The following is a 65,591-nucleotide window of genomic DNA, read 5'->3' on the forward strand; positions in this document are numbered from 1 at the left end:
GTCAATTTCAGGTAATGCAAGGCAAGTCGAGGCAAAAAAAAATTCCAGGCAAGGCAATTCAAAGCAAGGCAAGACAAGGCAATTCCAGGCAACGCAAGGCAAGGCAAGGCAAGGCTATTCCAGGCGAGAGAATTCCAGGCAATGCAAGGCAAGACAAGGTAAGGCAATTCCAGCAAGGCTATTTCAGGCAAGAAAATGTAAGACAATTCCAGGCAAGGCAAGGCAAGGAAAGACAAGTCAAAGCAAGGTGATTTTAGGCAAGGTAAGGATATTTCAAACAAGGCAAGGCAAGGCAAGGAAAGGCAATTCCAGGAAATGCAATTCCAAGCAAGGCAAGGTAAGGCAATTCCAGGAAAGGCAGGGCAAAAGAAGGCAGGGAAATTCCAGGCATATTAAGGCAAGGCAAGGTAAGACAATTCTAGCAAGGCAATTCCAGGCAAGGCAAAGCAAGGCAAAGCAAGGCAAGACAATTCCAGGCAAGGCAAGGCAATTCAAAAGAAGACAAGGCAAGGCAAAGCAAGGCAATTCCCAGCAAGGCAATTTGTGGCAATGCAAGGAAAGACAAGGCAAGGCAAGGCAATTTCAAAAAATGCAAGTCAAGGCTAGGCAATTTCAGGGAAGGCAAATTTAGGTAACGCTAGAAAAATCAAGGCAAGGCAATTCCAGGCAAGTAAGGGCAATTCCAGGCAATGCAATTTCAAGCAAGGCAAGACAAGGCAATTCCAGGCAAGGACAGGTAAAGGAAGGCAGGTCAATTCCAGACGAGGTAATTTGAGGCAATGCAAGGCAAGGCAAGGCAAAGCAATTCCAGGCAAGGCGATTCCAGGCATATTAAGGCAAGGCAAGGTAAGACAATTCTAGCAAGGCAATTCCAGGCAAAGCAAAAAAAGAAAAGACAATTCCAGGCAAGGGAAGGGAATGCAAGGCATGGCAAGGCAATGCAAGGCAAGGCAAGGCGAGGCAATTTGTGGCAGTTCAAGGCAAGGCAAGGCAAGGCAATTCCAGGCAAGGCAATTCCAGATAATGCTACGAAAGTCAGGGCAAGGCAATTCCAGGCAAGAAAGGGCAATTCCAGACAAGGCAAGGCAAAGCAAGGCAAGGTAATTCCAGGAAAGAAAATTCCAGGAACAGCAATTCAGGTTATGGCAAGGCAAGACAAGGCAGGGAAAGGCAATTCCAGGAAAGGCAATTCCAGGTAAGGCAAGGCAAGGCCATTCCAAGAAGACAAGGCAAGGCAAGGCAATTCTAGGCAAGCCATTTCCAGGCAAGGCAAGACAAGGCAAGAAAAGGCAATGCATGGCAATTCCAGGCAATACAATTGCAGGCAAGTCAAGGCGAGTCCTGGCAAGGCAATTCCAGGCAAGGCTAGGCAATTCTGGGAAATAAAATGAAAACCAAGGCAAGGCAAGTCAAGGCACGGCACTTCTAGGCAAGGCAATTTCAGGTAACTTATGGAAAGTCAAGGCAAGGAAATTCCAGGCAAGGCAATTCCAATCAAGGCAAGGCAATTCCAATCAAGGCAAGGCAAGTCAATCCCAGGTAAGGCAGGGCAATTGCAGGCAAGGCAAGAAAAGGCGGGCAAGGCAAGGTAATTCCAGGCAAGAAAATCTTAGGAACAGTGATATCAGTCAAGGCAAGGTAAGGCAGGTAAAGGCAATTCCAGTCAAGGCAATTCCAGGTAAGGCAAGGAAAGACAATTCCAGGCAAGGCAAGGCAAGGCAAGGAAATTCCAGGCACGGTAACTCCAGGCAAGAAAATTTCAGGCAAGGCAAGGCAAGGCAAGGCAAGGAAATTCCAGGCATGGTAACTCCAGGCAAGACAATTTCAGGCAAGGCAAGGAAAGACAAATCAAATCAAGGCAATTTTAGGCAAGGCAAGGCAAGAATTTTCCAAGCAAGGCAAGGTAAGAATTTTCCAAGCAAGTCAAGGCAAGGAAAGGAAAGGCAATTCCAGGCAAGGCAATTACAAGCAAGACTAGGCAAGGCAATTCCAGGCAATGCAATTCCAAGCAAGACCAGGCAAGGCAATTTCAGGCAAGGCAAGGCAAAGGAAGGCAGGGTAATTTCAGGCAAGGCAATTAGAGGCAATGCAACACAAGGTAAGGCAGGGCAATTTCAGGGAAGCAATTTCAGGCAAGGAAAGGCAAAAGAAGTCAAGGAAATTGCAAGGCCAGGCCAGGCAAGGCTAGCAGGTCAATTTTCTGCAAGGCCATTTCAGACAAGGCAAGGCAAGGCAAGGCAGGGCAATTTGAGGCAAAGAAATTCCAAGCAAGACAAGGCAATGCAGGGCAAGGCAAGGCAAGGCAAGGCAAGGCAAGGCAAGGCAAGGCAAGGCAAGGCAGGGAAAGGCAATTACAGGCAAGGCAATTCCAGGTAAGGCAAGGCAAGGCAATTCCAGGCAAGGCAATTTCAGGAAAGTTAAGGCAAGGCAAGGGAAGGGAAGGGAAGGGAAGGGAAGGGAAGGGAAGGGAAGGGAAGGGAAGGAGAGGCAATGGAAGTCAAGGGAATTCTAGGCAAAGTGATTCCAGAAAAGGCAATTCCAGGCACCGCGAAACAAGACAAGGCAAGGCAGTTCCAAAAAAGGCAAGGCAAGGCAATTCCAGGCAAGGAAATTTTAGAAAAGGCAAGGCAGGCAAGGCAGGCAAGGCAATACCAGGCAAGGCAATTCCATGTAAGGCAATTCCAGGCAAGCCTAGGCAAGACAAGTCAAGACAAGGCAATTCCAGGCAAGGCAATTCCATGAAAGGCAACGCAAGGCAAGAAAGTGCATTTCCAGGCAAAATAATTCCAGGCAAGGCAAGGCAAGGCAAGGCAAAGCAATGCAGGGCAATTCAAGGTAAGACAGGGAAATTCCAGGCAACGCAATTTGAGTCAATGCAAGGCAAGACAAGGCAGGACAATTCCAGGCCAGGCAATTCCAGGTAAGTCAAGGCAAGACAAGGCAAGGTAGGGCAATTCCACGTAAGGCAATTCCAGGAAAGGTTACGCAAGGCAAGGCAGGGCAATTTCAGTCAAGCCAGTTCCAGGCAAGGGAAGGCAAGGCAATTGTAGGCAAGGCCAGGCCAGGCAAGGACATTTCAGGCAAGGCCAGGCAAGGCTAGGATCTTGCAGGCAATGCTAGGCTAGGCCAGGCCCTTGCAAGCCAGGCGAGGCCATGCAAGACCATATCAGGCCAAGCAAGGCCAGTCCAAGCCATTTCATGCCATGCCAGGCCAGTCCAGGCCAAACCATTCCAGGCCAGGCCAGTCCAGGCCAATTTATTCCAGGCGAGGCCAGGCCAGACCTGGTCAGGCCTGGCCAAACCACGAAATTCCAGCCCAGGCCAGGCAAGGCCAGGAAATTCTAGGACAGACCAGGACAGACAATGCAATGCAATGCAATGCAAGGTAAGGCAAGGCAAGGAAAGAAAAGGCAAGAAACTGCAATTCCAGGCAAGGCCATTTCAGGCAAAAACAGGCAAGGTAAGGCTCTTGCAGTCAAGGCTAGGCTATGCCAGGCCCTTGTTGGCCAGGTCAGGCCAGTCAAGGCCATTGTAGGCCAGTCCAGGCCAGTCCAAGCCATTTCAGGCCATGCCAGGCCAGTCCAGGCCAAACCATTTCACACCAGGCCAGGCTAGACCAGAGCAGGCCAGAAAATTCCAGCCCAGTTCAGGCAAGGCCAGGAAATTATAGGACAGACCAGGACAGACAAGGCAAAGAAAGGAAAGGCAATTCCAGGCAAGGAAAGACAAAACAAGGCGGGGCAATTACAGGCAAGGCAGGGCAATTCCAGGCAAGGCAATTACAGGAAAGGCTATGAGCGGAAAGGCAAGGCAATTTCAGGCAAGGCAAGGCAAAGGAAGGCAAGGCAATTGCAGGTGAGGCCAGGCCAGGCAAGGCTATTTCAGGCCAGGCCAGGTAAGGCTAGGCTCTTTCAGACGAAGCTAAAATAGGCCAGTCCAGGCGAGGCAAGGTCATTGCAGGCCAGTCCAGGCCACTCCAAGCCATTTCAGGCCATACCAGGACAGGATAGACCAAACTATTCCAGACCAGGCCAGGCCAGCAAATTTCAGCCCAGGCCAATTAAGGCCACGCAATTCTAGGACAGGACAGGATAGGCAGTGCAAGGCAAGGCAAGGCAAGGCAATTCCAGGCAGGGGAAGGCAAAGCAATTGCAGGCCAGGCCAGGTCCTTGCAGGCCATGGCAGGCCAGTCCAAGCTATTCCAGGTCAGACCAGGCCAAGCCACGCCATTCAAAATCAGGCCAGGCAAGACCAGGACAGCCCAGGGCATTCCAGGCAAGGTCAGGCGAGGCCAGGTAATTCCAGCCCAGGACAGGTAAGACCAGGCAATTCTAGGCCAGGCCAGACCAGGCATTGCACGGCAAGGCAAGGAAAGGGAAGGCAAGGAAATCCCTGGAAAGGCAAGGCAAAGCAAGGCAAGGCAAGGCAATTCCAAGAAAGAAAAGGCAAGAAAAGTCAAGGCAAGGCAATTCCAGGCAAGGCAATTCTAGGCAAGACAAGGAAATTCAAGGCAAGGAAATTCCTGGCAAGGCAAGGCAGCATAATTCCAGACAAGGCAATTCCTGGCAAGGTAAAGCAGGGTAATTACAGGCAAGGCAATTACAGGCAAAGAAAAGCAATTGTAGGTAAGCCAATTGCAGGCAAGGCCATGCTTGGCCAGACCGTTGTAGTCCAGGCCAGGCAAAGCCAGGCCAGACCATTGCAGGCCAGCCCAGGCCAGGCCATTCCAAGCAAGTGCAGTCCAGACCAGACCATTCCAGGCCATGTCAGTCCAATCCAGGCCATTCAAAGCGAGGTTAGACAAGGCCAGGCAATTCCAACCCAGGACAGGCAAGGCTAGGCAATTCCAGCCCAGGCCATACCAGGCAATGCAATTCAAGACAAGGCAAGGCAAGGCAATTTCAGGCATGGCAATAAAAGGCAAGGCAATGCAAGGCAGGGTAAATCCAGGAAAGGTAATTCCAGGCAATGCAAAGCAAGACAAGGCAGGGAAAACCAATTCTAGGCAAGGCAATTCCAAGTAAGGCAAGGCAAAACAAGGCAAGGCAATTCCAGGAAAGGCAAGGTAAGGCAATTCCATGTAAGACAATTCCAGGCAAGGCAAGACAGGGAAGGCAAGGAAATTCCAGTCAAGGCAATTCCAGGCAAGGCAAGGCAAGGCAGGGCAATTCCAGGCAAGGCAATTCTAGGCAAGGCAAGACAAGACAAGGGAAGGAGAGCAATTCCAGGAAATGCAAGGCAAGGCAAGTCAAGGGAAGGGGAGGTAATTCCAGCAAAGGCAAGGCAAGGCAAGGTAAGGCAATTCCAGGAAAGGCTGTGAAAGGCAAGTAGGGCAATTCCAGTTAAGGCAATTTTAGGAAAGGTAAGGCAAAGGAAGGCAAGGCATTTGCAGGAGAGGCTAAGCCACACAAGGTTATTTCAATCAAGGCCAGGAAAGGGTAGGCTCTTGCAGGAAAAGCTAGACCAGGCCAGGTCCTTGCAGGCCAGGACAAACTATTCCATACCAGGCCAGGACAGGCAATGCCAGGCCAGGTCATACCAGGCCATAAAATTCCAGCCCAGGCCAGGCAAGGCCAGGCAATTCTAGGACAGGACAGAGCAGGCAATGCCAGGCAAGGGAAGGCAAGGCAAGGCAGGGTAAGGCAACGTAAGGCAATTCCAGGCAAGGGAAGGCAGGCAATTTCAGGCAAAGCAGTTCCCAGCAAGGCAAGGCAAGGCAAGGTAGGGCAATTCCAGGCAAGGCAATTTCAGGAAAGTTAAGGCAAGTCAAGGCAATTCCAGGCAAGTAAATTCCAGGCAAAGCAAGGCAAGGCAATTCCAGGTAAGGCAATTCCAGGCAAAGCAAGGCAAGGCAAGGCAAGGCAAGGGAAGGGAAGGGAAGGGAAGGGAAGGGAAGGGAAGGGAAGGGAAGGGAAGGGAAGGGAAGGGAAGGGAAGGGAAGGGGAGGCAATGGAAGGCAAGGGAATTCTAGGCAAAGTGATTCCAGAAAAGGCAATTCCAGGCACGGCCAAACAAGACAAGGCAAGGCAAGGCAATTCCAAAAAAGGCAAGGCAAGGCAATTCCAGGCAAGGCAATTTTAGAAAAGGCAAGGCAAGGCAATACCAGGCAAGGCAATTCCATGTAAGGCAATTCCAGGCAAGGCTAGGCAAGACAAGTCAAGACAAGGCAATTCCAGACAAGGCAATTCCACACAAGGCAAGGCAAGGCTATTCCAAACAAGGCAAGGGAAGGCAATTCGAGGCAATGCAAGGCAAGGCAAGGTAGGGCAATTCCAGCAAGGCAATTCCAGGCAAGGCAAGGCATTCAAGGCAAAACAAAATAGGACAATTCCAGGCAACACAATTTGAGGCAAGGCAAGGCAAGGCAATTCCAGGCAAGGCAAAGCAAGACAATTCCAGGCAAGGTAAATCCAAGCAAGGCAATTTCAGGCAAGACAAGACAAGGAAGGCAAGGCAATCCCAGGCAAGGCAATTCCATACAAGGCAAAATAGGGCAATTCCACTCAAGGCACTTTTAGGCAAGGTTAGGAACGGTAAGCTAAAGCAATTCCAGGCAAAGCAAGGCAATGAAAGGCAAGAAAATCCCACGCAAGGCAATTCCAGGCAGTCCAAAAGAAAAACAAGGTAAGGCAACTCTTGGCAAGGCAATTCGAGGCAATGAAAGGCAAGGCAAGACAGGGCAGTTCCAGGCAAGGCAAGGCAAGGCAAGGCAGGGCAGGGCAATTCCAAGCAAGACAATTCCAGGCAAGGCAAAACAAAGCTGGGCAAGGCAATTCCCGGCAAGGCAAGGCAATTTCAGGAAATGAAAGGAAATGGAAGGAAAGGAAAAGAAATTAAAGGAAAGGAAAGGGAAGGGAAGGGAAGGAAGGGAAGGGAAGGGAAGGGAAGGGAAGGGAAGGGAAGGGAAGGGAAGGGAAGGGAAGGGAAGGAATTCCAGGCAAGGCAATTTTACTTAACAGAAGTCAAGTCAAGTCAAGTCAAGTAAATTCCAGACAAGGCAATTCCACGCAAGGCAAGGAAAGGCAATTCCAGGCAAGGAAAGGCAATTCCAGGCAAGGCAAGGCAATTCCAGGCAATGCAAGGTAAGGCAAGGTAAGGCAATTCCAGCAAGGCAATTACAGGCAAGGCAAGGCAGGAAATTCCAGGCAATGCAAGGCAAAATAGGGCAATTCCAGTCAAGGCAATTCAATGTAAGGCAAGGCAAGGCAAGGCGGAGCAATTCCAGAAAAAGTAATTCCAGAAAAGGCAAGGAAAGGCAATTCCAGGAAAGGCAATTCCAGGCAAGGCAAGGCAATTCAACAGAAGGCAATTTTGGACAAGGCAATTTCAGGCAAGGCAAGGCAAGGCAATTCCAGGCAAGGTAAATCCAGGCAAGGCAATTTCATGCAAGGCAATTCTAGGCAAGGCAATACAAGAAAGGCAAGGCAAGGCAATTCAAGGTAAGGCATCGAAAGGCAGGACAATTTCAGGCAAGGCAAGACAGGGAAGGCAAGGCAATTTCAGCCAAGGCAATTCCAGACAGTGCAAGGCAAGGCAAGAAAAGGCAATTCCAGGAAAAGAAATTGCCTTGTCTGGGATTGCCTTGCCTTGCCTTGCCTGGAATTGCCTTGCCCAAAATGGCCTTTCGTTGAATTGCCTTGCCTTGCCTGGAATTGCGTTGACCAAAATTGCCTTCCGTTGAATTGCCTTGCCTTTCCTGGAATGCAATTCCAGTCAGGGCAATGCAAGGCAAGGCAAGACAATTCCAGGCAAAACAAGGCAAGGCAGGGCAATTCTAGGCAAGACAATTACAGGCAAGGCATGGCAAGAGAAGAAGAGGCAATTTCAGGAAAGGCAAGGCAAGGCAAGATAGGGCAATTCCAGGCAAGGCAATTACAGGAAAGGCTACGAAAGGCAAGGCAGGGCAATTTCAGTCAAGGCAGTTTTAGGCAAGGCAAGGCAAGGGAAATTCTAAGCAAGACAATTCTAGGCAAGGCAAAACAAAGCCAGGCAAGGCAACTCCAAGCAAGGAAATGCAAGGCAAGACTAGGCAATTGCAGGTGATGCCAGGCCAGGCAAGACCATTTCAGGCAAGACCAGGCAAGGCTAGGCTCTTGCAGGCAAGGCTAGGCTAGGCCAGGTCCTTGCAGTCCAGGCCAGGTTAAACTATTCCAGACTAGGCAAGGCCAGGCAATTCTAGGCCAGGTCATGCCAGGCCACGAAATTCCAACCCAGGCCAGGCAAGGCCAGGCAATTCTAGCACAGAACAGGACAGGACAGGCAAGGCAAGGCAAGGAAAGGCAAGGAAAGGCAAGGTAAGGCAAGGCAAAGCAATTCCAGGCAAGGCCAGACAAGCCAATTCTAGGCAAGGCAATTCCACACAAGGCAAGGCAGAGCAGTTCCAGTCAAGGCGATTTCAGGCAAGACAAGGGAAGGGAAGGTAAAGCAATTGCAGGCCAGGCAGGGAAAGGCAAGGCGAGGCAAGACAAGGTAATTGCAGTCAAGGCAATTCCAGGAATGGCGATTCCAGGAAAGGCAATGTAAGACAAGGCAGGTAAAGGCAATTCCAGGGAAGGCAAGGCAAGGGAATTCCAGGCAAGGCAAGGCACGGCAGGCCAATTCCGAGCAAGGCAATTTCGCAAGGCAAGGCAAGGCAAGGCAAGGCAAGGCAAGGCAAGGCAAGGCAAGGCAAGGCAAGGCAAGGCAAGGCAAGGCAAGGCAAGGCAAGGCAAGGCAAGGCAAGGCAAGGCAAGGCAAGGCAAGGCAAGGCAAAATGAGGCAATGCAAGGCAAGGCAATTCTAGGAAGACAATTACAAAAAAGGCAAGACAAGAAAGGCAAAGCAATTCCACACAAGAAAATTTCAGGCAGGACAAGGCAATGCAAAGCAAGGCAATTCCAGGCAGGGCAATTCCAGGCAAGGCAAGGCAAGGGAAGAAGAGGCAATGCAAGGCAAGACCACTCTAGGCAAGGCAATTCCAGGAAAGGCAATTCCAGGCTAGGTAAGGCAAGACAAGGCAGGGAAAGGCAATTCCAGGCAAGGCAATTCCAGGTAAGGCAAGGCAGGGCAAGGCAAAGCAAGGCAATTCCAGGAAAGGCAGGGCAAGGCAATTCCATGCAAGGCGATTTCAGGCAAGGCAAGACAAGGAAGACAAGGCAATTCCAGATAAGTCAAGGCAAGGCAAAGCAGGGCAATTCCAGGCAAGACAAGGCAATTCTGGGCAAGGCAAAACAAGACAAGGCAATTCTAGACAAGGCAAGGAAATTACATGCAAGGCAAGCCAAGGCAAGGAAGTGCAATTCCAGGCAAGGCAAGGCAAGGCAGGGCAATTTCAGGCCACTCAATTCAAGTAAATGCAAGGCAGGGCAAGGCAGGAAAATTTCAGGCACGCCAAGGCAAGGTAGGGCATTTCCAGGCAAGGCTATAATAGGAAAGGATACGCAAGGCAAGGCAGGACAATTTCAGTAAAGGGAGTTTCAGGCAAGGCAAGGGAAGGCAAGGCAATTACAAGCAAGACCAGGCCAGACAAGACCATCTTAGGTCAGGCCGGCCAGGCCATACCAAACCATTTCAGGCCATGCCAGGCCAGTCCAGGCCAAACCATTCCAGGCCAGTCCAGGCCAAACCATTCCAGGCCAGGCCAGACCAGGACATTCTAGGCCAGGCCAGGCCAGTCCAGGCCAAATCATTCTAGGCCATGACAGCCCAGGACAGGAAATAACAGTCCAGGCCAGGCAAGGCCAGGTAATTCTAGGACAAACCAGGACAGGCAATGCAAGGCAAGGAAAGTGAAGGCACAGCAATTCTAGGCAAGGCAAGGGAAGGCAATTTCAGGCAAAGCAATTCCAGAAAAGGAAAAAGACAAGACAAGTCAAGGTAAGGCAATTCCAGGCAAGGCAAGGCAAGGCAAGGCAAGACCGGGCAAGGCAATTCCAGGCAAGTCACAGCAAGGAAATTCCACACAAGGCAAGACAAGGAAAGGCAAGGAAAGGCAAATCCAGGTCAGACAATTCCAGGCAAAACAAGGCAAGGCAAGGCAATTCCAGAAATTGCAATTCCAGGCAAGGAAGGCAAAGCAAGGCAAGGCAATTCCAGGAATGGCAATTCCAGGGAAGACAAGGCAAGACAAGGCAGGGAAAGGCAATTCCAGGGAAGGCAATTCCAGGTAAAACAAGGCAAGGCAATTACAGGCAAGGCAATTTCAGGCAATTCCAGAAAAGGCAATTCTAGGCAAGGAAAGGTAAGACCAGGCAAGACAAGGCAATTTCGGGCTCGAAAATTCCAGGCAAGACAAGGCAATTCCAGGCAAGGCAAGGCAAAGGAAGGCAGGGCAATTCCATGCAAGGCAATTTGAGGCAATGCAAGGCAAAGCAACACAGGGCAATTCCAGGCAAGGCAAGGCATGGTAGGGCAATTCCAGGCGAGAGAAGGCAAGGCAATTGCAAGCAAGGATGGACCAGGCAAGGCAAGACAGGGCAATTTTAGGCAAAACAAGGCAAGGCAGGGTAATTCCAGGCACGTCAATTCTAGGCAAGGCAAGGCAATTCTAGGCAAGGCAAGGCTATTCCAGGCAAAACAATTCCAGGCAATGCAAGGCAATTCTAGGCAAGGCAATTCCAGCCAAGTCAATGCAATTCCATGCAAGGCAATTCCAGATAAGGCAAGGCAAGGCAATTTTAGGCAAGTCAATTCCAAGGAAGGCAATTCTAGGCAAGGGAATTCCAGCCAAGTCAAGGCAATGCAGGGCAAGGCAATTCCAGGAAATGCAATTCCAGGCAAGGCAAGACAATGCAAATCCGTGGAAGGCAATTCCAGGTAAGGCAACGCAAGGCAATTTCAGGCAAGGAAATTTCAGGCAAGGGAAGGCAATTTCAAGAAAGGCAAAGCAAGGCAAGAAAAGGCAATTCCAAGCAAGGCTACCAAGGCAAGGCAAGGAAGGTCAATTCCAGGCACGGCAGGGCAATTCCAGGCGAGGAAATTTTAGGCAATGCAAGGCAAGGCAGGGGAAAAGAATTCCAGGCAAGGCAATTCCAGGAAAAATAAGTGAAGTCAAGGCAAGGTCAGGCAATATCAGGCAAGGCAATTCCAGGCAAGCCAAGGCAAGGCAATGCACGGCAATTCTAGGTAAGGCAATTCCAGGCAAGGCAAAGCAAGGCAATGCAAAGCAATTCTAGGTAGGCAAGGCAATTCAAGGCCAGGTAATTCCAGAGAGCACAAGGCAAGGCTAGGCAAGGCAATTCCAGGACAGCAAGGCAAGGCAAGGCAAGACAATTCCAGGCTGGGCAAGAAAAGGCAGGGCAAGGAAATCCCAGGCAATTCCAGGTTAGGCAAGTCAAGGCAAGGGAAGGCATGGAAATTCCAGGCTGGAAAAAACAAGCCATGGCAAGGCAATCCCAGACAATCCCAGACCAGGCAAGGCAAGCCAAGGCATAACAAGTCAAGGCAAGGTAAGGCAATACCAGGCCAGAAAAAGCAAGACAAGGCAATGCAAGGTAATTCCAGGCCAGGCAATGCAAAGCAAGGCAAGGCAATTCCATGCCAGGCAAGTCAAGGCAAGGCAAGGGAATTTCAGGCAATTTCAGGCTAGGCAAGTCCAGGCTAAGCAATGCAAGTCAATTTCAGGCGAGGCAAGGCAAGGCAATTCCAACGAGGCAAGGAAAGGCAAGACAATTCATGGCAAGGCAAGGCAAGGATATTCCAGGCCTGGCAGTGCAATGCAAGGCAAGGCAAAGCAAGGCAAGGCAAGGCATGGCATGGCAAGGCATGGCAATTCATTTCCAGACCAGGCCAGGCAAGGCAAGGCAATTTTAGGCCAGGCAAGGCAAGACAATTCCAGATCAGGCTAGGCAAGGCAAGGCAAGGCAAGGCAAATCAATTGCAGACCAGGCCAGGCAAGGCAAGGAAAAGCACTTCTCCAATTTTTCTCCCTCACTGGTGTTTTACTGGATGAAAAGCCATATAATGATGGGAGGGAAGGTCACAGAGGTGGTCCGTGGTGGACCTGGATTTGCATGCATCATTGCACTTACTGTCTTCTGCAGTCTTGAGTTTTGAGGCTGCTTGGGCCTGAGTTCCCTTATTTCCCCAAGGCAGGACTGGATGAGGCTTCTCAAAGTATGCCCATGTCACTTTCCATAACATAAGTGTCTGTCCAAAGCCCATTTAGACTTATCCCTCCATGACTATCCTCAGACAGGGAGGAGGCTTCTACCCACCTGTTCTGTACCTAACTCAGTGGTGAAGTACAGGATGCAGGGGCTCGATAAATATGTGTTGATTGAACAAAAGAATGTATAAATGAAGGAAAAAATGGTCAGTTATTCTTGGAAAGTAGTGGCAGTCTCAGACCCACCTTAGCACTGGTGCCAGCTGCCTGGGATTAGCATCTCAAAACCCAGAAGGCTTATTTCCCCACAGAAATCAATACAAGAGAAACCATCAATAATTGCATTTCCCTATGTATTTCCTTGTGGCTAGCCTTGCACCCTAGCTAGGCTGTATGTAGGTTTCCCATGACTGCCAGCCTGGAGGAACACCCATAAGAAAGACAGCAGCAACATAAGAGTTGGCCAGGGTGAATGTTAACACATAAGTTTACAGACAGGATGTGTGTTTCATTAGTCTTTTTTCCTGAGTGTTCGCGGTTTTGACTTGTGGTTGTAGAAAAAGTGCTCAGTTAACCCCCTTTATCTTCTGCTTGCCAGAAGCCACTTTCATCATGCCAATCTTCCAAAGTCCACAAAGTTGTGTTCTTTGTGCCAGGCACTGTGCCAGTGGTTCACCAGTATCTCCTCATCCCATGCTCACAACAGCTCACAAGGTTGGCAGGATGAACCTGCTTTTGAGAGGCTGGGTCATTGGCCCAATGCCTCACAGATAGTGAGTGCCAAGCTGACAATGAGAGCAGGCTGTGCTTATAAGTTTAAAGACCATTTTCTCTCTCAGGCACTCAGTAGTGTTCACTGAGTGCACTGACTTGAATCTTTCATTTCTTCCTCTTAACCTTCACCTTCTGGGTAAAGAATAGTGACCTATTGGAGGTGTCTCTTATTGATTGATTGAGAAAGAGCTTCATTCTGTTGCCCAGGCTGGAGTGCCATGGCATGATCTTGGCTCACTGCAACCACCACCTTCCAAGTTCCAGCAATTCTTGTGCCTCAGCCACCAGAGTCACTGGGACTACAGGTACCCACCACCACACCCAGCTAATTTATGTTTTGTTTTGTTTTGTTTTGAGATGGAGAGTCACTGTTGCTGAGGCTGGAGAGCAGTGGTGTGATCTCAGCTCAAGGCAACCTCCCCGGTTCGAGTGATTCTCCTACCTTAGCCTCCCAAGGAGCTGGGACTACAGGTGTGCACCATGACACTGAGCTGATTTTTGTTATTTTTAGTAGAGATGGGTTTTCACAATGTTTACTGGGCTGATCTGGAACTCCTGACCTCAGGTGATATGCCTGCCTCAGCCTCCCAAAGTGCTGAAATTACAGGTGTGAGCCAAGATGCCCAGCCAATTTATTTATTTTATTCATTTTTTTTTGAGACAGGGTCTCACTCCTTTGCCCACATTGGATTGCAGTGGCATGACCTTAGCTCACTGCAACCTCCACTTCCCAGGCTCAAGGAATTCTCCTGTCTCAGCTTCCCAAGTAGCTGGGATTACAGACATGCACCACCATGCCCAGCTAATTTTTGTATTTTTAGTAGAGACAGGGTTTCATCATGTTGGCCAGGCTGATTGCGAATTACTGACCTCAAATGATCCACCTACCTCAGTTTTCCAAAGTGCTGGCATTACAAGCATGAGCCACTATTCCAGGCCAATTTTTTTATTTTTTATTTTTGGAGAAACAGGGTTTCACCATGTTGGCCAGGCTGGTCTTGAACTCCTGCTCTGCCCACCTCGGCTTCCCAAAGTGCTGGAATTACAGGCATGAACCACTGCACACTTGTCTTTTTTTATTTAAAGAGACAAGACCGCAGTGATTAAGATCTTATATTCTGGAGCAAAACTTCATCGTGCAAGTGCCAGCTCTGAGAGACCTTGGGCCACTTCCCCAACCTCCCTGAATCTTAGTTTTTTCAGCAGTACGGTTGGGATGAGGGTGCTTGGCTCATAGGATTGTTGTCAAGATCAAATGAGATATGTGTACAAAGTGCTTACCATGATGCCTGCACAAAAGAGGAGCTCAATAAACATCAACTGTTGTCACCTTCATTGTCATGACAATCCCCCTCTGCTTTCTGCAGGATGCCTCATGTAATGCCATTCAAAGGCAGGTAGCTCACAGATAATGTTCTGATCCTGCTGTTTTAAAAGAATGGGCAGTGGCACCATGCCTGTAATCCTAGCACTTTGGGAGGCTGAGGGAGGCGAATCAGTTAGGCCCAGGAGTTCAAGACTAGACTGGGCAACACAGCAAAACCCTGTCTCTACAAAAAATACAAAACAGCAAGGTGTGGTGGCGCATGCCTCTAGTCCCAGCTACTGGGGAGGATGAGGTGAGAGAATCTCTTGAGCCAAGAGATGAACACTGCACTGAGCCCTAAGCATGCCACTGCACAACAGAGTGAGACCCTGTCTCAAAAAAAAAAAATGGAGGATTTGAAATTAGGGATGACTGTTGGAAAGGAATTTGTTAGCCAAGGTATGTCTTAGTAATAGCCAAGGAAGACCCCAAACACTTTTTTTGCTTTATTTCAAATGTTATACATTTTTATATTGAAACTAAATTATAAGGGAAAAAATGTCTACTCTTTCTTCCCCTAAACAAATTAACGTTTTCATTCATTTGTCTTACTTTTCAATCCTTTCATTTGTTTGGCAAACTTCTATTTTCAAATTAATTTTTATCAAGTTATGTATTGTGATTCTCCTTTAACTCCTTTAAAAATTGTACTGAGATGTTTAAAACAAAAAGCAGCAGATGCCTGCGCCACCCCAAACCTGCTCCCCAAATATGATTCCTTTACTTTTTCTGACATTTACTTCCATATTTCTAAACATTCTGTGATATTGTTAATTCATGATTTGTTAATTTCAGATATTATGTATTGACTTCCAATAGATGAAAATTACATTATATTTCTGCCACAACTTCTCTCTTTTATTATAGTTAAATCATGATATTAGTTAAATGATAGGCAGCATTTATATTATTATAACAAGTAAGTATCTTCACTGCTGAGGCAAGTAAGTGTACTTTTTTTTGAGACAGGGTCTCTAACTGTTGCCCAGGTGGAGTGTAATGGCATGATCTCAGCTCACTGAAACCTCTACCTCCAGTCACACACAGGGATCAGTCAGGTCACGCTGTCAGTTAGGTGACACTGACCCCACACTGCAGTGTCTTTCAGCAGCACAGGGTGGATTTCTCTGCCATGTTATGCATCCCACCTGAGTCATCCAAGACTGCTCCTTGTGCACTTCACTCCATGCTCTCTCTGCTCTTGGAAGAGGGGAAAGAGAACATGGTGAACCACACCCTGGCTCTATTTTTTTTGATACAGACTCTCTCTGTCGCCCAGGCTGGATTGTAGTGACACGATCTTGACTCACTGCAACCTCTGCCTCCTGAGTTCATGTAGTTCTCCTGCCTCAGTCTCCTGAGTGGGATTACAAGTGCCCACCACCACCCCTGACTAATTTTTTGTATTTTAGGTAGAGACGGGGTTTCACTATGTTGACCAGACTGTTCTCGAACTCCTGACCTCGTGATCCACCCATCTTGGCCTCCCAAAATGCTAGAATTAAAGGCATGAGCAACCGCACCAGGTCAGCAATGTATTTTACGTATTTTTTTCTGATACAAACCCCTCCCCTCCTGCCCTAGAGATAATAATTGTTTTAATTTTTCACTTGTATATTTTTTCTTTTTTTTTAAGATGGGGTTTTACCATGTTAGTCAGGCTGGTCTTGAACTCCCAGGTGATCTGCCCACCTGACCTCCAAAGTGCTTGGATTACAGACATGAGCCACCACACCTGGCCTACTTGTATAATTTTTCATGTAGTTTGTCTTTTTTTTGAGACAGAGTTTTGCTTTTGTTACCCAGGCTGGAGTTCAATGGCATGATCTCGGCTCACTGCAACCTCCACCTCCTGGGTTCAGGCAATTCTTCTGCCTCAGCCTCCTGAGTAGCTGGGATTACAGGCACGTGCCACCATGCCCAGCTAAATTTTTTTTGTGTTTTTAGTAGAGACGGGGTTTCACCATGTTGACCAGGAAGGTCTCTATCTCTTGACCTCGTGATCCACCTGCCTCGGCCTCCCAAAGTGCTGGGATTACAGGCGTGAGCCACCGCGCCTGGCCCATAGTTAGTCTTAGTTGTTTTCTATCGCACTTGTTGTATCATTTCCCCTGCCAAAGCGTCAGATATTCCAACAATTTCATCCCCCCTTTCCCCAGAGAACTTCCTCCTAGAGCCCTCTGTTCTCCAGCCCCAACCAGGTTTGTGCTGTCTAGACCTGTGTCTAGACAAGAACAGATATCCTGTCATGGTCAAATCTCTCAGGTTCTGGATGCTGTGTCTTCTTCCTCAGGGTTTACTCCCTCATTTTGCTGCAGCACATCCTCCTGTAATTTCCTAAGAATATGTATGAAAATTGATATAGACACACACATACACACACACACATCATGTATGTTCCTGATTGACATACATATGTACATCTACATATATATCAGGAATATACATGTTAAGTCTTTTCGTGTCAAATATCTTTATTCTACCCTCATAACTTTTTTTGATAATTTGGCTGCATATGAAAAGTCCGTGTTAAAGATAATTTTCCCTCAGAATTTTGAAAGTGTTGCATTCTAGCAAATGGTACATATGCTAAGTAAATCAATGTTATTACATTTCTTATCTGTTTATATGACACTTATTTTTTTTCTCTCTGGAAACTTTTAGGAACTTCTTTTTATTCCTGGTGTTATAACAGTTTTAAAATTTTGGGCCTTGGTCTGCTCTCCTTGCTCATTTTTAATTCTGTACCTTTTAGTAGACAACTGAAGTAAAGAGGAGAGCAAGAGACTTTTAAATATTTTGCTATTAAAAAAATTGTGAAAAGTTTCTATCAGATGGGGAGACTGCAGAAAAGGCTTCTCTTGGCTTCCAAGGAGGTGTAGCAGGTGTGAGCAATACTAGTGACATGTGCCTTTCACACAGGGTTTGTATCTTCTTTTTATTGCTGATATTACAAGAGTTTCAGAATTTGGGGTCTTCGTTACTGTTTTTGTGCAGACCATTTAGTACCCTTTTTAATTCAGCAATGTGATACTGTGAAATATGTATTTGATTTTCAACCCCTTTTTCTGGCATAGAAACTCCTAAAATCCTTAGAACCTCCAAAATGGTATGTTTTATATACTAATGATTCATTGATGGCTGGCAGCCTCTAGGCAGCTTCAGGATGGGGGCTGGTCACAGAAAAGACCAAGGTAGGATTAGAGGGCTGGGATGTTCAGCCCCACTCCTCTCCCCCTCACATCTGGGAAGGGGAGAGGGGACTGAAGATTAAGTTGATCATCAACAGCCAGTGATTTAATCAGTTATGCTCATGTGCAGCCTCCATTAAAAACTCAAAAGAACCTGGTTCAGAGAGCTTCCAGGTAGTGGAACATGTGGAGGTTCCTGGAGGAGGAAGCACCTGGGAAGGAAGACACACCTGGGTGCACCTGAGAAAGGCCTGGAAGCTGTGTACTCCTTCCTCTGTACCTCACCCTCTGCATTTTTTCTTCAGTATTATTTGTGATATCCTTAAAATAAACTGGTAATTGTGTTTCCCTGAGTTCTCTGAGCAGCTCTAGCAAGTTAATTGAACTGAAAGAGAGAAGCATGAGAACCTCAAATTGAAACCATTTGGTCTTAGACGTTCTATAGGCCTGGACTTATGACTGGTGTCTAGAGGGTGGGCAGTCTTGGGGACTGAGCACTGAACCTGTGGGATCTGATGCTATCTCTAAATAGTGTCAGAATTAAATTGGAGAACACCCAGCTGTTGCCTGCTGCAGAATTGATTGCTAGCTTGGTGGTGGGAAGAAACCACCCCCACAACATGTAGTCACAGAAGTCTTCTGTGTTGATTGTTGTGGTGTTGTGAGGGCAGAAGAGTTTCTCTACAATCTCAGGGAATATGTGTCCTTCATTTCCAGAATACTTTCTTTCTTTATTTCCTTTTTTAAAAAACAATTTATTCCTTCTATTTTTTCATCAGTCTCCTATAAATCTAGTCAATCATATTTTGTTTCCCAAATTGAGTTTCTAATAGTCATACATTTTCTCCTTTTTCTCTTTGCTCTACTTTCAGAGAAATGTCCTTCCTTTCATAGACAAATCCTTCTATTGAATTTTTATTCAATAGAACTTCATCTATTGAGTTTCAAGGTTCAGTATTCATTCTCTGCCTGCTTGTTTGTCCACGGTGTCCTGCCCCATGTTATAGATGCAGTGTCGTATATCTTTGGGGCTATAATCCTTTTACTTGTTCGGGGTTTTTTGTTTGTTTGTTTTATAGTTTTAACAAAGGATTTTATTTGTTGCTAAAAAGTAGAATCCAGAAAATAGCAACCCACTGCAGGAAGGGTTCTCTAATATAACATTTTCAGTCATTCTCTCTTCTCTTCACATGGTGTACACTTTCATGTACACATAATCAGAAAGCAGACTGATGCATGCAAACCCTGTGTGAAAGGCACATGGCACTAGTATTGCTCACACCTGCTACACCTCCTTGCAAGCCAAGGGAAGCCTTTTCTGCAGTCTCTCCATTTTGATAGAAACTTTTCATAATTTTTTATAGCAAAATATGTAAAGGTCTCTTCCCCTGCTATTCATTTCAGTTATCTACTAGAAACGTACAGAATTAAAAAGCTTTTTTCCCAGCTGTGATCAAAACACATAATATTAAAGAGCATCTGGGTTAATCTAAGTTCCTGGGTTTCATACTTCAATATTTACATAGAAGTTGAACCTCGACTTCTGCAGCTCTTCAAAATGGGTAACAGAAAGGAGGATGTGATAGGACAGTTTAAAAAAATTGATAGTCATTTTCTGATGGAGTTAAGAAAACATTTTCAATCATCAACCAAAATGACCTCATTGGTCACAAGCCGTGTGGAGGTCCAACAAGAGTTGAGTTTTAAATACAGAACATATTTCAAAGAGAATGAGTAAAGAGTGCTGGTTTATGAACAGAATTGAGTGCTGGTGAAAGTGGAGAGTAAAGAATTCCAAGAAACTTTTAGTGACATTTTCATTTAATAACAAGTAGTATAGCAACCTAAAAACCTTGGCTGTGATGACACCAGAAATTTTTTTATGGAACTGCTGCAGGCAAACATGATTGGCAACTGACATCCTCTGGCTCTCACCACCAACTTTTCTGAGAGACTTAGGACTGGAGAGTGTAGTGGAGGTATTTCTTGCTAGATGGGAGCTCTTTGGTGAAGACTCCTTTTGTGAGAAGTCTTTTGGCTTTCTCTTCAGGGATGGTTGGAAGGACCATCACACTATCCCCATCCTTCCGGTAAACTGGGGTGGCAATGCTATTTTCTGCTGTCAGCTGGAGAGAGATGAATACCCTGAGAATGTCATCAAAGTTCCTGCCAGTGGTAGCTGGGTAGAGAATAGAGAATTTCAGCTTCTTATCAGGACTGAAAACAAACACCACCACACAAGTTGTCACAGGCATGCCCTTTTCATCCTTCTCTGCTGGATCCAGCATGCCCAACAGGATGGCAAGGTCCTGATTCTTATCATCAATGATGGGAAAAGGTGACTTCTCTGGGCTCTTCACCATTGGAAGAATTGGTGACCTTGCTCCAGGCAAGGCCTTCCTCAACACTGTCTATTGAAAGGGGAATCAGCTTGACATTCCCCTTGGCAAATTCTGGTGCCAGCTTTTCAGCTCTGCCAAGCTCTGTGCTGCACACTGGGATAAAGTCCCAAGGGTGGGAAAGAGAATGTCCCATGAGTGTCCGAGAAAGTTCCTAGAAACGGATCAGCCAACGGTGTTATTGGCCTCAAAGTTGGGAGCCACGTCCCCAAGAAACAGACCTCTGAGCATGGCAGTGGCGGTGATGAGGAGGCACCACTTGGACAGCAACCAACTAGGGGGTTCTCATGAAGAAGGACTACGTGTTTTAATCATGTTAACAGCATTGCTATTTCCCTTTTTTCTAGGACCATTTTTTAACTGTTTTGATTTGTTTTTTTTCATTTTTAATAATTTTTTAATAAAGACGGGGTTTCACCATGTTAGTCAGGCTGGTCTCAAACTCCTGACCTCAGATGATTCACCCACCTCAGCCTCCCAAAGTGCTGAGATTACAGGCATGAGCCACTGCACCAGATCAACACATTTTTTTTTGAGATGGAGTCTCACTCTGTCACCCAGGCTGGAGTGCAGTGGTGCAATCTCGGCTCACTGCAACCTTCACTTTCGGGGTTCAAGTGATTCTCCTTCCTCAGCCTCCCAGGCAGCTGGGACTACAGATTCATGCCACTATCCCTGGCTAATAATTTTCTGTATTTTTAGTAGAGACTGAGTTTCACTATGTAAGCCAGGATGGTTTCGATCTCCTGACCTCATGATCTGCACCCCATCAGCCTCTCAAAGTACTGAGATTACAAGCGTGAGCCACCGTGCTCAGCCACAACACCCTTCTTTACAGGAACTGTGCTGCTGGGCCCAAGTTGAAAATGGCTTTTAAAAATTTGTTCATATCTCTTCTCCACTGAGTTTGACTCTTTGATCCTTGAGAATTTACCAAAAAAAAATATTTTCAGAATTGTTATATTGTTTGGAGAGTTGGAGAAAATTTGTGTACATGGTCAATGCGCTATTAGCTCTAATAGAATCTTAATTCTGTATTTCACTTACATGCATATTTTTCAGTTTTACTTAAAGCTTCTTCTTTGTCATCTCTCATGCCATCCCCTTTGCTTCTGTTCCCTTTGCCCCGAGCAAACTGTGTTAACACCTGATACACACCTGTTCACGTTTCTCTTCTCATTCAGTCACACTCATATATATATATATATATTCAGGGAGGTCTTTTTCATACCTTCTTTCCATAGTAAATGGAATCATACTCACTGGGCGCAGTGGCTCACACCTGTAATCCCAGCACTTTGGGAGGCCAAGGTGGGCGGATGACAAGGTCAAAAAATCGAGACCATCTTGGCCAACATGGTGAAACCCCGTCTCTACTAAAATACAAAAATTAGCTTGGCATGGTGGTGCATGCCTGTGGTTTCAGCTACTTGGGAGGCTGAGGCAGGAGAATTACTTGAACCTGGGAGGCAGATGTTGCAGTGAACAGAGGTCATGCCACTGCACTCTAGCCTGGTGCCTGGTGACACAGCAAGACTCCGTCTCAAAACAAAGAAAAAAAATGGATTCATACTATAAAAAGTTGTGTGCAATTTCTTTTCCTCACTCATCAACACATTCTGGCCATCTGCAGGCCAACAGAAAGATGGGTCTATGAAACTAATTCTCATTCTTTTTAATATTTGCATAACATTCCATATTTGCAATCATCTATTCAACCATTTCTAGTTTGATAGACGTTTAGATTTAAACTAGATCTCACCTTATTTAGCCATTCTCTCTTGAACATTCAGAACCCCAGAAAAAGAGGGAAAGCTATCCATTTTTTTAAAGCTTGCACAAACTTAATTCTAAAACTTGATAAATCTTACACAGAAAGAAAAACTATGGCCCAATCTCATTTATGAATATAAATTCGTGCAATTCTAAATAAAATATCAGCAAATGTAATCTACCAGAATATCAAAAGAATGACCTCATGGTACATTAATAAACCTAGTTTGTTAATCCATGCTGGAGAGACGAGATCTATGATAAGGTTCAGGGCTGTTTTGAATAAACACTATAAACATAATAATAATCTAAGAAAAAGACTTACATGCTACCACAACTATCAGAAACAAAGACCAAAACCACTATTCCATGGGGCATGCCAATCTATTTCCCTCTATCTCAGGAATGAGAGGAGGGCAACCACCTGTGGCACTGGGAATCAGCTGACTGTGTTCTCAAACCCTTTCACTATCCTCTTGGTCTTTATGAAGCCAAGAGCTTTTCATCATGGGTGCATCGTGAAGGTTTTTGAAGTTTCTGTTTGTTTGTTTTGTTTTGTTTTGTTTTGTTTTGTTTTGTTTTGTTTTGTTTTGATACAAAGTCTCTCCCAGTTTCCAGGCTGGAGTGCAGTGGTGCAACTTTGGCTCACTGCAACATCTGCCTCCTGGGTTCAAGCGATTCTCCTGCCTCAGCCTCCCAGGTAGCTGGAACCACAGGTGCATGCCACCATGCCCAGCTAATTTTTGTATTTTTAGTAGACACGGGGCTTCACCATGTTGGCCAGGATGGTCGATCTCTTGACCTCGTGATCTGCCCACCTTGGCCTCCCATAGTGCTGGGATTACAGGAGTAAGCCACTGCACCCAGCCCCTGCAGTGTTTTTGAAGTAATTCTTAGTGGCTGGTAGAAAGTTACTCTAAATGGTGTATCTGTTTGCCTTCTCTGGAAAAGCTCCCCATCTCAAAATGAAAGAACTTCTTTCTTATCCTCCACATTCTAGGAATTGTAAGAGAGAGGAGAAACGAGAGGCTTAAGGGGAGTTAATCTCCTCGTCATTCAGGAAAGAGTGGCATTTATTAGTGCAGGCCTAGGTAGTCAGATGCATTTTGCTGGGAACATGTGAGGAGTGCCTGGTGGAACCGTAGTGCTATCCTGGGACCTCTGGGGAGAATTAATCACAGGAGCTGAACAGGGTTGGGAGCACTTATAAACTGGGGTCCCAGAGAGGGAGGATCCAGGTGCAGTAGCTCGTTAAGAGCCAATCCTGGGCATGTGTGGATGTCATCTTGCATCCACCCTGTGAATGAATCCTGGTGGTACGGGCTTTTCTCTGCTCCCTCTCAAGAGAGAGGAGGGTACCAGCTCCGGCACCCTACTCACACCAGTCAGTGTTGTCCTTGAGATTTCTGGTCTGCCTCAGCATCTGACTTTCCTCCCTGGGATGCATTTGGTCTGTTTTGCCAGTTAGAGAACTGGAGACACCTGAGCCTGAGCACCTTATGGGGCCTGTCATGGCTGCGCTGCCAGGACTGAATGAGTGGGGGCCTCTGCTGGCCCTAAGAGTAGCTTCCATTTATTAAGCTCTTACTCTATGCCAGACTCTGTAGGAGGAGGCCATTAGTCACAGAGCAGCCCTTTTGTGCCAGACACGGGGCACAGTTTGCCTTGTTTCACAGGAAGCGAGATGGTTCTAGGCATAGTGATTCTTTGGTGCTTCTAGGGAGCTGCCTGTCTGGTAGTACTCATTTCATTGTGTAGTCCATGACTGTGTTCCCATTGTTTCAAAGGTTTATCATGCAGGCCTACTCGGACAGAGAAGTGAGAGACTCCCACAGGCACACCCTGATCCCCAGCCCACCCCCACTCCCAAGGTGTGCATTTCTGTCTCTGTCACATACTGCTCAACAATGCTACAGAGTTGGTATTATGATTATTCTGATTTTATAGTTGAAGAAATTGAGGCTTGTGGAGGGGACTCAACCCCCGGTTCCAGTTGTGTGTCTGTGTATGTGTATCTGAGTGTGTGTGTGTGTGTGTGTTGCAAAGTAGGTCAGCCAGCAACACATAGGCCTAATGGTTACATTTCTCTGGTAGCATTTGTCACTGGGGCTTCTAAATTTGGCAATCAGGATCTTTTTAGGGTTAGAAAGTTAACACATATTGCCCAGGAGGGAGGCAACGTAATGTGATATGAGTGCCTCAGCTTCCTCATCTACAAAATGGGCTGAGGATAATACCTCATCACAATCACCCAGAACAAGGCCTTGCACACGTTTCCTAGAGACTTTGTGGAAACTTAGTGAATGTTCCCCAACAGATCTGTCACAGAAACTGTAAATACTGCCCCTTGTCCTTTTCATACCTCTTGCAGCAGTGTCATCCAGGAAGGTTGGAAACCACAGGATATACAGGGGCCCTATTCTCAGCATATCCCAAGAAAACTCTCTCAGTGTCTTTTAAAGTTGTCAAGGTCCCAGTTCATAGCAGTTCCTCATAAAATGCTAGTTCCCTTTGCCATCCACTGGACTCACTCCTCATTCTATTCCCCAAAAGTGAGAAGGGCGGGCTGTGTCACAGCATTTCTAGCCAGGGGAGGGCATCTGGCCCCAGCACGTGAATTTAAGCCCTTTCCAAGCTGTAATAACCACCCTCTTCTTTTCACAGGGACTAAACTGCATGGTCAAGAATAGTAAGTCATCTTTTTCTGTTCTTCTCATTGCCTTGTTAATCAAGTGACGGCCTGGTGACAACTTCTGGAAGAAGCCCTGCCATGTCACTCCAGGTTCAGGTTGTGAGCTACAGCCATCAGCAGGAGGGATCCTGGAAAATCATGGATACGTGCATCTGCACTTTCTATCAAAAGCATTCATTATGCAAAAGTCAGGAAGGGAGAAACAAAACGGTCATGGGATTGTGAAAGTATTCCCTGGGGTGCTGCCCTACTGGATCTATAATGTAATTTGATTTGCCACAGCTTGTCACTGTAAAGTGAGAGACAGCTGTGGTGTAGATTTTGTTTCACTTTAATTCAAAGAGGAGGCACATATTCAAGTGTCTGAGCCAATTAGAGACCTCTGACATATAAAAATAAAACAGCTCTTACTACAACCCCATCCCGCCTGTGCCCTCATGCCCAATCACAGTTTCATCTCAAAATCAAGTTGTGTACTTTGTCTTCTCTCCTAAAATACCCTTTAGACTTGAGAGGTTTGTAGTGACCCCAGTACACATTAGAACAGAGAGAACAGGGCAATGAAGCTGAGGATGTAGCAAAGGGTCACAGTCCCCTGAGCTGTTTGCTATTTAGCTGTCTGTACCCGCTGCTGGGGCATACATCTTCACTCTAAGTCTCTGAGTGCTGCTCTTCCCTGGCTGCCAGGTACCTGCCTGGATGACAGCTGGATCCACCCTCAAAGCCTGACCTCCTCCTCCCCAAAAGAGCTGCAGATTGAGCTCTGCTTTGCCTGCACCCAGCAAGGAGACCTGTTCCTCATGGCTCACATTGAATTGATGCTGCAGACAGACGGCGAGTGGGCCTGCCAGCAGGACCCTTGGGGAGTCTCCCTGCCTCTGAGTGAGTCCACAGACCCACCTGTTGGCTCTCCCAGTCAGGCTTAGTATTGGGCTCCCAGTCCTATGCTCAGACAGGAGGGCTCAAACTTAGTATTGTAAGAATCCATCATTTCAAGCGTTAATGCTTGTCCAGTGTTTTGGATATTAACCTGCAGTGATGCCTTCCCATCACCCCAGTCCTCATGAAAAAATGTCTTCAGCCTAACATTTTTAGCACCCTGGGGAAAAAAAGCAAGTGGTTAATTTTGTGACTGCAATAACAAAAATGAGGTCGAAAATGGCAACACGTTTGCCAGCCTGTTTGTTCTTTTACTTTAGGGGACACTTTTAAAACATCCTGGAAGCCTATTCAGGAATAGAGAGTTAATGTTACAGAATTGGGGCAACTGGGGCAAATGAGCACCAGCCCCATGTTTGTGACCAGTGCCTGGGGGAGTTCCCTCTGGAAGTCCCCAACCTCAGTGTTCCTGCTGACTGCCACAGCCTGGTGAGGATGATGGCACGGCTGTGTTTGACACCCATGCCAGGCTCTCATAGCCCTCACCACAAATTTACAAAGCCTTTTCTTCTAGGTGTGTGTAAAGTGTCATTTTTCCTTACCCAACTGGTAAATAACTGTCTGCAATTAAGTACGCAGAGAGCGAGCTGAAAGGGACAGGAAATGGGGAGCTGGGTTAGACAGGAAGATTTTTTTTCAAGAGTGAACAACCATAGCAGGCAGGTGGTGACACACCCAGCACTTGTCGTGGCTGAGCTGTATCTGTTTGCCTCCTCTTCTCCTCTGTCCTCCAGTCAGCATCCTGTATCTTGAGGGCACAGAGTTATCTGTCCTACAGCTAAACACCAATGAACGTTTGTGCATCAGGTTCAAGTTTCTGTCCAAACTGAGGCATCACCACAACCGGGTAAGAATACTCCTGAGTGGATCATGGTCCGCTGATGACACCAGTACAGACTTGTCCCCAAATTCATACCCTGATTTAGAGCGGTGAAGACCCAGAGGTGCTGAGAGAGTCTGACAAATTCCATACAGCAGCTTCAGATGGGCAGAAGTCAACAGAGAAGTGGTGTGGCTGTCGTGAGCAATAGTAAGGGACAGAGTGTATTTTAAAAGCTTTCCTGACATACCCCTGCCTTTTCTTTCCCCTTTACTGAGCTGTTTATTCTGAAAGAAAGGTGAATTGGAAGACAACTTCCACAGCCCTGCCTCCTGGCATCTTTGTGTAACTTTGTATGACATCTTTTCTGTGTAACTTGGATTAAGCTGGGGTTTACCCTCAGGAAAAAACTTCCCAGACCAAAGAGCTGCCCCAGGTGGGCAAATGAGCACTCTGCAGCTCAGTCTCATGTGGCTGCACATGGCTACGTGGTGAAATGTTGATTATTTTGTAAGTTTGTTTAAAACAGTGGGTCCCAAAGTGTGCTGCCTAGATCAGCAGCCTCAACCTCACCTGGAAACTTGTTAGAACTGTGTGTTCTGGCTGGGCATGGTGGCTCAAACCTGTAATCCCAGCACTTAGGGATGCGGAGTTGGGCAGATCATGAGGTTAAGCGATGGAGACAATTCTGGCCAACATGGTGAAACCCTGCCTCTCCTAAAAATACTAAAATTAGCTGAGTATGCTGGCGTGTGCCTGTAGTCTCAGCTACTCAGGAGGCTGAGACAGAAGAATCGCTTGAATCCAGATAGGAGAGGTTGCAGTGAGCCAAGATTGCACCACTAAACTTCAGCCTGGTGACAGAGTGAGACTCCATATCAAACCAAAGAAGAAAAAATATGTGTGTTCGGTGGCCCCACCCCAGACTTCCCAGGCCAGAAATTCTTAAGGTGCGGTCCAGCAACTGCTGCCTAACTGCCCCTCAAGTATTTATGATACAAGCCTTAGTCTGAAGACTGCTGGTTTAACTCTGCAAACAGCCACTTGAAAACAAGTTAGGTCTCTCATAGACACAAGCAGCAAAGACAGAACCCCTCTCTGATGTTAGATTAAGACCCCAAACTTGGCTGCTGTGTGATGATGAGAACCAGGTTTCTCCATCCACTCAGAAGTGAAGAATCCCTGGCCTTTACTCCAGGGTAACTAGAATGGGGGTTGGAGTTGATACCTGTAATCTCTACCACCCAGAAAATAACTCAGCACAAATTCAAATATCTCTGCAACTAAGGTGTCTGCTTGCCCAGGGCAAGTGAGTTTGTCCTCCACACTTTTTTACCCCAGAACATTCTCAAGAGATCCCTGGCTTTCCCATTTAATGAGGAAGAATCATTTGACAGTCTTTACCTGCCTGTGTGCAAGATCTCCACAGCCTCAAGTCCTCTGGCTCAGCCATCTCACACCCATGGTTCTAGAATTTGAGAAGCCTGGTGGGGGGGCAGGACTGCTTTCCCTTATTCATTGTCTGCTCACGAGGCCAGATCCAGGTTGCTACTGTGTTTCTTAACAGGAAGAGAATACCAGAGGAAACAGGACAAGGATACTGATTTCCCTGACTGGGTTTTGCTGTGGTAGTTGCTTTATTCTTATTTTTGGTTGAATGTTTAAGAGTGGATGGGAATGAGGCTCTTTGCACATAGATGGGTGAGAGAGGTACATGTAACCCGTCCACCTTCCCTTCCTGCCTTCTCTTCAGTGGCATTTTACCTGCAGCCACTTCATGATTGACCCCAACCAGGAGTATGAGGTGACCATTCACCACCTGCCCAAGCCCATCTCTGACAGGACCCAAACCACCAGTCCAAGAATTTCCTCATTCCTGGTAAGAGCATCCTCCCAAGGCATTCCCTCACCACTGAACTCTATGAGAAAGAAGAAGCAGGTGGCACAGATGCCAGCCCCCTCACTCAGAAAGGTAGTGGCTGGCATTGCCAGCACCTGGGACCCACAGAATAGAGGCCAGAACTGGGAGATCTTTGGCGTGTGCTTCAGCCTCCACTCCCTGAGGCAGAGCCATTCTCTGCTGGCACAGCAGTGGACATTGGCCCAAGAGCCCACAAGTTTCATGAGAACTGGAGTCTCTCCCTCTACCTAGAGAAGCACCCATCCTGCCCAGAAAATAGATAACAGCAAAGCCGCAGACCCCTTGTGGAGAAGTTGCAGCCTCTGCCTGAAGCCTGGTGCAGCCCCCATGGCTTGCTCTCCTCCTCCCACCTTGCATTTTCCCTGCATCATGCAACACTCGCCCAAGGCATGGTGCTCTCCTTCCCGCACCATCCACCCTGCCTACGGTTACTGCTAGGCTTTTCTTCTCAGGCATCCTGTGATATACAGGCACCTTCTACTTCCCCATCCTCCGCAGAGGCTCAGCTCTTACCTGCATTTCTCTTTTTTATTTTAATAGAGGCGGTCTCACTTTGTCACCCAGGCTTTAGTGCAGTGTTGCTATCCTAGCTCACTGCAGCCTGGAACTCCTAAGCTCAGGCGATTCTTTTGCCTCAGCCTCCCTATAATTCTCAGTGTTCATAGCCAGATGTGTCAGAAAGTCTGCTTGATAACAAAGTCTGGGTCTTCTTCCCACTTGTAGCAGCTCCAGAGCCTCACAAACTGCTTTGCATATAGCAGGTGGTCCGGAAATGCTTATTAAGGATGGTGTTGACCTTCTTCATCCTGGGGACACCCTGCACACATGCGTGTGCACACACTCTCAGCTTACCCTGCTCTGTGTCCCCGTGTGTGGCTCATCACTCCCTGGCAAGGCACTGCATGCTGTGTGTTTGCTTTCATTGGTCTTTCCTATGGGCTTGAAGTCTCCAGGGAGCAGGGCTTTGTCCTGTTTACCACTTACCTACAGTGCTGAGAACAGGGCCTGGTGCATGGCTGGGGCCCATCAGTATTTGTTGAAGGAGTCATTCTTCTCAGTTCTTTCGTCCTTCCTAAAGCGACTGGCTCAGTCCCTGTCCCTCCATGCTGATTCATGCCTGTCGTGTGTCTTCTCAGCCTGGGCAAATATGGGCAGCCAGGGACAATAAGCTGTGCTGGACAGAGAGGAAACCAAAGGGGACCAGGTTTGCTTGGTCACCCACAGCAAGCTCAGGAGGAATGCACTTGAATTGGGAGGGCTCCCTGAAAGATGATGATCAGGCAAGCAGGCTAGTGCCCATGCCATGGTGGGTCCAGCCCCAGAGCTCACACTGAAGGGGCCATCCGTGGATAGGCTCCCAGGGGAGAAAAGATAGCTGTTCTGGTGTCAGGAGTCTGGAAGAACAGATTTCTGAAAGCAGAGGCTTCATGAGTTCCCTTTTCTCTGCGTCAGCAGGCTGCAAGGACACCAGGATGAAAGGAACTGCACCGTGCATGAGGGCAGGTAACGGGCTGCCCAGGAGAGCTGCACACACGCGCACACACTCCCACTCCCATGCCCTTTCTCACTCCCAGCCTGCGTGTGTAACCTTGGCAGGCAGCCTGTGGGACCCTGACCTCATTGTGGAGACCCTGGAGGCCCACCAGCTGCACGTGAGCTTCACCCTGTGGAACGAATCTACCTGTTACCAGATTCTGCTGCTCAGCTTTTTACATACAGAGAACCATAGCTGTTTTGAGCACATGTACCAAATGCCTGCAGTAACTCTGCTATTTTTGACCCTTCTAAGCTCAGAACCACCCTCCTAGCCCCAAGTCTCTTCTCTGCTAGTCTGACAGAATTGTGTTGCCAGAGCTTGGAGCTCATGCTGTGCTTACTCCGTAGTGGTCATGGTGCCCTTTTTCTTCCCTGGTGATCTGATGGTTGATAGAAAGGCAGTTGACTCCATCCTGCCCATGATTCAATCATTTTCCTTCTTCTCTCCTCCACAGGCTCCCTTGTTCTCTTTTCGTTTTGCTGTGTTTATTTCAAAAAGGATTTGATGATTTAAAAAAAATGTGGAAATATAGATAAAGGGGAACTAAAGGAAATAAGTGCCTCACACCTGTAATCCCGATACTTTGGGAGACCACAGCAGGCTTGAAGTTGGAGTTGGAGCTGCAGTGAGCAGTGATGGAACCACTAAACCCAACTAGGGGGACAGAGTAAGGTGCTGCCTCCTAGAAACAAAAAGGCTGGGCACAGTGGTGCATGCCTGTAATCCCAGCACTTTGGGAGGCCAAGGTGTGTGGATCACAACGTCAGGAGTTCAAGACCAGCCTGGCCAAGTTGGTGAAACCCCATCTCTACTAAAAATACAAAAACTTAGCTGGGTGTGGTGATACATGCCTGTAATCCCAGCTACTCAGGAGGCTGAAGCAGGAGAGTTCCTAGAACCTGGGAGGCAGAAATTTCAGTGAGCTCGGATCATTCTTTTGTACTCCAGCCCAGGTAACAGAGTCAAAAAAAAGTAAATTAATGAAATAAAATAGGCTGGGCATGGTGGTTCATGCCTATAATCCCAGAACTTTGGGAGGCCAAGGCAGGTAGATCACTTGAGGTCAGGAGCTCAACATCAGCCTCGCTAATATGCTGAAACCCCATCTGTACTAAAAGTACAAAAGTAAGCCAGGTGTGCTGGCACACACCTGTAATCCCAGCTACCTAGGAGGCTGAGCAGGAAAAGTGTGCTGTGTGGGTCTGTACAACTGTTGTAAGTGAACACAGATTTGTAGCCCCAATTTCCAGCAGTGAAAGCAAAGAGGGCCTTACCAGTTAATAAATGTACTTACAAATTTACAACAAACCAGCTTCCATGCAAAAATTGAGTTTTTTCTGGAACAGAAACCTGAAAAGCATTTGTCCGCTGGCGTTCCTAAGAGGTGCCCTGGAAAGCTCCTCCTTGGCAGAGCCAGAGCAGGTTCTCACCCAAGTAGTCTTACTCATCCTTACCTCCCTCCTCAGCACAGACCACCGGAATTCCACCAGCGATCCAACGTCACGTTCACTCTATGCAGACTTAGAGGGTGCTGTTGCCATCGAGTGCAGGTGAGTGAGTGTGGTGTGGACAGATGCAGAGAGCAAAATGGGTGAACAGTGTGGTGTGGAGGAGTGAGGAGTGTGCACAGGTGGAGCGTGGTGTGGATGGGAGTGAGGAGTGTACACAGGTGGAGAGTGTGGTGTGGATGGGAGTGAAGAGTATGCACAGGTGGAGAGTGTTGTGGATGGGAATGAGGAGTGTGCACAGGTGAAGAGTGGTGTGGATGGGAATGAGGAGTGTGCACAGGTGTGGAGTGGTGTGAATGGGAGTGTGGAGTGTGCACAGGTGGACAGTGTGGTATGGATGGAGAGGGGAGTTTGTACAGGCAGAGACGGTGGTGTGGGGGAGTGAGGAGTGTGCACGCATGGAGAGTGTGGTGTGGATGGGAGTGAGGAGTGTGCACAGGTGGTGAGTGTGGTGTGGATGGGAGTGAGGAGTGTGCAAAGATGGAGAGTGGGAGGATGAGAGAGAGAAGTGTTCAGAGGTGGAGAGTGTGGTATGGACAGAGAGAGGAGTTTGCACAGATAGAGTGGTGTAGGGGAGTGAGGAGTGTGCACAGGTGAAGAGTATAATGTGGATGGGAGTGAGGAGTGTTCACAGGTGGAGAGTGAGGTGTGGACGAAGAGGGGAGCATGCACAGTCTGTTTTTTATGCTGGTGTACAGGGAGGGCTTGTGCTCTCTCTGGCACCTTCCAATGCTGGCAGTGAGAATTCCTTGCCTGTTGAGACACTGCCCCTGTCTTTCTCTTTTCTGATTCTCCCAGCATCATCTTGGCAGGGGTCCTCTGACTGTTCGCCCCTTGCTGGAGGGAGACAATGGCCCTTAACATGCCCTCTCTGCCTGCAGATCCAGCCCTTCTTCAGCAGCTGCCTTAATGACTGCTTCAGACACTTTGTGACTGTTTCCTGTCCAGAAACACCAGACACTCCAGGTAGGAGACATGCAGGTGTCCAGGGCCATGCTGGGAGTGCAGGTGGCTGAGGGCCACCACCCTGGGCTGAGGCCTGATCTGAGTCTGGGAGGTGGTTTGGGAGGAGAGTTTAGTTTAACTTGGAGGTCTTTAGGTCTGAATTGTGGAGTGGGGTTTAGAGTGTCACTCCCAGGAGTTGGAGTCCTGGTTGCCTTTCATTAGCAATGCATCCTCAGGCAAAATTCTTAACCTTTCTTACCCTCCACTTACTTGACTGGAAAATGGGGTGGTTTTTAGCCTATAGGCTAGTGCTTTGCCATGCACTGAGCGCACGGCTCCAACATGCTGTCCATGTTTGATCCTCCCTCATTGTGAGTGAGTCATCTACTGTGAAGTAGAGGATTTCCCCACCCTAAACCCCAGGTTCATGGATGAGGAAACTGAGGCACAGTGATATTGAATAACTTGTCTAAGATCACACCCCAGGGACACTGTTCAGAAGTCGCATGCCCTAACGCATGGGAGGTTGCTGCCAGAGGCTCCCAAGAAGGCTGAGACATGGGGCCAGGCTGGAAGGAAACCCAGACTCCCAAGGAGGAAACAAGGCATCTCTCCTTAGACCAGCAGCTCAAGTCCTTGTCTCTTGTAGGTGGCTTTATTAAGTTGAGGCTGCATCTAAAGTACCTGGTGCAGGGCCAAGGTCATGAAGGCCATTAAGGGATGTCAGTGGGGGTTTTGTGATGACTGGGAAGAGTTAAGAATACTCTTTCCCCCTTTTTATTGTAGAACCAATTGAGGGGTAAGCTCCGATCTCTGTAGGGCAGCAGCCCTCAGGGACTATTCCCCAGGGACCACGTGAGAGTGAGAAGTTCGTGCCTAACCCAGGCAGACTAGCCTGAAGGAGGCCATCTGGGGTGGTGGGGATGTGTGCATAAGTGAGACCGTGGTTTGTCAGCCAGAAGGTAGGGGTTTGAGACCATAGTTTGTCAGCCTGGGGTTGGGTTGAGAACATGGTTTGTCAGCCTGGAGTTGGGTTGAGAACATGGTTTGTCAGCATGGGGGTGGGTTGAGACCATGGTTTGTCAGCCCAGAGCAGGGGGTGAGACCACAGTTTGTCAGCCCCTGGGAGGGGGGCATGGTGAGACCATGGTTTGTCAGCCCGGGGGTGAGTGAGACCATGGTTTGTCAGCCCGGGGGGGGGGTGGCCATGAGGGTGCAGGGTGGTAGACCATGGTATGTTAGTAGCCAGAGAGGACAGAGCCTGAGGCTAAGGATAGGGGCTGGGGCCCTCAGGGCTGGCAGGGCAGGCCTGGGCAGCACTCACACTGTTCTGCTCACCACAGACTACATGCCCCTGTGTGTGTACTGATTCATCATGGGCATCTCCATCCTGCTGGTGGGCTCTGTCATCCTGCTCATCATCTGTATGACCTGGAGGCTACCCAGTAAGGGCTGGGGCTCTGGCCATCCCTAGCACTGCCACTCACTAGCAGGACAAATTGCTTTATTCTCTGAGCCTCAGGTTCTCACTTGTAAAATGGAAATCACAGTGATACCCATGTCAGTGTGCTGCTGAGTGAGATAAGGCATATGAATTCTTAGCGCAGAACCTAGAACCTGGCATGTGCTGTTCGCACAGTGTCAGTTAGCTACCATTATATTTGTTGTTATTAAATGAAATATTAAAATCAACAGGTTGGAAGGAGCCAAGTTGAAGTTTTTTTGTGTCAGGAATTACCAGCCAGGCAGGTGGAGCAGCCTGAACAACCCCGTCTTACAGCCCCCAGATGTGTACATCTGGGGTCAGAGAGAATAGCAAGGGCCAGTGTCAGGTGATAGAGAAGGTCCCAGCTGCCCTGAGCCATCAGGGTAGACCCCAGCCCCACCTCGTTAGCCTTGTAGTCACAGGTCAGTTACTTAACATACCATGGAGTCACTTTTCTGTAAAATGTGCTGATAATGCTTCCCTCTCAAAGCTGTGATGAAGGTTAAATGAGTAGCTGAGGAAGGTGCTTGCTGGGGGAGATTAGTACATACGAGTCTCTTCTCCTACCTGCAGCCCTCTGCTGGCATGAGAGGGCCTTTGGGGGGTTCTGATAATGGCTGGTGCTCTATAGGCTGTGGAGCTCTCTAATGGTGTGCAGGGTGCTTTTCATTTCATTTCTGCTGTTGCTTCTGTTTCCCAAAGTGCACCACATCCCAGGGTGAAGGCAAGGAGGAGCCTCACTGGTTATTTGGCTGTCTGATGGGTCTAGGGAAGAGCTGAAAGGGTGAGGATTGAGATTAAAATTCTAACTCACTTGTTCAGTAGTTTGTGGGTCTTGATTAACCCATCTGTCACCAAGGAGTTAACTCCCACAGAGCAGTTTTTTTCATCACATCTCTGAGGGGAACAATTGCTTAAGTATGTGGGTTCCCCTTCCTCACCCCAAAAATACCAGGAGGAAATGTCACAAGTGGCCCAGTGGGGAGGCTTCTGGAAAGAAGTGTGGTAAGATGCATGCCTTCTGCAAGGGCTTCTGGGGAAGAGCTTTCCCTCAGGTGGACTTAGTTTAGGGTGGCCAAATTTCAGGGACATGAGGCAGAACAAGACCATAGTGAGGAGCCAGGGTGGCCCCTCCAGCACTGTTCTAGGGATCCCAGCTGTGTCAGTGCTACAAAATAACAACTGTGACCCCAGCTGACCACGTGCAACATGCCAGGACGTTACATACACACACTCATTTAATAGTCATTACACAAGAGTAAACACAGACTCACTGCACAGAGGAAGAAGCTGCATTTCAGAGGCACCAGTGACTGCTCTGGCCATGTGCTTGTAGCGGCCGACCCAGGATTCATGGCTGTGCGGACACCTAGCATGGCCTCCCGGCTCAGGTCTGCCCCCTACACTTGACCCTTTGTCAGGGTGAGGCACATGCCCTGTGAGCTGGTTTCTGTTTCTCTTCCAAAGAGCCATTCCAGTATCTTTCTTTTCCTTTCCAGAGCCTGCAAGCAAAAAAAAAAAAAAAAAAAAACAGTAATGACACCAAACACACCGGTCAGTATTTCCTGGTTTGTGTGTTTGCTTATGTTTAAAGCAGTGGAGGGGTCTCCTGGGATAAGTGAATGGGTTGCCTCCTGTCTTCTAACTTTCAAGCCCCTTCAGGAGACTCTACCTTAGGCCCCCCACTTCCAGGACCCCACTCAGAAGGGCCCCTAATAACAAGGCCTGGGTGCCATTTATTGAATCAGACAAGGAAAGGCAAGTGCACCGTATTTTGTGAAAAGAGGTCCTCCCTGGAGGAAGCAGACCAACAGGGCTGGCTGCTTTTTTTCTTTTATTAATTAAAGTGCAGGCTAAAGACCAAATAGGAACGTGAGAGATTCTTTTCCCCACAAGGAAGCAGACTGATTTTCATCAGGCAGCCAAAGGTAGAATACTAAATCTGGATTTTTCCAGCAGGCCTCAGTCACTTTCTCAAGCTAGGGAGAGAGCCAGGCTGTGTCCTGGTCCTGGCCCCTCTGGGGCTGGCAGGCACAGAGCTACCCTGGGCCCTGAGGTAGGGTCAGCATGTGTGGTCTTGTTTCCTTATATGGCCTGCCTAATGCTGACCTGACGCCCCCACCACTGAAGCCCAGGAAGGTCTGGATCATCTGCTCAGCTGACCACCCCCTCTACGTGGTCATGGTCCTAAAATTTGCCCAGTTCCTGCTCACTGACTGTGACACGGAATTGGCCCTGGACCTGCTGGAAAAGCAGGCCATCTTGGAGGTGGGAGTCATGGCCTGGGTGGGCCGCCAGAAGCAGGAGATGGTGGAGAGCAACTCCAAGATCATCATCCTGTGATTCTGTGGCACGTGTGCCAAGTGGCAGGTGCTCCTGGGCCGGGGGATGCCTATGCAGCTGTGCTGTGACCATGGGAAGCCCATGGTGGAACTGTTCACGACAGCCATGAACATGATCCTCCCGGATTTCAAGAGGCCAGACTGCTTCAGCACCTATGTGGTCTGCTACTTCTGCGAGGCCAGCAGTGAGGGTGATGTCCTGACCTGTTCAGTGCAGCACCATGGTACACACTCATGGACAGGTTCGAGGAGGTGTACTTCCACATCCAGGATCTGGAGATGTTCCAGCTGGGCCGCATGCACTGTGTTGGGGAGCTGTTGGGGGACAACTACTTGTGCAGCCCAGGCAGCAGGCAACTCCGTGCTGCCCTGGACAGGTTCTGGGACTGGCAGGCCAACTGCCCCAACTGGTTCAAGCATGAGAACCTCTTCCCGGCAGATGACCAGGATGCCCCATCCCTGGATGAAGACCTGTTTGAGAAGCCACTGCTGCCTTCAGGAACCGGCATCATGAAGCAGGTGCCCCTGGTCCATGAACCTGGGTCCCAGGCCTGCCTGGCAGTAGACCTCCTGGTTGGGGGGGAAGGAGGAGCAGCAGTGGCGAAGCTGGAGCCTCACCTGCAGTTCTGTGGTGTTCCCTGCAGAGGAGGGCACCCCAGCAGCCACAGTGGAGCCCGGGCCCCTGGCTGACAGTGCTGCTGGCTGGCTGGCGCTGGCTGGGGAGGATGAGGCCTGCTGCTGGGTGGCCTGGGTGCTGGATGAAATAGTATCCTCTTCCTCCCTGTGGACCCTGAGGACTCATCCCTTGGCAGCAACCCCATGGCGTCTGCCAACCTCCTTCCAGAGGATTTGAGGGAGCAGCTGGAAGGCTTGATGCTCATGCTCTTCCAGCAGAGTCTGAGCTGCCAGGCCCAGTGTGGCTTCGGAAGACCCACTATGGCCCTCAAAGACCCACACACACCCTGCGAGTAGGAGCAGTGGCAGTCGGTACAGTCTGACCAGGGCTACATTTCCAGGAGCTCCCCACAGACCCCCGACAGATGTCTGCCTTGCCACTCTCCCCTGAGAGACAGAGAGGTGCACAGGTGCCCCCTGGCCCAGGAGGGAGGTTTTGTGCTAAGGCACAGAGCTGCCTGCCGCCTGGGCTGCACAGGGAGTCGTCCCCTGACAGCTCCCCAAAGTGGTGCATGCGGCCTAGCTGGAACATCTCCAGGTCCTGGATGTGGAAGTACACCTTTTTGATCCTGTCCATGAGCACGTACCACAGTGCCGCACTGAACAGGATGGGACGTCGCCCTCACCACTGACCTCGCGAAAGTAGCAGACCACGTAGATGCCAAAGCAGGCTGGCCTCTTGAAGTCCGGGAGAATCGTGTTCATGGCTGCAGTGAACAGTTCCCCCGTGGGCTTCCCATGATCACAGCGCAGCTGCACAGGCACCTCCCAGCCCAGGAGCACCTGCCAGTTGGTGTGCGAGCGGTGGAAGCACAGAATGATCATCTTGGAGTTGTTCTCCACCATCTTTTGCTTCTGGCGGCCCATTCTGAGATGGCCTGCTCCTCCAGCAGGTACAGGGCCACTTCCATGCCACAGTCAGTAAGCAGGAACTGGGCGAATTTTAGGACCACATCCACCTAGAGCCTGAGGAGCCTCCAATGGCAGCTGCTCTTCTGCCAGCTGCAGGAGAACTTGGGCTGGGACATGGTGGGGTCAGAGTCAGAGAGGCTCTGTGCCTGAGGGTGGCTCCCCAGGAACCGCCCAGATTGCAGCCTTAAAGGAGTGTGTGTGCTTGTGGGTACACATGTGTTCATCTGTGGGTACATGTCTGCATTTGTATTTGTGTGTGAAGTGTAGGCTTTAAAATGTAGGTGTCTGGATTTTCATCCCAGGCATCCCCCTGAACTTTTTTTATGCAGCCGTCTGGTTATTTTCCATTCCCAGGGGAATCCACACAGCCTATTCCAATGAGCTAATGGCAGAGTATCCTTGAGGCACCATCATTCATTAATTTATTCATTCATCAAGCATTTATTGTGCACCTAATATGTTCCAGGCATTTGAGATAACATGTGACATGGCCCAAGCCACCAAGAAGCTTAACCTCTAGTGCTAAGGACACATTAACAAACAGAACGGGCCAGCACAGTGACTCAAGCCAGTAATCCCAGCACTTCGGGAGGCCAAGGTAGGCTGATCACTTGAGGTCAGGAATTCAAGACCAGCCTGGCCAAAATGGTGAAACCCCATCTCTGCTAAAAATACAAAAATTAATTGGGCTTGGTTACACATGCCTGTAGTTCCAGCTACTTAGGAGTCTGAGGAAGGAGAATTGCTTGAACCTGGGAGGTGGAGGTTGCAGTGAGCCAAGATTGTGTGCCACTGCACTCTAGCCTGGGTGACAGAGGGGTACTCCATATCAAAAAAAAAAAACTGGATGGTCACATGAGATTTAAAAGCTAAATGACTAGGTGTGGTGGCTCATGCTTATAATCTCAGCACTTTGGGAGGCCAAGGCAGGTGGATTGCTTGAGCTCAGGAGTTCAAGACAGCCTGGACAACATGGTGAGACCTCATCTCTACCTAATTTTTTTTAAATTAGCCAATCATGGTGGCACGTAGTACATAGGCCTGTAGTCCTAACTACTCGGGAGGCTGATGCAGGATGATCACTTACTTGAGCCCCCGAGGTGGAGGTTGTAGTAAGCTATAATGGTACCATCGCCCTCCAGCCTGGGCAACAGAGTGAAACCGTGTATCAAAAAATAATAAAAAAAAATAGAAAGGTTGAGTGGACGCCTGCTTAGGGACATGAGCATGCACAGGAAAGACACAAGGCCGGGGGGGAGGGTCCTGGAGGAGACACCTAAGCCAAAGGATTGTGGGTGGGGAAGGAAGCAGCCTGTGGGTAAGTGCTGGGAGGGAGTGGAGTGAGCATGTCTGGATGTCACCTGTGCTCATTTATAGGCAGAGAGAAATGTGGAGGTGAAACAAAAATCATCCTGTAGGAAGGTGAGTTTGAAGCCCTGCACCTGCACGCATCCTGTCAGCGGGGAGCTGTTGGCCATCAGTGGGGAGCCATTGGCCATCAGTGGGGAGCTGTTAGTGTGCAGGATTCTTTAGAGCAGCTGGGCGGGAGCTCCCCTGAGTTCGGGAAGCCATGGGGTGCAAGGGCAAGGAAATGAGGGGTTGGGGGGAGCAGTGAAGATCTTGGCAGACATTGTGTGAGGAGAGCAAGGGGTGCTGCTGTGACTTCAAGGTCTGAGGTCCTAAAGCAGCATTTGAAGAAATGCTCTGAAGCCAGTGTTTGAAGAATCTGTCCCTGAACTACCTCCTAGGGGTAGGCTAGAAGGTTCTGGCTTTGGGGTCCTGAAGAACACATTGAGGTCCTGTCAGACACTGGAATAGGGTTCCCTTTATTCCTACACCTGAGTGCTTAACTATATTTTCAAGCTCCAGTGAGGAGGAGAGGATTTGGAAATGTGACAGAAGAGCAAATAGGACAGTTTGTATGTTTGATTGTGTGTACACACATACATGTAACTGAAAGATTACCAATAAAAGAGTGCATAAATTGTTAATCTGGTAAGAGTTTCTAGCAGTTGTTTTGAGTCACATATTGTAGGTCAGGAAGTTCCTAGCTGCAGAGTTTTTCTTGCAGTTGGAGTTGGCCTAGTGGCAGCAGGGCCACCAAGGTCTGTGTCCAAAACAGTGCATGGCTCATACTCCACCCAACAGCAGCAAAGGACAAGGCAAGAGAGAACAGCAGCTGAGGCCTCCCAGCCACTGGCCTTTTGGGATCCAACTCTCCTCCAGTAGTCCTGGAGAGGGGATTCATTGGGCTTGGAAAGCTACCAGGCTTTCTGTGACCTTTCCCTGGTTTCCAGTAAATACCTGTTCAAACTCCAGAGTACAGGCTACCATGGTGCACTCTTCCCTGGCTAGAACGCACGTTCCCATCTCCTGTTCTTCACAAACCTTGAATTCTAGCTCTTCTGGCCTTTGAGCCCATGCCAATAAATGTCCCTGATGGGCATTGCCCACTATCTCTGGGGGAACTTCCCTTGTTCTCTTAACAAATTTATTGGAATACAGTTCATGTACCATACAACCCACAATTGACTGTGCACAATTCAATGTGTTTAGTGTAGTTACAGTCCAGCAACTATCAGCACAATCTTAGAACAGTTTATTACCTCCAAAAGAAATCCAGCACCCTTAGTCCCCACCCCACCTTCCTCATCCCTAGGCATCCCTTGGCTACTTTGATTTCTGTAGACTTGCCTCTACTGGATTTGGTATGGAAAGAAGTCATAAATTCTCCAGGGCACCTCCATTTGTTTTTGTTTTTTTTTAAGACGGGGTTTCACCATGTTGGTCAGGCTGGTCTTGAACTCCTGACCTCAGGCGATCTGCCCACCTTGGCCTCCAAAGTGCTTGGATTACAGGCGTGAGCCACCACACTCAGCCACCTCCATTTCTTCTTTAGTGTCAGTTCTCCTCACAGTCCCTCCCCATTTCCTGTGCCCAGTCTCACACTGGTCCTTGCTTATCCTAAATGCTAGAAATTCCATAACTCTAAATATGGTGTCTGCTGTCAGCCAAATGGCAAGAGCTTCAAGAGTGTGTATAAAGCCACACCTTTATTTTTGTATTATTCTGAACCATGGCTAATAAATTATGCTTCACCTGGAAATGTCTAAGAACAGATGCCCTCCACTCTGTGCCCTCCCACCTCTTCAACGCCTCTCCAAAGCAGAGTGTACATAGGTGGTTGGCTGGGAAAGAAGCAGCAGTATGCGTGTGCCCAGAACCTGCAGCAGAGCGTCTAACCATGACTGTGCAGGGCGATTGTGCACACAACCACCTAGCATGCTCCCAGCTCCTGCACAGAGTTTCGTGACTTTGCCTGCCTACTATCTTGATCCTGTTTTTGTTTTTTCTTTAAATAAATAATTACCTGGATTCAAAACCAATTTCTCTTTTCTGTGTAGGAAGGTTCTTGAAGGTGTTAAGGATCTAAAGATGGGTGTATTTAGTCCCTGAAACATCTGAGCTGGGTCTCTGAATGCAAGGGTTCAATGGAGTTACTTCCTTCTTGCTTTTATTGTGTCTCGGTTTTTTCTTTTTAAGTCAAGATCTCTCTCTGTCCCAACCTCAAGCAATCCATCCTCCTCAGCCTGCCCAGTAGTTGGAACTGCAGTCACGTACCACCATGCCTGGCTAGTTTGTGTGTGTGTATTTTTTGTAGAAATGGGGTTACGCCATGTTTTCCAGACAAGTCACGAACTCCTGGGCTCAAGCCATCTGCCCTTCTCTGCCTCCCAAAGTTCTGGGATTACAGGCATGAGCCCACCAAGCCTGGTCTTTACTGTTTATCTTTGAAAATTAAATAGGGCATAAGAGAGAAGAAGTGCTTACAATACAGTGGGTAGTTTTAATTCTATAGCCTTTGGGCTCTGCAGTTGGTGCTCTCCTTTCTGAATACACAAGGGATGTGCAGGGCCCTCTTCTGCCTTAGTGCCCTGCCACAGCCTGGACTCCAGAAAGGCCAGGGGCACTTGAGGGCGGAGTGAGATGGAGGCTGCCGCTCAGCATCCAGGCCCTCATCCCACCAGTCAGGTGTGTCAGATACAAAACCCTCACAGAGAAGAGGCAGCAGGGTTGGAAATTGGCCAACTGCTCATCTGCCCTAAGTGTGCAGGACAGGAGTTCTTGCTTCATGGAGTCTTGGGAGGCCTGCAGCGTCCTTGAGTAGCACCAGCCTGCTTCTGGGGCAGAGCAGTCTGTGCCCCTAATGCACCATTGAGCCTCTTTCCCTGCTGTTAGGTATTGCTCTCTCCCTCCTGTGTTTGCTTTTTCAGACTCTAAAAGTAATAAGCATTCCCATACTGGGCATCTCCAAGGAGCTCAGGAAGTGTCTGGCTGAGTAAGCAATGTACATTGTGGAAAAACGGCCACAATATGGATTCCATGGGTTATATTTTGCAGAAGACTATGAAGAAAAGCAACTATCCTTCAACCCGTGGTGCGAGCTGTTAAGATTAATTCTGTGCCCCGATGTGTTCCCTGCCGAGCGTCCTTCACTGTGAAATGGCCTCCCAGTCCATCTTGCCCTCTGCCTCTGCATGGCTTTCCATGCCCCATTGCCTCTCCCAGATCCTAGCACTGGGTGCACACTCTCGTCCGGTGCATTTAGGTTGATGAAGGCGGGTACACGCCCAGGTGAGCCAGCCTTGCCTGTGAGAGGAACACCCATTCCCTGTCTCCTGATTTCAAGGGTGCCAGGGAGCCTGGCCCAGCCCACCTCACCCTGGAGTCCTTCCCAGGAGGAATAGCCTCTTAGGTCATTGGCTGTAGGATAAGTTTGCTCACCAGATCCTTCCTCTCTGATGAGACAGGAAAAAGGAACATGGTGACAGGTAGCAGGAGGAGAGGAAGTGGAAAGGAGAGTGCATGTGACTGGCCCTTGTGCTTGCCTGCTCCCTGGCATGGGTGTCCCAGTGGCCTCCTCTGCCCACAAGTTCCATAAGATCTTCACAGAAGGTGACATCAGCCCCTGCTTTTTTACTAGAATGGCTGAGCTTTCATGGAAAAAAAGCTGGACCCAAGCAGCTGCCGATCACTGCATGCTGCCTGGAGCACAGATGTGGGAGTGTGCACTGGCTCCTCCTGACTGCAGTGCCACATTGTGCAAGCTACCTCCCCTCTTGGGGCCTCAGGAAAATAGAAAGCAGCCCTGAAGGTGGCTGTGAGGAGGGACGGGGCTGATGTGCAGAGGGCCCCACAGTCAACCACAGGCTGCGTTATTTTGTTCTTTCTTAGGGCCACTGCTCAGGCATACGCCTCAAGGCCCAGGTGTGGGGTGGGGTGGGCCTTCCCTAAGCATGAACAAGTCACTCTGTGCCCTTCTCCACTTGTCACAAACTGACTTCTGATATGCCTGGCAAACCAAAATCAGTCAGGGCCAGCTTGCTTCCCTAGAAGACATTTCTAAATATTCATAACATACTTGGTCAAAGCAATCATATTATTTTACATTTACTTCTGGGAGAAATGAAGATATGTTTCTACGTTGTTCTGTAATGATTTTTTATGTACATTCTGTTCCTTGTTGCAATTATACGTGTCACAGGGGAAAAGACCATTTCCCATGTGTCTTCTGTGGTTGCTCTTGCTTTATAAATAATGAAGTTCCAGGAGGCCAGATGACAGGCAAAGCCACAACTCACGAGAGGCAGAGAGAGCTCAGGCTCCCAGGAGCATCTACTCTTACCTCCCAGGATCTCCTGAGTCAAAGTCCTGCATCGCCTTTGGCACAGCCAGAAGCAGCAAGCTAGGATCTGTATAATGCAGGCTGCCTGTGTACTAAGAAAACCTCAGTGTGTTTATTTAGATGCAGACCCAACCTTTAGACTTAATACTATCCTTTGTGTTAAAATAAAGCCAAACAAAAACACATGGCCTTGTTTCTCTTATTCATATGTAAGAATATGTGCTTCTGGATGGGACAAGAGTGATAGAGGAAGGCACAGTATTTAAAAATTAGTTTCTCAAGATGTTCCTCTTTGGAAAGCTAATCTTAGAAAGAAATGAGAAGCTGAGCATGGTGGCACACACCGGTAGTCCCATCTACTTGGGAAGTTGAGACAGGAGGATTGCTTGAGCACAAGAATTCGAGGCTGCAGTGAACTATGATGGCACCACTGCACTCCAGCCTGGGTGACAGAGTAAGACCCTAGCTCAGAAAGAAAGAAAAAGAAAGAAGGAAGGAAAGAAAGAAAAGTGGGAGAGAGAGCCCAGGGTGATAAGAAAAATCACTCTCAGACTGACTCCATTAAAGCTGAGCTGGCTGTGCCAACAAACCCTGTCAGATACTCACCTGCCCCAGGCCACAGCCTCACTGGTCCCCTGAGCCATATGCCAATGCCTAGAAGGAAAGGACCAAGATGTTCCCATAATGTTAACACAAACCTATAAAATAATGGAGAATGTCACCATGACATTTAAAAACTTCATAAGGAAATCAAGACAGAAAAGATGTTAAACCACACAGGAAGCTTGTCACAAGTCTCAAGTTTTTTTATTTTCAGAAGAGAGTCTGGCTTTACTTTAAAAAGAAAAGGGAAAAAGTGATAAATGCTAGTGAGGTGCCACTTCCCTCCTTCCTCCAGGCTCTCACCGCCAGCTATCTCTCTCACAAACCCACAGATGCAGAATCAGGGCATGTTAAAATGGAACAGTCTTTAGAGAAGGTCTAGTCTTTTTTAAATAAGTAAGGATTTGGGAACTTAGAGAGGAATACTCTGACTGGCAGAAACATTAGGAGCAGGCAATTCTCATGATTCTGAGCCCAGGGTCCTGCTATGAATGATGTATGTGCTGGCATTGGCCTCGGGAGACAGGGAACCTCCTTGGCTGTCAAGCCCATGGGGAAATCTCAGGTTTGCCCCTGCACCAGTGATGTGCTGGAAAGCAAGGGAAAGGAAGCTTCAAGGGTCAGAATGAATGGGGCAAGGGAGGTGAGTGCAAGGGCCTGACCCTCTGAGTGCATAGTGCTTGACCCACATGTGTAAAACAGGGTGACTGGGGCTGAGTTGCATGCCTGGTCTCTGCCAGAATTGGGCTAGTTGCCATCAACCTCTTGGCATATCCAGGGAAGTGGCAACTCGTTGGAACTTATCACAGCCTCCCACCAAAATCTAACAGTACAGAGATTTTACAACCAGGGAGACCAGGCAGGAGATGGCCATCTAAACAACAGAAAGGTGGAGGTCAGGGGGCTGGCCAGTGGCCAGCCATGTCTCAGACACAATGTCCTTTCACAGTTACTGAGATTAGGTATAAGAGAAACAGAAAAGCTGGAGAGAGGACATGGGAACAGGGAGCAGCTGTTGGTAGCAACCCAGGGCCCAGGCCCCAGAAGCTCAAGTCCAATGAAAGGAAGGGAAGAGACATCAGTGGGGGTGGAGGAAGAAGGCAGAAACAAACTAAATGTGAAATCCGGGCAGCTTTTGGGCCACATAGGGTGAGGAACTGGAAGCACAGATCGTGGATCAAGTGTAAACATTTTCTCCCACCCTTCCCTGCTCTGGGAGCATGAGGAGGCTCAAGAGAACTCTGGTCAAGCCCTCAACCCCTCTTACATCTGTCTACAGGGTGTCTCTGTTTCAAGCCCCCAAGTAGTTGGGAGGTGCGCTTCAAGCAGGAGGTGGGGGCTTGATGAGTGCTGAGTTCATGTCCAGTGATTTGGCACTTCTGGCCCTCTCTGTGGGTGGTGCTGTGGACACTTCAGCTGTGCCAGTCTTGCCTCACACCCAGCCCAGAAGCCCAAGCTCTCCCTCTGGCCTCTGCTGGAGCTTTGCCCACCCGATGCAGAGCAGGGAATGTTCTGCTGCTGCAGCCTGGCTGGCTTCTCTCCTGGCCACCTGTACAGGGAGCATCAGGACTAGGGTTTTCAAGAGCCACAAACTCAAAAACTGAGAGTTGGAATTACCTTCAAACTTAGAGATCACTCATCTAACTTCTACTTTTATAATAGAAAACAGGCCTAGAAAATAAAAACAATATGTCACTCAAAGCCAGTGAGTGACACAATCAGAATTAGAATAACATCTTCCATTAATTCACCTAGGGTTTATTACACCACATAAAACTTCCCAAACATAAGAAGGGAGAAGGGGAAATAAAAATTCTGCAAGCGGTCAAGCATGGTGGCTCATGCCTATAAACCAAGGACTTTGGAGGCCAAGGTGGGTGGATCACCTGAGGTTGGGAGTTCAAGACCAGCCTGACCAACATAGTGAAACCCCCATCTTATAAAAAAATATTCTGCAAGCTTCACCCCCATTGTGTCCTGTTGAGGATGGAAGTATTTTCTGGCCTTGTTCCCTGCTGTGCTCCTGCACCCTTAAAATATGTAAAAATACTTATCCTGCCTCAAAGATTGCAAGAGTGAAATTCCACACCAAGACTCTGAGCCCCCAGATGTCTCTTGTCATCACCCTCAATGAGAGGAATCTAGGAGGGAAAGCGCTGCAGGCTGCCTTGGCCCTAGTGAGACTCGGTCAGACCAGAGGCAGGAGGTCACCACCTCACTTTCTGATCTACACTTCCTAGAGGAAGGACAAGTGTGGAATGGGGCTTCCTGCTCTCCTGGGCCTATGGGAGGGTCAACTTCATGTCCATCTAGGAACCCCACCAAAGCTATTGCTCTAAACCCAGATCTGACCTAGTCGGCACAAAACCACAGGAAGGATAAGAGTTCTAGGTGCAGAGGGAAGAAGAGTGGGAGGCCAAGCCAATGGCTGATACTCACAGACCCTGTAATAACACAGGCACCCAACCCCAGCTGGAGCCAGTGGCCATGGCGAATGCAACTTCTGAGTATTTTGTCTCATTTTTTGCAAGCAGCATCAGTGCATGATGCAACAAAAGTTGAAAGCATGGAGGTAGAAATGCTCACTCTCCCAAGAAAGGGCACAGTTTGGTCCTTAGAGAATGGATCCCCTCCTCCCTCTGAGCTAAGAAGAGAGGAGCAGGATTGAGGAAGATCCTGGGAGAGCTTCTTCCTTCAAAGGGAGTACCTGGGCAGCTCCCAGGGGCCCAGCTCTTCCTGGGAATTTATGGTCACAAATCCAGGCAGAAAAGAGGAGGGTGGTGGTAAGTAAGGTATAAGGGGCAGGGCCTCCCCAGATGTCCTACCCATTGCAAAGAGTCACAGGGTGGGTGCAAGAAAACAACACTACACACACAGAGATACATACACTTTGTATCTATCACCCAGAAGAAATCAAATAGACACATCAGTGGAAAGTGGGTTCTGGGTCAAGGCATGGGACAATGGCCACCAACCACAGCCTGAAAGAGGCCGGCACTTCTAAGTCAGGAAGAAGACCCAAGGCTGAGCACTTCTCTCCTCCTGATGGATGGCAATTAGAGTGAAGGTGGGCAAAGAAAGAAGCAGAGCTACCAGCTCCTAGGTCAGGATAGGAGTAGGATAGAAGAAAGACAGTAAGTGCGCCTAGCTCCCTCACCATTAATTGCTGGTCTCCCTCCAAGTGGTCCTCACCCCAGGGGTGCAGAAGGACACCCTAGACTTCAGCCTTAAAAAGGGTTACCTCTTCCAAACAGAGCCTGATCAAATCTGGGTGACAGAAGGTAAAAGATAAGGGACTTGGGGACTCTCAACCCAAAACCAGGGACCCATGCCTTCACCCTCAATTCTAGGAGGTCACAGCCAGGGTGTTGACATAGCCATGGGCACCCCCATCATTCTCCGAAATGCAATGGCCAGCTGGGAGCCTCCCTGAGGTGGTGGTGGAGGCGGTGGAGGGGCGGAGGGCAGAGCACCATAGCCCCCTCTGGCCTGACTCGGAGAGACCCAACTGCCCCAGTCCCAGCAGCCCCCCAGTGCCTCCAGGCCTTGGCAGCTGAGAACAAAAAGGTTCTTGAGCATGAAGATGGAGAGGGGCTGCTGGTAGCTGACCACCAGGAGGCAGCACAGCGCCAGCAAGGGCACGTCCACCAGGCAGCCGCCCAGCAGGCGCAGAAGGAGGCAGCAGCTGCCGGACCAGAGGCCTGGCCCCCGGATGCCGCTGCTGCGGCAGCAGCGTTGAGCTCATAGAGCCAGAGCACTGGCAAGGCGAGGGTAAGGAAGTAGACGGCGATGAGCAGGTAGCGCAGGTGAGCGGGCAACTGCACGCAGACCTACCAGCATCAGCTCCACCAACGTGAAGCTGCCGAGCAGCTCCAGGCACGTGCCCAGGAAGCATCAGGCTGCAAGGTGCCACTGGGGCTGCAGCAGCAGGGGTCCGGCCAAGCCGGGCAGTGCGCCCGCCTCGCTGATGGCCCACACAAAGCTGTAGAGCAGGGGCACCAACAGCACCATGGTGAGGCAGAAGCCCATGGTGCCGAAGGAAGGGTGCAGCTCTAGGATGGACGTGCCCAGGATCAGCACCACCTTGGGCTTGAAGGCTATGAAATAGATAAGCCGGGCCAGGTAGGCGAAGGCGAACTCGCTCACTGTCGCGGCCACCCCCAGGCCGCCCCCCGCGCCGCCGCGCCCCCCCCCCGGTCCACACACCTTGGCCCTGGAGGAGGCGGCCAAGGGGGCAGGCAAGCGCGGGGGCGGTGCGGCATGGTGGTGGTGCGGGTGAAGCGCGCTGCTGGCCGCACCGACCCGACAGCCCTGGCTGTTCTTGGAGAAGAAGATGGCCCAGCCCACCACCACCAGCAGGTCCGTTACGATCCAGGAGCACCAGTACAGGTCGGTGACGGCGATGAGATACAGGTCCAGCAGGCTGCCCTGCGCCAGCAGCAGCACTACGGACAGCGCCTGGTAGCCCCAGCGGCACCCGGGACTCGGGCGCAGCCGCGGCGCCGATCCCTGCGGCCGGGCCAGGCCGGACGGCCGCAGCAGCAGCAGCAACAAGAACAGCAGGAGGCTCCGCTGCCCGACCCGTCGCCGCCCGTGCCCCCCGCCGAGCGGCTCCTTGGGTCCTCGACGGCCCTGGCCGCGGTGTCCCCGCGGAAGTCCGCGGCTGTCATGCTGCAGTAGGAGATGGGCGTGGAGCTGGAGGAGGAGGTGTCGGAGGAGGAGGAGAAGGCGGCCGGTGCGGGGACAACAGGGGCGCCCCCCTGAGCTGGCAGCCCCGGGAGCGCTGCGTTGGGCACCAGTGGCTTGCTGACGCTCAGGCTCCCGTGTTCCTCCTCACGCTCAGCTCCAGTGCTGCTGCTCGGGGAGCCGCCGCCCTGGCTGCGTCTGCTGCTGCCTTCCCCGTGGCTGGCGCTGGTGCTGGTGTTACTGTCGCCGGAGCCTCTCTGGCCACGAAAGGAGCCCCCGCGGAGGAAGAGCGGCTGCAGCCGGGCGGTGGCAGGGGGTGGCGGGAAGGGGCCCAGCGCGGAGGAGACCCAGCGAGGGTGGCTGAGCGCTGGTCGCATTGTCCTCCGAGCGGCTCCGGAGGTCCCCCAGCTGCTCCCTCCCCGACAACTCCGGGTGGGCGAGGCAGCCGAGGGAAGCAGGGCCCGCCCCCTCCCCCGTGGTGGGGACTCGCACCTGGGCCGGGCGGCGGCGAGATCCGGACTGGAGACACTGGACTGGGCGAGCTGGACCGAGCGGGGTGGGAGCTGGGACAGGCGCGGAGCGGAGCAGACCGCGGTGATGGTGGGCAGGGTGGGAAGCGAGCCTGCCAGGAGGGAGGGAGGCTGGCGGCGGGGAAAACAGGACTGGATTCGAGGGGGAGAGGAGGCGGCGAGACCAGAGGAGGGGAAAGCGCTGCACGCTGTATCAGCAGGAAAAGGGGCAGAGGTGCTGAGCTTTAGAGTCCGGTGGGGAGCCCTGTGGCCTGGAGGAAGTGGAGGAGGTGTGGGCGGCCGCCAGAGCTAGACGACCCACCTTGGACTCTGAGGGAGCGCGGACTCCTAAGGAAGTGGCTGGGAATCCCACCAACTGCACCCCAGGGCCCCAGTGCCTAGATGGCTTCGGTGCCCCCAAGCTATGGACTCAGGCAACTGGGCGGGCTTTGCCCCTGGCCTTCTCAGCTCTGACATAGGCAAAAGGCAGCTTCCCTCCACCCTCCATCCACTGCCCTCCCCGGGGCCTATCCACCTCTCCCTAAGGCACTAAACCCCGGTGGAGGAGAAAGGCCATGTTGGCAAAAAGGGCCAGGCAGCAGTCCCACACCTACAGTCCTAAACATCTGTATGCCCAGCACTGGGGTCACGAGCCATCTCAGGGATGACCCAGAGGATGGAGAAACACCCTGCCTAGGAGGAGAGGCTAGTGGTATCCACCCAGCGGGCTTCTCAAATGTTTTAAAAGCAGAATGGGACATAATAGGAAGATGTGTCTAGCAGAGAGGAAAATAAAGGGACATTTAGAAGTGTGGGCACTCCAAAGGGATGATGGTGAGGGTTACAGCCAGTCACGGTAGACAGAGACACCAAGGAAGAAATGTAGGTGGTAACCCTCCATAGAAAGCTTCAGGAGAAAGGGCACAGCAGCTCACCCAAGGACTCATCCATGGCTGGGTCTGGATGTCCATGCAGCAGCTCTGGAAGGCAGAAGGTAGAGTGCTGCCTTTGGGGATTTAAGGGAGAAGGAAATGACTAGAGCAGTTCGGGCTGAAAAACAATCTGAGGCTCACCAATAATGGAGACATTCCATTCCCAGCTGCATGAAAGGAGACCAGGAAGCGTGCCTGGCCTGTTGGCCTCCACACCCTTTGGGTGGCCTGTGTCCTCCCTAATTTCATGACCTTTGAAGTGTTGCTGTGGGCTCATCTTCCCTAGGTAACAGCTTGCAGCATGACAACACTATGCAGTGTGAGGGAGCACATGCAGTGGAGCTGCAGGGCTTAGTCAGAGCCGCTTCTAAATCCACCTCTTGAATGAGGGTCAGTTTCAGGCAAATCTGCCTTTTCCAGTTCCCCAGAGTCTGCACAGCCAATCCCTGGTAGATATACAATTTAGAACCTGCACCATTTCTACCTCTCCTGAACACACAACCTTTGGAAAGCAGGCATGGTGGTGAAGGCAGGAGGAGCTCTGGGGCCGCTGTCCCAGCTGTGCCACTTAACACCTTTGTGGTCTTATCCTGGATATTTCACCTCACAAAGCTGATCTATAAAAAAGACCCCACCCCTACCTTAACGGGTTGCTGTATGAAGAGAGATCCTGTGTGTAATCTGTCTTCGATGACAGAGCCAGTCCCTGGCTAGGAGTCCATGCTCAGTTAAAGGTCTCTGTGTGATCATCATTCCACTGAGCCTTAGCTTCCCGGGGAACGTCCACTCATAGCAGGGGCCACCAATGGCTGTTTTCTGGCTGGATTCTGAGTTCTACTCTCCCACAGCATTGCACTTTGGTAAGTGCTGGGGAGCAAAGCTGCCATGATTAGGAGCACTGATTCTTGGAGCTGGTCTTCACAGGCTTATGGTGTGAGACATCCAGGGTGCCAGTTGGGGCCAGGGTCCACCCACATGGAGCTGGGTGGGGAGTGAATGGTCTAGCGGGTGCAGCCACCACTCATGGCAAGCAACACAGCAGGCCCAGAGTTATCAGAGCTAAGCCAGTCCAGGTCAAAAAATGGTCTTGTTGGGGGTCTGCCAACTGCTAATGGGGGTGATTATGGCAGTTTCCCGGTCCCTTCAGGGAAAACACCAGCTGGCAGCTCACACAGAATCAGGCTCAGGCCTCCTGTACAAGTAAGCAAAGTGGTGGAAGAAGGAAGCAGCTGGTGGGGTGAAGTGGCTCATGCCTGTTATCCCAGCAATTTGGGAAGCAGAGGCAGGAAGATCACTTGAGGTCAGGACTTTGAGACCAGCCTGGCCAACACGGTGAGACCCCATCTCTACTAACAACACAAAAATTAGCCAGGCATGGTGGCATGCACCTGTAATCCCAGCTACTCGGGAAGGCAGAGGCAAGAGAATCACTTGAACCTTGGAGGTGGAGGTGGCAGTGAGCCGAGGTCACCCCATTGCACTCCAGCCTGAGTGACACAGTGAAACTGTATCTCAAAAAAAAAGGAAGTAGCTGATGAAGGAAGAGCTGGACTTCTGAGAGCCAGGGAAGAGCGCCCTCCCACTCCTCAGCCCACACCCTACCCTGTCTCAAAACAAAACAAAACAAAACAACAAAAGATAAACCAAGTTCTTTATTAGGAGGGACATAGACATATAAGCAATTAAGCACAATAAAGTATTATGAATATTATGACCAAATTCAAGGTCCAGAAGAGATACAAAACAGGAGTGGGGCAGCAAAGCCTTCACAGAGGGCAAGACAAGAGTGCTGTTTTGAAAACTGAGCAGGTGCTGGGGAGCAGATTGGAGGTAGAGCTGGATCAGAAGAGCAGTCAGGACCAAGATGGACAAAGGGCCTAAGGCATAAAGTAGCAGGCCCTGTACAGAGTGACAAATATTGGCTATGCTTGAATTTAAGTACAGGAGACCATTTGATGAAAGGCACAGCTGAGGACACAGGCAGAGCTGAGTTCCCATGGGCCACCAAGCCCAGGCCAAACCTGGGCTGCATTCTAAGGCAGGAAGGAACTCTTGAAATCAGGAGTACACCAAGCACAGATGTGCATGTTAGAAAAGCTGCTTGATCAGCTGGGTGCGGTGGCTCACGCCTGTATTCCAAGCACTTTGGAGACCAAGGTGGGTGGATTACCTGAGGTCGGGAGTTCAAGACCAGACTGACCAACATGGGGAAACCCTGTCTTTTTTAAAGAAAAAGAATAAATAAAAAAAAGAAAAAGAACAAAAAATAGTTGCTTGATCATGCAGACAATGGATTAGAGGGAATGGAAAATGGAGATACACAGACTATGTTCTAATTCTGGCAATACAGTGAATTAAAGCATATAAAAAACTCCCTAGCTTACAAAAAAAAAACACTCAATGAAATAGAACATTCTTTAAATGCAGTTAATCTCAAAGAGTAAGGAAAACTCTTGGAACCATAAATGAATAGGTAACCAGACTGGAAAGTGAAATACACGAGGGTGTGAGTGCCTTCAGATATGTAGTCAGTCTCACTTAGCCATGCTATCTAGCATGTGGCTATCTAAATTTAAATTTAGGCCAGGCATGATGGCTCACGCCTGTAATTCCAGCACTTTGGGAGACTGAGGTAGGTGGATCAGCTGAGGTCAGGAGTTCAAGACCAGCCTGGTCAATGTGGCAAAACCCCATCTTTACTAAAAATACAAAAATTAGTGGGGCTTGGTGGCACAGGCCTATAGTCCCAGCCACTCAGGAGGCTGAGAAGCATCGTTTGAACCCGGGAACTGTACTTTAGCCTGGGTGATAGAGTGAAACTCCATTTCCCCAAAAAAAATTTTTCAAAAATAGGTGTTTTGCATATTTCTTCTCTTAATCTATTAAATAAGCAATTGCATAAAACTATAACTGTTGGCCAGGCATGGTGGCTCATGCCTATAATCCAAACACTTTGGAGGCCAAGGCAGGCAGATCACCTGAGGTCAATAGTTCAAGACCAGCCTGACCAACAGGGTGAAACCCCGTCTTTAAAAAGAAAAAAAAAACTATAGCTGTATTGTTGGGCCTTTAACATATAGACATGTAATACATTTGACAATAACAGCACAAAGAAGGTAGTTAAGAGCAAACTGTATTAATGCAAGGAAATGACATCAGATGGTAATGCAAATTCATTAAAAAATAAAAAAAACCACCAGAAATAGTAAAATACAGATACAGTTAGATATTTTTTAATATCTTATATATAGGCCAAGCATGGTGGCTCACGCCTGTAGTCCTAGCCTTTGGGAGGCCAAGGCATGTGGACTGCCTGAGCTAAGGAGTTTGAGACCAGCCTAGACAACATGGCAAAACCCTGTCTCTACAAAAAATATTTTTTAAATTAACCAGCCATTAAAAAAAATTAGCATGGTATAGTCCCAGCTATTCTACTAGGGAAGCTGAGGGAGGAGAATTGCTTGAACCGAGGAAACAGATGTTGCAATGAGCTGAGATCTCACCACTGCACTCCAGCCTGGGAGACAGAGCAAGACTCTGCCTCAAAGAAACAAACAAAAATTAGCCAGGCATAGTGGCACATGCCTATGCCACTTAGGAGACTGAGGTGGGAGGATCACTTGAGCCCAGGAGACTGAGGCTACAGTGAGCCCCAACTGCACCACTGCACTCCAGCCTGAGCAACATAGCAAGACCCTGTCTCAAAAAAAGTTATATATGTATAGTGTATAATAGTAATAGCACCAGAAAACAAAGAAGGAATAGAAATGAAGTTTTTTAACTCACTGGAATTAAGGTGATATAAATCTGAAGTGAATTTTGATAAGCTAATATGTATAAGCTCTAGAGTGACACTAAGACAATAATCCAAAACATTAGTTTAGAAGTCATTAAAGAAATTAAAACGTTACACTATAAAAACTCAACACAAAAAAGGAAACAATTTAAAAAAAAAAACACTAGCCAGGCATGGTGGCTCCCACCTGTAATCCCAGCACTTTGGGAGGTGAAGGTGGGTGGATGACAAGGTCAGGAGTTTGAGACCAGCCCAGCCAACATGGTGAAACCCTGTCTCTACTAAAAATAGAAAAAATTAGCTGGGCATGGTGGCTCACTCCTGTAATCCCAGCTACTCAGGAGGTAGAGGCAGGAGAATTGCCTGAACCTGGGAAGCAGAGGTTGCAGTGAGCTTAGATTGTGCCACTGCACTGCAGCCTGGGAGACAAAGCAATACTCTACCTTGGGAGAAAATAAACAAACACACACTTCAGTCCTACCAGACTTGCTAAAAAATAAACAAACAAAAAACCTGGTCAGATGCATTCGAGATCAGCCTGGGAAGCATAGCAAGACCTCATCTCTAAAAATAACGTTTTTTTTTGAGACAGAGTCTCACTGTACCCCAGGCTGGAGTGCAGTGGCATGATCTCAGCTCACTTCAACCTCTGCCTCCTGGGTTCAAGAGATTCTCATGCCTCAGTCTCCAATGTAGCTGGGATTACAAGCACCTGACACCACAACTCGCTCATTTTTATGTTTTTAGTAGAGATGGGGTTTTGCCATGTTGGCCAGGCTAGTCTTGACCTCCTGACCTCAGGTGATCTGCCTGCCTTGGCCTCCCAAACTGCTGGGATCATAGGTGTGAGCCATCACACCCAGCCTAAAGTATATATATATAGTTTAAGTAGCTGAACATGGTGGCATAAGTCTGTAGTCCTAGCCCCCCAGGAGGCTAATGTGGGAGGATCATTTGAGGCCAAGAGGAGGTTACAGTGAGCTATGATCATGCCACTGTACTTCAGCCTGGGTGACAGAGCAAGACCCTGTCTCAAAAAAGAAAATAAAAGAAACCTTCAGATTTCAAGTATATAGTAGTCCTTGAGGGATTCATTTCAAGACCTCCAGTGGATGCCTGAAACTGAGGAGATACACACACACACACACACACACACACACACACACACACACACACAGTTTTTTTTATACATAGCTATGATAAAGTTTAATTCATAAATTAGATACAGTAGGAGATTAACAATAACACATAATAGAACAATTATAACAACATATTATAATGAAAGTGAATGTGGTACCTCTCTCTCTCAAAATGTCTTAATATTTCAGACAGTGCTTTACCATGGAACTGAAACCATAAACAGTAAAACTGCAAATAGCAGACATTACTGGATAGCCACTGAAAAAAATTAATGGATGAGCTCAACAGCCAGTTAGACACAACTGAAGTGAGTGAATGTAATAATATATATGAGGACAGTCTCTAGACTGTAGCACAGAGAGGAGACTGAAAATATATGAGACAGGAGACATGAGAGATAGATTGGAAGATCTAAAATATGTCTGACAGAAGCTCCAGAAGGAGAAAATAGAAGGAATAAGGGAAAGACAGCAAAGAAACTTGAACTGAGAATTTTCAAAAATTGGTGAAAGAACTTCTCCAATCCACAGATTTAGGAATTCATTCTCCTAAACAGGATGAATAAAAATAAACATGCTCCTAGATGTTTTCAAGTAAAATTGTAGAACTCTAGGCAGTAAAAGGAGCTTAAGAAAATCAAACGGTGAAAAACAAACGACTTACAACAAACAACAATTAGATTAATGGCAGACTTCTCATCAGAGATAACAGAAGTCAGAATGCAATGGACTATAGAAATGAAGCTAAATAATCAGTAATCACAAAAGATGTCATATTAAACAACAGATGATCAGCTTGGATTTATTTTTTTAATTTCCAATTTTAAAGTTATAGGCTTTTACAAGAAATAACCCATGGCCTGGCATGGTGGCTCATGCCTGTAATCCCAGCTCTTTAGGAGGCTGAGGCAGGAGGAATCCTTGAGCCCAGACTGGGCAACAAAGTGAGATGCCTTTAGAAAAAAAAATCTTTTTAATTAGCCAGGTGTAGTGATACATGCCTGTAGTTCCTGCCAGTTGGGAGGCTGAAGTGGGAGGATCCCTTGAGCCCAGAAGTTGGAGGTTGCAGTGTACCCCAGCCTGGTTGACAGAGCAAGACCCTGTCTCAAAAAATAAATAAAAAATAAAATAAAAAGAGAAATATTCCTAAAATATAAAGACAAAGTTTAAAAAGTTTGAAGAAAAAATACACAAATATGATTTAATGCATGTATATAATTAAACTAGGCAAACACTAACTTTAAAAAGTGGGGTTAGCAATACTAATACTGGAAAAAATAAACTATATGACAAAGAATATTCTTAGAGATAAAGAAGTTCACTATGTAATCATAAAAGACAATACAGCCTAGTAGTGAAGGGTACACACACTAGAGCCAGACTACCTGTATTCAAACTATTTCATTTCATTTTATTCTATTTTATTTTGACACAGAATCTCACTGTGTCACCCAGGCTGGAGTGCAGGGATGCAGTCTTGGCTCACTGCAACCTCTGCCTCCCAGATTTAAGAAATTGTCTGGTCTCAGCCTCCCAAGCAGCTGGGACTACAGGCACCCACCATCAAACCCAGATAATTGTTTTGTATTTTTAGTAAAGACAGGGTTTCACCATGTTAGCCAGGCTGCTCTTGAACTCCTGACCCCAAGTGATCTGCCTGCCTCGGCCTCCCAAAGGGCTGGGATTACAGGCATGGGCCACCATCCCAGGCTGACTCCACCATTTAGAAGCTGAGTGACCTTGGGCAAGTTACTTAATCTCTCTTTCCTGGATTTTCCCACTAGCAAATGGAGAAAATATTAATAGCCACTTCACAGAGTTATTACATGAAGTAAATAAACATATAGAAAGTACTCAGAACAAAATGTTATATAAATATTTGCAGCTGTAAAAGGACAAAGTTACAGAAAACTGTAATTCTGAATGTGTATGTGCTCAATAACATAGCACTAAAATATAAAAATAAAAATGGATAGTATTTATGAGACATTGGCAAATAACCTCATTATAGTGGGGAATATAAACATATCTCTCAACAAGCCCATTCATAAGTGGGCAAAGGATGTGAACAGACACTTTACAAAAGAAGACATACATGAGGCCAACAAACATATATAAGAAAATGCTCATCATCACTGTCATTAGAGAAATTCAAATCAAAACTACGTTGAGATACCATCTCACGCCAGTTAGAATGGTGATCATTAAAAAATCTGGAGACAACAGATGCTGGAGAGGATGTGGAGAAACAGGAACACTTTTACACTGCTGGTGGGAGTGTAAATTAGTTCAACCATTGTGGAAGACAGTGCGGCAATTCCTCAAGGACCTAGAAATAGAAATTCCATTTGACCCAGCAATCCCATTACTGGGTATATATCCAAAGGATTATAAATCGTTCTACTATAAGGACACACGAATGTTCATTGCAGCACTGTTTGCAATAGCAAAGACTTGGAATCAACCCAAAGGCCCATCGATGATAGACTGGACAGGGAAAATGCGGTACATATACACCATGGAATATTATGCAGCAATCAAAAACGATGAGTTCATGTCCTTTGTAGGGACATGGATGAATCTGGAGAACATCATTCTCAGCAAACTGACACAAGAACAGAAAATAAAATACCGCATGTTCTCACTCATAGGCGGGTGTTGAACAATGAGAACACATGGACAGAGGGAGTGGAGCACTACACACTGGGGTCTGTTGGGGGGAATAGGGGAGGGATGGTGGGGAGTTGGGGAGAGATAGCATGGGGAGAAATGCCAGATATAGGTGAAGGGGATGAAGGCAGCAAATCACACTGCCACGTGCGTACCTATGTAACTATCTTGCATGTTCTTCACATGTACCCCAAAACCTAAAATGCAATAAAAAATTAAAAAATAAACATATCTCTCAGTTAGTGATAGACCAAACAGATAAAACATTGGTACAGACATATACAAGTTCAACCACGTCATTAACAAGCTTGATCTAATGGCTGAATTTAGAGCTCTGTACCTCCAAATTTAGATACTATACATTGTTTGCAATTTTACATGCAACATTTACAAAGCATGACTATGTACAGACCAATTCTTTTCTTTTTTCTTTTTTTTTTTAAAATAAGCGGCCATGGCTATTCACAGGTGTGATCCCACTAATGATCAGCATGGGAGTTTTGACCTGCTCTATTACTGACCTGGGCCGGTTTACCCCTCCTTAGGCAACCTGATGGTCCCCCACTCCCGGGAGGTCACCATATTAATGCCGAACTTAGTGCAGACACTTGATTGGCATAGCACACTGCAGCCCAGAACTCCTGGGCTCAAGAGATCCTCCAGCCTCAGCCTCCCAAATGGCTGGGACTATAGGCACGTGCCACCCAGCCTGGTCAGACCAATTATTTGACCTCACAACAATTAGATTTGAATACAGTAACAAAACGATGACCAATCACCTCATCTCCACATATTTGGAAGTTTAAAGACATACTTCTAAATAACTCATCCAAAAATTAGAAAATATTTAGAACTAGCCAGGCTCAGGGGTTCATTCCTGTAATCCCAGCAGTTTGGGAGGCCAAGGAGGGTGGATCTCCTGAGGTCAGGAGGTTGAGACTAGGTGAAACCCTATCTTATGAAAAAAAGAAAATAAAATATTTACAACTAAATGAACATAAAATTACTGCCTGTCAAAATGGATGGGATATAACCAAAGCAGAAAAGGAAAATGTATAGCCTTAAACGTTTGTGTTACAAAAGGAGAAAATTGAACATTTAATAAAGTAAGCATCCAACTTAATAAACTAGCTGGGCACAGTGGCTTGTAATCCTAGCATTTTGGGAGGCTAAGGTAGGAAGGTCACTTAAGGCTAGTAGTTTGAGATCAGCCTAGGCAACATAGCAAGACCCTGTCTCTACAAAAAATAATAAATTTGTCAGACATAATGGCCATGCCTGTAGCCCCAGCTACTTGGAAGGCTGAGGTGGAAGAACCTCTTGAGCCCAGGAGTTCAAGACTATAGTGAGCCATGATCACATCACTTCCAGCCTGGGCAACAGAGTGGGATCTTGTCTCAAAACTAATAAATAAAAGTGGAAGAGAGAAAAGCCAGTACAATGAAAACTCAAAGAAGGAACTATGGCAAGGCATGGCGGCTCACGTTTGTAATTCTAGCACTTTGGAACTGGGTAATGGGTAGAGGCTGGAAGAGTTTTGAGGTGTATGCTATAAATGTGGACATTAAGGGTTATTCTGATGAGGTCTCAGAAAGAAAAGAGGAGAGCTGTAGAGAAACCCCAATCTTCTTAGAGAATACCTAAGTAATGCTGAACAGAATGTTGGTAGGAATATGGACAGTACCGCCATTCTCTTTTTTTTCTTTTTTGAGTCAGAGTCTTACTGTGTTGCCCAGGCTGGAGTGCAGTGGTGTGAGCCTTCTGCAACCTCCACTTCCCAGGTTCAAGTGAATCTCCTTCCTCAGCCTCCCAAGTAGTTGGGAGTACAGGTACATGCCATCACAATTGGCTAATTTTTGCAATTTTAGTAAAGACGGGGTTTCACCATGTTGACCAGGCTGGTCTAGAACTCCTGGCCTCAAGTGATTCACCCACCTTGACCTCCCAAAATGCTTGGATTATAGGCAGTCAGGCCATTCTGATGGAGTCACAGATGGAAATGAAGAACATTTACTAGAAGCTGGACAAAAGGCCATCCTTGTTAGGAAGCAGCAAAGAATTGGCTAAACTGCGTTCATGTTCTATCATTTTGTGGAGGTAAAAATTGCAAGCAATGAAACTTACAATGGGATTAGGAAATCTCTAAACCAAGTATTGAAGGAGTAACCTAGCTCCTTATGACTGCTTCTAGTATGATTCAAGAGAGACATAAGTGACATAAAGGCAGAACTGTTAAGCAAAAAGGAGTAAGAACTTAAAGTTCTGAAAAATGATCAGCCCATCCATATAGAAAAGAACAAGAACCCAGTTTGGAGAAAATACTAAAGGTGCTACCAAGCTCTTGGATTGTCCCAAGTCTCCAAAAGTATGAGAAATAAATTTGTTTTCAGAGGACACACAAACTATGGTATTTTAACAGCCTGAATCAACTAGCACATAGCTTGATCACACTTGTGAACATTGACGTAGAGCCCCTGAACTGTTGCTGTAGTAGCTGCCAGCAACATGTAACATAACCAATTTGGTTTTATCCCAGGAATGACAAAAAGAGTTAAACTTGAAAACAGACTGGGCATAGGGACTCACACCTGTAATATCAACATTCTGGAGGCCAAGATGAGAGGAGCACTTAAAGCCCAGGAGTTTGAGGCCAGCCAAGGCAACATGGTGAGGCCATGCCTCTACAAAAAATAAAAAATTGAATTAGCTGGGTGTAGTGGCTCATACCTGTAGTCCCACTACTTGAGAGGCTGAGGTGGGAGAACTGCTTAATCCCAGTAGGTGGAGGCTGCAGTGAGCCAGGATTGCACAACTGCACTGCAGCCAGGGTGACAGAGCAAGACCCTGTCTCCAAAAAAAAAAAGATGAAAACAAAATCTATTAATAAGCCAGGTGCAGTGGCTCATGCCTGTAATCCCAGCTCTTTGGCAGGCTGAGGCAGGCAGATCACCTGAGGTCAGGAGTTCAAGACCAGCCTGACCAATATGGTGAAACCCCATCTTTAAAATATATATACATACATATATATTTATATGTATATATATATATATATATATATATATATATATATATATATATATAATATATAATCTCAGCACTTTGGGAGGCCAAGGCGGGTGCATTATGAGGTCAAGAGATGCAGACCATCCTGGCCAACGTGAAACCCCATCTCTTAAAAAAAAAGGAAAAAGAAAAGAAAAAAATCTATTAATATAGCTTACCATATTAACAGATTAAAGAAGAGAAACACTTAAGATCAACATATCAAATACAGAAAAACAATGAACACTTAATATCTATTTATGAATTTCAACAAAAATTGAGCAAAACAGAATTTTTGGCTTTACTGCTCTTGCTCTCTTGTCTAGATCAGAGGGCAGTGGCACAACCATAGTTCACTGTAACCATGAATCCTGAGCTCAAGCAACCCTTCTGCCTAAGCTTTCCAAGTAGCTGTGACTACAGCATGTGCCACCATGCCCAGCTATTTTTGTTTGTTTGTAGAGATAGGGCCTCCCTATGTTGCCCTGGCTGGTCTCAAACTCCTAGGCTCAAGCAATCCTCCTGCCTCAGCCTCCCAGAGTGCTGGGATTACAGGCATAAGCCACCAAACCTGGCTGGAATTTCCTTTAGTGTTTTTTTTTTGAGATGGAGTCCTGCTCTGTCACCCAGGATGGAGTGCAATGGCGCAATCTCCACTCACTGCAACCTCCGCCTCCCAGGTTCAAGCCATTCTCCTGCCTCAGCCTACTGAGTAGCAGGGATTACAGGCATGCACCACCATGCCCAGCTAATTTTTGTATTTTTAGTAGAGATGGGGTTTCACCATGTTGGTCAGGCTGGTCTCAAACTCCTAACCTGATGATCTGCCTGCCTCAGCCTCCCAACGTGCTAGGATTACCGGCATGAGCCACCACTCCTGGACCAGAATTTCTTTATTCCTAGTAAATAGTAATATGGCAACAGAGACAGACTAGATGCTGTCCTATCCCATTTCCTCTTCCTAGGCTGAGAAACCACATTTTCCATCCTCTCTCTAGTCACATTAGAACCATATGGCTAGCCAATGAACACATACACAAGTGGTACCCACCACAGCCTGGTTCGGCCATAAATCCTGTCACAGTCTTACATCCATGCTCTCTCCCACGGACCTTGCAAGCCATGTGTAGGACATGACAGCACCACCAACTGGAGGGTGCCTGGGTCCCTGAGTCACCACTTGAAGGGGAAAGGTCAAGAGTAGCCACCTGACCCATATGAGATTATGAAATCAGAAGGAAGCTGGGCGCAGTGGCTCATGCCTGTAATCCCAACACTTTGGGAGGTCAAGATGGGAGTGTCACGAGGTCAGGAGTTCGAGACCAATCTGACCAACATGGTGAAACCCCATCTCTATTTTAAAAGAAGAAGAAAAGAAGAAGAAGAAGGAGGAGGAGGAGGAGGAGGAGGAGGAGGAGGAGGAGGAGAAAGAAGGAGGAGGAGGAGGAGAAGAAGAAGAAGAAAAAGAAGGAGGAGGAGGAGGAGAAAGAAGGAGGAGAAGAAGAAGAAAGAATAAAGAAGAAGAAGAAAGAAGAAAACAAGAAGAAGATGAAAGAAGAAGAATAATAATAATAAGAAGAAGAAAGAAGAAACAAGAAAGAAGAAGAAGAAAGAAGAAAACAAGAAGAAAGAAGAAAAGAAGAAGAAGAAAGAAGAAAACAAGAAGAAGAAGAAAGAAGAAAACAAGAAGAATAAGAAGAAGAAAGAAGAAAGAGAAGAAGAAGAAAGAAGAAAGAAGAAAACAAGAAGAAGAAAGAAGAAAACAAGAAGAAAGAAGAAGAAAGAAGAAAACAAGAAGAAAGAAAACAAGAAGAAATAAGAAAGAGAAGAAGAAGAAAGAAGAAAACAAGAAGAAGAAGAAAGAATAAAGAAGAAGAAGAAAGAAGAAGAAGAAAGAAGAAAGAAGAAGAAGAAAGAAGAAAGAAGAAGAAGAAAGAAGAAAACAAGAAGAAGAAAAGAAGAAGAAGAAGAAAGAAGAAAACAAGAAGAAGAAAGAAGAAGAAGAAGAAAGAAGAAAACAAGAAGAAGAAGAAGAAAGAAGAAAGAAGAAAGAAGAAGAAGAAAGAAGAAAACAAGAAGAAGAAGAAGAGGAAGAAATACTTTGTGAAGCCGCCTTTTCAAACATGTGTAGGTCTATTTCTGGGCACTTCATTTTGTCCCATTGATTTGTATCTCTCCCTCTGCCAGTAGAATAGTGTCTTGATTACTGTAACTTTATAAAAATGCTTGATATCTGATAGGCAAGTCCAGGGTCAAGACAGGATGGACTCCTCTAAAGCAAGGGCAGTTTCTCTCTTTTTTTTCTTTTTTTGATACACAGTCTCACTCTGTTCAGGCTGGAGTGCAGTGGCATGATCTTGGCTCACTGCAACCTCTGCCTCCTGGGTTCAAGTGATTCTCCTGTCTCAGCCTCCTGAGTACCTGAACCACAGACACCCACCACCATGCCTGGCTAATTTTTGTATTTTTTTTCTTAGTAGAGATGAGGTTTCACTATGCTGGCCAGGCTGGTCTCAAACTCCTGACCTCAAGTGATTTGCCTGCCTTGGCTTCCCAAACTGCTGGGATTACAGGCATAAGCAACTGCGTCCGGCCCTCATTTCTTAACATTGTGCTCAGTAGGAGTGCAACAGTCATTTAAATGTGAACAAATGAAGCCAAAAGAGGAAATTAGAAAGACCATAGAAAAAAAGCAGACAAAAAGGGAAAAAGGAACACCCCTTCCCTCTCCAATGAGACGGCTCCAGCAACGCCACAGCTGCTCACCTAGAAATGCAGAACCAGAAAGCTCAAGTCAGAGTGGGAGGAGGTAGGGGAAAACTTTCAAGCTAAACTCCTATACTCTCTCCACCCCCTCCCTTTCCTCAAAAAGAGAGAAAATGACACAAGGCTTTAAAACCAAGAGCTGGAGGAACATGGAGGCGAAATCTGAGGCTGTCAGCTGCCCAGCAGTTCACACCGAGAGCATCTTCCCACTTCCAACACCCACAGAAGCTGCCTGCCAAGGGCCCCCAGTGTATCCACATGGCTCACCTCAGCAGCACGATGCAGCACTGGGGAAGTGACAGAATGTAACAAAAAAAAACTATTATAGCTGAGATATTTTAAAATTCCGCCCCCCAGGCAGCATCTGGTTACCACAGCAACCCCAGCTCTGCAGGGTGTCCCAATTACCAGCAGACTCCCTGCACCTGCCCCAGGCCAAGAGCAGATGGCTGCCACCAAGGGGAACACCAAGGAAGTGCCCATGCTCTGATTCCAAGGTAATGGTTCAGACCCAAGGTGATTTTATATGTTCAATGTGAACACCTGATAAAGTTTTGTCCCATGTTAATAATTTCATTAAAATATGGCCTTACATCCTATCTGATGTACTCAGTCTTTTTTTTTCCATTCACTTGGCTTCATCAAAACACAAAAAGAGAACATTTTCATTCATTTTGGGATAGAACAAATGATGGCAGCTGGATGTGAGTTTTGCTTCCAGCGTTTAGACAAAGCCCCCAAGGGACATAATTGTAATCAGAGCTGAGTGGCTGGGCCTGATCTCTAAATTTGCATAAGTAATGTGGTAGGACACTTGCACTTTTGCACCCAGCTTGAAATAGCTTATGATATCTTTAGGAAATCCAAACAAGTAAGAAATAGGGTCTGGGCACCATGGCTCATGCCTGTTATTCTAACAGGCTGGGAGGCTGTGGCAGGGGTATCACTTGAGCCCAGGAGTTCCAGACCAGCCTGGATAACATAACTAAGTTCCTGTTTCAACAAAAAATTACAGGCTGGGCAAAGTGGCTCACACCTGTAATTTCAACACTTTGAAAGGCCAAAGTGGGTGGATCACCTAAGGTCAGAAGTTCAAGACCAGCCTGCCCAACATCATGAAACCCCGTCTCCACTGAAAATACAAAAAATTAGCTGAGCATGGTGTCAGGCACCTGTACTTCCAGCTACTCAGGAGGCTGAGGCAGGACAATCACTTAAACTCAGGAGGCAGAGGTTGCAGTGAGCAAGATCATGTCATTGCACTCCAGCTTGATTGTGTAGTGTGTGGTGACACACACCTGTAATCCCACCACTTTGGGAAGCTGTGGCAGAAAGATTGCCTGCCTAAGTCCAGGAGTTTAAGACCAGCTGAGTCAACATAGCGGGGAATCACCTCAAAATATTCTAAATATATAAAGGAATGGTTACAAAAACTAGCTGGGCATAATGGCACTCATCTGTAGTCCCAGCTACTCAGGAGGCTGAGGCAGTAGAATTGCTTGAACCCAGATGGCAGAGATTGCAGTGAGCCAAGATGGCACCACTGTACTCCAGCCTGGGTGACAAAGCAAGACTCTGTTAAACTAAAAAAAAAAAAAGAATGAATGGTTTCTGACTTTGTGCCTTCATTTCTGAAAATGGCACAAGTAAGAATTCTCTCTCCATGAGGGGCTCTGCGAGGCTCTAACAGAGTATGAACAGATGATGCCAGTTTCAAAATGCTTTGGAAAATGCTGGCCACAATGCAATTATGAGCCAGCAGGACTGTCCTGGCCAATGGCTCAGATGGCTGTCACCAAGGTGCTTCGGAGTTCAGAGCCTGCCCCAATTCTCAGAGTGTTGCATCATGTCTTGGAGCAACTGCTCCAGGTGCAGCCCAGATGAGCTCTCAAGTCAGACAGGTCATCTAAAACAAAAAAAGAACGAGGAAAGGAGACATCATTTGTGTCAAATGCAAACGGCCACTGGAGTAAAATGAGGTCGAGAACTGTCTGGAGAATTTGCAGATGCTGAGGCCACCAGTGACAGAGACGAATGAAGAAATAAAGTTGGTTACTCCTAAAGGAAGGGAGGCAAGAAGCAGCATGTTTTCTAGAGTCACTGCAGGAAGAGCTGCTTTCTTTAGAACAAAGCAGTTACAAGATCTCTCTTCTTTTCCACACTAGGGAAGTTGCTGAGTGTATGCCAAAGCCAGGCATAACTCATTCCTGTACAGCCTCAGGCTTTACAGCCCAGAATGGGTGTGGGCTTGTGGGCGGGAGGTAGGAAAGGAGACGTGGGTACCTCATGGAGTTGAAATGCCCCCCATCACAGAGCCCCAGAGCCACCCAGCACCACTACCTCTCTCTCTTCTGCCCACAAAACTTTGAGTACACTCCAGACAGAGCTTCACAAGAG

The 65,591-nt window shown here is 47.9% G+C and overlaps 1 protein-coding gene and 2 pseudogenes across 1 annotated transcript; 1 reads left to right on the plus strand and 2 right to left on the minus strand.

Annotated features, from left to right (window-relative positions):
* Positions 1-19,371: 19,371 nt before the first annotated feature.
* Positions 19,372-20,046, minus strand: LOC128930950 (peroxiredoxin-6 pseudogene; annotated as a pseudogene).
* A 4,212-nt stretch (positions 20,047-24,258) lies between these two features.
* LOC128930957 (interleukin-17 receptor A-like) lies at positions 24,259-37,515 on the plus strand (annotated as a pseudogene).
* A 9,485-nt stretch (positions 37,516-47,000) lies between these two features.
* Positions 47,001-48,717, minus strand: LOC100398780 (transmembrane protein 121B). The gene is given in 5 exon segments (XM_035290320.3): positions 47,001-47,071; positions 47,074-47,343; positions 47,346-47,478; positions 47,480-48,144; positions 48,147-48,717. Coding segments are annotated over 5 exon segments (1,710 nt in total).
* Between the last annotated feature and the right edge of the window lie 16,874 nt (positions 48,718-65,591).

Source organism: Callithrix jacchus, chromosome 17 (genome assembly GCF_049354715.1).
Source record: "Callithrix jacchus isolate 240 chromosome 17, calJac240_pri, whole genome shotgun sequence".
Lineage (NCBI taxonomy): Eukaryota > Metazoa > Chordata > Mammalia > Primates > Cebidae > Callithrix > Callithrix jacchus.